At 49.0% G+C, this 71,381-nt stretch overlaps 3 protein-coding genes across 4 annotated transcripts; 1 reads left to right on the forward strand and 2 right to left on the reverse strand.

The window, feature by feature from the left end:
- Window positions 1–7,566: 7,566 nt before the first annotated feature.
- LOC122371309 (ATP synthase subunit C lysine N-methyltransferase-like) lies at window positions 7,567–36,407 on the reverse strand. Of its 2 annotated transcripts, XR_006254711.1 has the most exons (6): window positions 36,300–36,407; window positions 35,267–35,501; window positions 34,780–34,890; window positions 22,554–22,742; window positions 8,712–9,001; window positions 7,567–7,751 (listed from the first exon to the last, which is right to left on the reverse strand). XR_006254711.1 is itself a non-coding variant. In XM_043347525.1 (5 exons), the coding sequence occupies exons 2-5, from the start codon at window positions 35,417–35,419 to the stop codon at window positions 8,804–8,806; spliced, it is 651 nt and encodes a 216-aa protein (XP_043203460.1). In that variant the 5' UTR covers window positions 35,420–35,501; window positions 36,300–36,407; the 3' UTR covers window positions 7,567–8,803. The 2 variants fall into 2 exon arrangements, 1 of the variants encoding a protein (XP_043203460.1); XM_043347525.1 differs by having other exon boundaries at window positions 7,567–9,001.
- Window positions 36,408–41,802: 5,395 nt separating this feature from the next.
- On the reverse strand, window positions 41,803–46,451 carry LOC122371308 (cell migration-inducing and hyaluronan-binding protein-like). The gene is made up of 3 exons (XM_043347524.1): window positions 46,303–46,451; window positions 42,684–45,547; window positions 41,803–42,433 (listed from the first exon to the last, which is right to left on the reverse strand). The coding sequence occupies exons 1-3, from the start codon at window positions 46,420–46,422 to the stop codon at window positions 42,223–42,225; spliced, it is 3,195 nt and encodes a 1,064-aa protein (XP_043203459.1). The 5' UTR covers window positions 46,423–46,451; the 3' UTR covers window positions 41,803–42,222.
- A 16,542-nt stretch (window positions 46,452–62,993) lies between these two features.
- LOC122371301 lies at window positions 62,994–66,327 on the forward strand. The gene is made up of 3 exons (XM_043347514.1): window positions 62,994–65,283; window positions 65,599–65,708; window positions 66,084–66,327. Exons 1-3 carry the CDS (start codon window positions 64,983–64,985, stop codon window positions 66,195–66,197), a joined length of 525 nt encoding a protein of 174 aa, XP_043203449.1. The 5' UTR covers window positions 62,994–64,982; the 3' UTR covers window positions 66,198–66,327.
- Window positions 66,328–71,381: the final 5,054 nt, after the last annotated feature.

The following is a 71,381-nucleotide window of genomic DNA, read 5'->3' on the forward strand; positions in this document are numbered from 1 at the left end:
GTGGAGGGGGCACTCATCTGGCGATGCATGGTCATGTGTGACAGGTAGGGTGGATTGATTGCACGTGCGCACGTGAGGGGTCCACTTATACATCTCAAGAACGGCTGGGCCGATTTCGCTCAAATTTTGTACACCGTTAGGAACCATTTAGAAGGGTGGCTGGAATAAGTCATCTAGAGTCTCAGTTAGCGCGTGCGCACGTGCAGCGGGCCGCTTTTATATCTCAAGAACGGCTGGGCCGATTGCGCTCAAATTTGGTACGTTACTTTAATCGAGTATGAGAAGGGTAACTATGTGTAGGTTATGAGTAAGGTAGGGTATGGGTAGGTTAGGGTAGGATAGGGTGGGTTTGAGTTCGATAAAGGCAAACCATGAGAAAGGCTCTAACAACCCGCAACCGGCACCAGCATACCATGCCGTTCAAACAAATATCCAACTCCGACAAAATAAGACAAATAAAAATCAAAAGTTGCCACACCCAAACTAATGCCCCATTAAACGCATCTATCAAAACGCACAGTTATAGCGCAAAACATGCCATCTAGTACTATTTGAAAATCATATTGTCCGTCAGACTCGAACTTCAGATTCGAAGTCAATATATTTAAAACCAGTCAAAAGACTTGGTAACTTATACATAAGCCCCGCATACATCTCTTTGTGAACCTTTGCTCAACAATCAATCTGCTTTTATCTAGACCATCATTTTAAAAGTTAAGTTAAATGATTAAATCTCTTCATTTGTTGACGAGGTGACTTATAGGTCACCTATTCATGTCTGTCAACAAAGTATCTAATTTCTATTTGAAATAGTTAATTGATGACTCTTTGAATTATGTATCCTTTCGTCCGTTCGATGGCGATCATTTCAGTTATAGTTCGTCACTGATGTCTTCTCACAAACAATGCATTTCATGCGACGCATTGCTGGCGTGACAGGGCTGGGTTCAGTGTTGTGCGGTAGAACGTGCGGAATAAATTATGAAATAACTAAAAAGTCCCGCACGTCTCCAATGTCGTCAAAAACTGGCTGACACACGCAACCTACACCACATAAGCCCTCGGCGCACCTCGGCGCAAAGTCGAATATTTGTCAGGCGACTGCCGCTGAGTTTTGCCTCCGTCGATGTGTCTGGTCGGAAAACGATCCAAATCCTTCCGCCACCCGAGGCTCAGCTGCCGCGGCTGACGCTGATTTGGGACTTCCTGGATTTGATACGGGTCGGAATATCGGAAATGTGTTTGCCTTCGCATTTCGATGGTGATGACGCGAAGGCTCGGTTATTTTTCATTATTGGAAATTCTTTTCTTTAGATCTTACATGTTCCATTTGATGGACTGATCCCATTTAAGCCAGGTGCAATTTTGAAATTCCAAATACATTCACTTAGGTTTCGTCGTTTCCTCTCTCGCTCTCTCTTTCTCTCTCTTGCTCTCTATCTTTTTCTCTTTTTCTCCTCTGTCTCTGTCTCTGTCTCTCTGTCTGTCTGTCTGTCTCTCTCTCTCTCTCTCTCTCTCTCTCTCTCTCTCTCTCTCTCTCTCTCTCTCTCTCTCTCTCTCTCTCTCTCTCTCTCTCTCTCTCTCTCTCTCTCTCTCTCTCTCTCTCTCTCTCTCTCACGCACACTCCCCAACAGATTTTCTTATTATCTGCTGGGTCTCTTTCACCCTATCCCTCTTGTCACTATTTGCCCACCTCTGGAGTCCCTTTCCCTCTCTCCCCGATTATATGTGTATCTCCTGCGCCTCCCCTCTTAAATTCAGTCCCTGAACTAACCGTTCACTGTTCTCTCGTCAGGTACACTGTGAAGCGGCGTCCTGGACGAATATCGCACCTTCTGCCGCACACCATAGCGATGGAGACCATCAGCCATACGCAGACGGCCGAGGACATCCTGGCTGCAGACTCCTCAGAAACCAGTCTGAACAATATCACCGGCTCGCGAATCTCCGTCTAGCATGACGTATCGCGACACCGCTGCACAAAAAGACTGCGAACTAGTGAGATTTCTGAACTGGAAGCCTGTGATTGGGGTTTCACAAAGTGCTGGGTGTATGATCAAGCGGCTGGCGAGATCCATGAACTCGCTGAGCTGGCGAGATGGCAGAGTGTGTCTGTGGATCTGTGGACGTTGAGCACACCAGTGCGGATATTGGGGGCAGACGGCTGAGCGGACGACGCAGTGCGAGCTGGGAACGGCGCGATGAGTGTCAGCTGGACCGGTGCTCTCAGAGGGTATCAGAGAGCGGGGGCGGAGGATGGAGAGAGTGGACCGTCAGAGGACACCAAACCACCCACCGCGCCCACAGAATGAGAATGTGTGACCCGGACTGATGGACGGACTGGTAGCCAGGACTGACGGACTGGACAGCTCCAGCGACTCGCCCGCGATCCACGGAGGATCTACGGCGCCGCTGGCCAGTGATACGGCAACTACAGTGATATATTCCAAATGTCCGCTCAAATGGCGTCGGGTGTGCGGTGCAGTGGCCGGAGACTCGGCGGCGGTGAGCGCCGAGATCGGCAGTCGCACAAAGCCGACATGGTGCCTTGTGGATCCGCCTAGGTCCGAGCTGCATTTGAGACGAATATAGACCGGGAACGACCAAAAACTGGGTCAGCTCGCTCGAGTATCTGGGTCAGTTCTGGCTTCAATCTTGATTGTATTCGAGTTAGGGCAGCCACAGCTCGGACCTGGGGCGGATCCATGAGGGGCCGGCCGGGTCGCGGTCGCCGCGGCGCCGGTGGGCCGGCTGGCCGCCGTCGTGCCGGCAGCCCGGCTGGCTTTCATCACCGCTAGGGATCGATGCCGGTCGCGGGGAGGTGGGAAACAGTCTAGAGCACTTCACGGATAGGCTTTTTAGGATCCGGCCCGGCCCATATCCGGCAAGTCATATCCAGATCCGCCCATTATCCGCCTTTCTTTGAATATCAGAATCCGGCCCACCCATGGCCCGTATTGCAGCCAAACTTCCAAAAAATATCCGTAATAATCCGTTTCACCAATAACTGGTTTCACCCAAAACTGGACTAACAAATTCAATCTAAGGGACCAGACAGCCATACATCTCATAGACCATCATGGTTCCAAAAACCATGCATACATTGCATACATTATCCACTTGAAGACAAGTCTTGTGACAAGTGAGTGTCATAAAATGATGCCTATTACTTTAATCAAACCTCTGCTGCCGCTTAACACATTAGGTTAAATTTTAACTTCAATGTTGAATATTAAAATTTTGATCCGTTTTGATCCGGGTTCAACCTTCAATTCCCAAATCCGGCCCGCCCATATCCGTTCTTTTTTAACAAATTTAGAATCCAATCCTATCCGGTCCGCGGATTTATCCGTGGATAACGGATTTATCCGGCCCATGAAGTGCTCTAAAACAGTCGCTAGGAGTTGGGCGACACCGCGACCGACGGCCCACCGCGCGTGGCGAGACGACCGAATACGCCACAACGGCCGCACATGTGATCAACAGGGGTGCATTGGAGAATGTGCCCTGAGGAGAAATAGGGGAGGGTGATTTTTTGTTCTGCCAGTGTATATCGTCCTTATCGTGGTATCATTATACTAATGATACTGGGTGGAGAGCAATGCAAGCGCCAATGAATTGTGCATGCGGATTAATGAGGTGGGTTGTTGGATTTTCTGGTAGGATGCAAGTGACAATGGTTTTGACGGCGCTGTTATTCATCCGTCTTTGCAGCTTCTGACTGCTCCCCTCAGCGCCCCGTCCTTTACAAAGCATTGTTAATTGAAACGACGGGGTACCTGTATATAGTAGTCAGCCCGTCTTTTGATGCTCAACGTTCATGTTGTCCACCTTTTCAGAGCCATTGTGTGCGAGCTGTAGCGTTTTCCTTGAAACAGCACACTCGCTCACGAATCCTCCTGGTACGGCACAAATTGGATACACGTAGGTATTCACTATCTTCAGGTTGTGTGGACACATTCTATACCGTAGACAGGTGCGCTCTAGTCGCATGAGTTATAGCCATGACGTTTCTAGTCTCGCTACACTTACATGCTACCTGCGTTATGCTTTATACGCCCGCTCTTCGTGCACCAACACTTTTCAACCACTGTATTATAGCTGTGGGTTGACGTACTGCTTATTGGTTTACCGCTTTCTTGAGTAAGCGTCCACAAGTTGTTTGAAAAGACTTTTTGAAGTACATGTAAATGCTAATGCTTTGTTTTTGTGTTCAACCGGCGACATAATGCGACTGTCTCTTTAAGCAGCTACAAAACTGTTCCATTTCAAGTCGGCCATAACTCCAAAGCGAGTTTGTCGTCCCACTTTGCAAACGGAAACCACAAACAAGTGCACTTACCAAGGGACGGGAGAAGGCGGGAGAGAAGCGAGACAAAAATAGTTGGCTCCATCTCGAGCTAAATGAAATCAGGGCCGGGGGCTCATTGAAATGCAGTGGGGCTGCCGCTCCAGCGGGCCGCGCTACTGGCCACTCCGCTCCAGTTTTCGTCGTCGCCGGGTGGCGGCGGAGCGTCCCCGGGCGCCACAGGGAGACAATAGTGGCGCCGGCGGCGAAATGTCGACGCGCCGTCTCCGCTGCTGTCGTCCCGGCCAGACCCCGAGGGCATAGCGGCGCCAGATTGACCACTTGAGCTGCAGACGTCGGTCAAGAGACCGGCGCCGTCCGGGGCGGCGGACCGACGGCCCCAGGCCGATGGAGATTGTCACACGTATGTGCGCCACCTTGGTCGGAATGAGATGGGCACAGAGCAGGGGAGGAGAGACGACAGAGCATCGGGTAGAGAGCGGAGAGGGGCGACAGCTGGGAGACGCGCCGAGTGTTGCTGTTTATTGGCTCTGTCGCCGCTCTCAGTCCTTGTGTTGCTCGAGATCTCACGCCGTGCGCTTTCCGGTAATTTACCATTTCAATCAAGATCGGTTCGTAGCGTCATTAGTGCTCCGGTGTCTCAGCCAATAAGGTTAATGTCGCACACCTAATGAGAACGAGTTGCTGCCTGCCGACCGTAATAAGTCCACCGTACTCCGTCTGGGGGCTGCCAAGGAAAACGGCTTGAAGCGGGCACTACCGAACAACATTTCACAGGCTACTACGAACAGATGCATGCAAGATGCAGGTAAGCATGGATGTATTACTTTTCAACCAATTTAATATTCCAATATGAAGAAAATAATGACTCAAACGTGCGCTTAAAGGTGCGGTGTTGTGATCATTTCCACAACGAACCATGAGAAATAGCAATTACAAGAACTGCTTTCTTCTTCGGTCTTTTAATCCCTTTTTTCGTTATCTCATGTGCCGTTTTCATCACCTGCCACTAGTCCTCACAAAACAAGTTTCACTAAAAAGTTTCTCGTCAGAGCAAAACTGTTTTATTTATGCATACGCGAACTTGTGCTTGGGGGACGTATGTGGGTATGTCGGCAAGCGTTAAGCTGGATAGTGCTGAGTGGAGAAAAACTTTCGATTCTTGTTCCGATCATTTCAGTCAATGTTGATGCTGACAAAACCGTATGGACTTAAATACAACATACCAACCTCATCTACCCACTACAAGCGCTGCCATCGCAAGGGGAACACTTCAGGCGCACAAACAGAGCGCTACCTTTGACATGTTAATACAACGGGAAGTCAATACCTACATCTGACTGCCTCTGACGCTTTACATTTCAACAACGCGTTTGAATAGATTCCTGGAAATTAAGCACAAACGAGCATTCGGATGCTGCTGAAAGCGTTCATTATCCTTTGTAAGGGCTTTGTTGGCCATTATCAGCTACCCCAGCACCTTCCCGTCAACGACGAGCCACTGCAACGATCTTGAGTATGCGTCTAAGCAGAAGTGCGCATTCCCTCTCCAAAGTCATATCGGCCGGGTTCGCCGACAGCCTCGTAGGTGCCGTTTGCATTTTGTGCGGCGTTACAGCAGATGTGGGTCCGAATTTACCCCGGTCAGGGTAGGTACACCAATGGTGTCGCTGGGCCAAAGTGCCCAACTACCCTTACGTATGCCGGTTACTGGTCAATTTTACTTCCTTATAAATGTAGTCTTCCCTTATAGTTTGTATTTGAAGCCCGGCTGACCAGTTGGATAAATGTGTTGTCATACGAAAAAGGAAAAGTGCTTTAGCGAACGGTTGTGAATGGCAGCTTATTTGTAATAAGTAATTACCAGATTCAGACTCCTCATTAGTGAACAGGAAGCTTGGAATAGTGAAACATATATGATCCTGCATCATCCTTAGAATGACCCACTATCGCATTGCAATGATGATAGTGCTTAGAGAGTTGACTCAAGCCTCATTCCAAGTTACCCAGGCTTATTTGTGATACCTTTCAAGCAACTGTCGGGGTCAAAACAGCCCCGCGTAGCTGTTCAGAAAGAGCCTTCGACCCGGTTGTAAGTACCAAACCACGAGCAGCCTCAGAAACCACTGAGGCAGCGTCTGACCCTGTCTCACCCTCGCCAGCTGCGCTCCGTACCAATCTTGGTGGCGGCTGTCGCAACCGCATGATGGATGGTTGCACCGCATCTAGAAAACCGTCCGGCGCACAGCGGCCAATCCACCTGATGGCTTGCCAGGCAGCCCGGCTCAGGCGCGCGTGTGGTGTCGCACCACGAATCGACCGCACACGCCAGTCAAATGCCACGCACCGGGAGCTCGCGGGCAGAGTTGGCCGCGGCGGGAAGTCACCCGAAGCAGCCTCAGATATGTGGCTGTCAAGATCGGTTGAGAGGATCATAACAATTAAATTTTCTTTGTTTGAACAATTGTCTCCAAAAATGAAATTTAGCCAAACTATGCTCAAGTTCTTCGCATAAAATTCGTTAACCTAAAAATTCCTGTTTTACATAACACTTCTCCGCCAGTTCACACAATGCGGCAAACCTCCGCTCAAAGAGAGCGCTTTGGCTGAATAATATTCGCGTTGAACGTTGGCCGCCCTCACAATCTCCCGCGCTTGGGCCCGTTCATCAGCCGGCTCTAATGACAGGCTCCAGAAAGTTAGCCGACGCCAAGAAAATCCCACTTACAAGAGCGCGGCCACGCACCAAAAATGCGTCAAACAAAAATGAAAAGCTCATTCTAAAGGCGCGAGAGTCTGCGTCGAGATGCTTTCATCTCAAATAGATGGTGGCACCCACGCGGTAGGTAGTTCAGTTTTTCTTGCAAACAAGTCATGCTGCGCTGGCCCCATTTAGTAGTGTGATTAACTCCCCCCGGGAAATTACAAGCGCACCGACTGCATGGCTTAAATTGTTCTCCCTAGAATCAGGAAAGCGATGCCTACGATACTAACAACGTGCACGTAGCGTAAAGGTTTAAACAGAGTGGAAAGGGATGGCGTTGGATGTTGCTTAGAAGTCAAAACATTTGTCGGAATGACAAGCCTTCCCTTGTGTCTTTAAGATGCTTTCTTGCAAACTTACGCAAGATTCGCAAGATTCATCACCGATAAAAACAAAAACAAAAAGTGCTCTGGCTACCAGCCAGAAACAAGGCAATGCCAACGTCAATAGAAGTTGAATGGGTTGAGACTGGTATGAAGATGCACTGACAAAATAAGCCTTTAAATGTATTGTCACATCAGTTCGTCAACATCAGCACATTAACAGCAACTTCCGAAATCAGTACCACCAACTCTTCCCGCACCTGAATCACTCAAATCTCGACCCAAAAACATACCCATCAAAATCTCTATCATCCTCCGTAGAGCTGACCATTCACAAGTTCGCACTGACAGCATACGAGGTGTGGCTAAAAAGAAACCGGACTGCTCGTGCTGGCCATAAAGTAGGGGGCCCGAAAACTAGCGACACACTTGACATTAATATTTATCATATTGTCGTGATGTGTGCCAAACGGCATCTCGATATCACTATTATTCTCCTTTCCACGGCTCTTTGTTTTATCGAAGACGCTGACGCTGGTCACTCTGGTCTGGATGTCCTCGACCGATTCAAAATGGGTTCCCTTGACAACCTTTTTCATTTAAAGGAACAGCCAAAAGTCACAGGGAGGTAGGTCTGACAAATAAGAGGGTACTTGAGCACCGCGACCTGCTTTTTGGCAAAGAACGATTTGACGCTAATGGCAGAATGCACGGGAGCGTTGTCGTGATGGAGCACCCAGATCTTGGCTTCCCAGAAATTCCACTTGGTGCGCCTGACTCGTGAAATGAGGCGTCCCGGGTCTTCCTTGTAGAAATGCTGGTCGACTGTGGTACACCTCCAGCACGAACTGACGGTGAACGAATCCCCTATGATCGAAAAAGACGATCAATTTCGTCTCCACCCTCGACTTCGACATGCGCGCGAACGTTGATGGACCTCCAGACCTTGGGGTCATCACCGACATCCTCACGACCAGTGCTGAACCTCGTAACCCTTTCAAACACTTGCATGTGACATATGACCAAACATAACATTAAAGCCTTGAACAGATTCAGCGTCTCTGTTGAGTCTGGCAAGGAACGTCATGTTCCTTCTTTTTTTCGAAGCTCATTGTAGAAACCTGGCGGTGACAAGGCCGCCGAACATCGATAAAACAAAGATCTGTGGAAAGAAGAATAATAGCGATATCGAGATGCCATTTGGCACACATCACCACAATATGATAAAGATTAATGTCAAGTGTCTCGCTAGTCTTCGGCCCCCTACTTTATGCCCAGCACGAGCAGTCCGGTTTCTTTTTAGCCACACCTCGTATACCGACTCTCGACTAGACTTCAGTCGCACCACACTACCCTACATCCGCTCTAAGAACCGGCAGCGATACAAACACCCATCACCCCACCCGGCTACCTCTCCCTACCCGGCGGTGGGGGCGAAGGTGGAAGCTCCTCGTCCTCCATACCCGGTCGGAAGTAGACCCAGACGGCGTCTGCCCCCTCGCCGATCACGTACGAAGGTCTCCAGGTGGGTAGGGGGAAGCGACAGGCGATCACGCATCCCGTCACCGGCAGCTGCTGTGCCAGCTTTATCTCCAGCCGCGGCATCTGTGGGGAGACAGACGCAGGGAGGTCAGAAGAGGGCAAGTGCGTCAGAGGGATAAGGCGCCAGAGGGAAAGTGAAAAGGCGCCAGAGGGAAAGTGAAAAGGCGCCAGAGGGATAAGGCGCCAGAGGAAAAGTGCGTCAGAGGGATAAGGCGCCAGAGGGAAAGTGCGTCAGAGGGATAAGGCGCCAGAGGTAAAGTGCGTCAGAGGATAAGTGTTCGGAGAGGACCAAGTGGTGAGATGGCTGAGGACCAAGTAGTGAGATGCCAGATGCACACACGCGATCAGAGCCAGAGAAACGTGTTTCGTAACATAGGGCCACGCGGCTCAGACGCGGAGACAGCACAGCGGGACACAGAAATATGGAGTTTAGCGGGCCATCAAGGTCTGTTAACAAGGATGTCGACATTGAAGAGGATCAAGAACGAAGTCTGCACGGGTTTGGGCTTCATCAGACATTGCTGAAAAATACCAGATATACCTATCATCCGTGATCACCAGCTGGCAGCTCTCTACACAAGTATTATACGATTCTAGTCAATCAAGGGAAAACCGCATCAGAAACTAGCCCCGCCAGACTCACCTACCACTATCCAACGTAGCCAGACTCCTCTCATCGCTCTAGCCTCCCCCGACCCGGCCCGGTCTCTAATTCCACACAGACAGTCGAGTGTGCCCGCACTGATATAACCGGCGGGCGTCAACAAACCATCTCTCCGAATGGCCGGTCTGACTGCGGAGCAACGCGACTGACGCCCATAACGCCAACGCCCACGCGGCCACGAAAGTCGCCCACACGCCCACGGAGCCGCCCACGCGGCCACGAGAGTCGCCCACGCGGCCACGAAAGCCGCCCACGAGGCGCGGTGTAAATCTGTCTGCTCAGTGCTCACATCGGCTTACCGCAGCTGTCGACATGCAACGAACTACAATGGGCAGGACCAGTGGACCATAATGGGCCGGACCAGCAGACCGTCATGGACTGGGGTTCACTGGTCCGGTCCACGGGGACCAAAACGATTCATAGAACAGACCAAAGTCCCGGTCCCCAACATATCTTTCAGTAAAGCCCAGCCCAGGCATACTTAGCCTAGCCTGGTCCTGTAAAAATCATACCAGGTTGAGTCAGCGCGGCCTGGCTTCGCTGACCCAACAGTGCGGGCCGAGAGTCGCCAGCGCGACGATGACCCCGTGAGACCCATCACAAGTGACAGTGACCGCCGTCCGCCCCCACCTGTCCGGCACTGCCGTCGCTGACAGTCCGGCCGCCCACATGACAGCTGCCCGCCCGCGCCCCGGCACGGGCCATTTCGGGGTGCCCGTCACGCAAAGGGATGTCCAGTTCGGTCCCACTGTCAACCGGCAGCCAGCTCCAACGTGTTGCATGACGCGGCCGTCAGCCGAGAATTCGATCCAGCTATAAGGAATCCGACAGTTTGACCCAAGCGTCGTCAGCTGTTATAGTACTCCTATAACCGCTGCTGACAAGAATATTATGCCACATACCATTGCCACAAGTCAGGTAACAGTTTGGGCGGCATTACAGCGCCTGGTGAACGACATGCCGCTGGCAGGCCTGGTTATACGGAGCTGACATTTTGATCCAGCCGCTGATGGACCGGTGACCGACCGACCTGTGTCTCCTGCATTCAGAGTGGAATCAGCTAACCAGTGACCGGTTACAACCAGCTAACATGTCCCGCATGCCGAGAGGAAATCGGGCCCCCAAGCAGCATACGTAGACAGCTCTGGGAAATGGATATTACTGGGAAGTCTCGCGTCTCGCACGACGGTAGCAGACATGGCGGTCATTAGCGCCATGTGTATAGATATATGTAGACGGTGACGCCGAAACTTCCAAGGCATTCTTGATGACATTCTTGAGATAAGCTCGGTAGATTGGGACAAAAACCTTGGATAGTTTAGGAGTCCAGCACGCCACAGCGCGCGGGGCGGGTGGCCGCCACGACATTCCTGTCGCCACGTGTGCTTCCATCTGGGCCCCTGGCTCAGCGAGCTGAGCTCATTATGGAATTAGTCACGGGTCGGCGGCCAGTCTGCCGACAGAGCTGGAGAGCTGATGGGGGTCGTCTCCCCCTATCTCAGGGAGGAGAGATCCATCCCCAGGTGGTCTCTCCAGACCAAAATGCTCTGGACTCCTCAAGCTCATCACATCGGAATGGGTGAACAGATGGTCGATGAGGGAAATAAGAGCGGGTCGTGCACCTCCTGGTTGCTATTTCTGACAGGGATACTGAAATGCAATGCCCAGACGACGGTGTCAAGGTGACACCGGGCACAGCGACAGGAAAATAAAAAACTCACAGCACACCTACCTAAAGAAGCCAACAGACAACCTGAGTGTCAGTCACGAGGGGAGATAGTCGTCGCCAGCTCTTTCTGTTACTTCTAAAAGCCGACTGACGGACATGGGGCGACAACGACGGCTTATGTTATTTGACATATTCAAATTTGATTATTTCAACACGGGAGCCACTGATTCGTGGTACCTTTTGGTACACTATGAGTGACCAGGCGACCAGACGACCAGGCACCAGCCATTATCTGGGCCCAGGTGCAGTCAGGTGTACAGACTCTCCGCAGGACAGCTGGGTTGACGAGGCGATGGCAGCTGGGACGAAGAGAGGAAAATGGAAACTCGCGACAGACGGGAGCGAAGCGAAGATGTCCGAAGATGAAGATGACCCTGCTCAGATCAGCGACAAATGACCAATATACATGGCGCGACTGGCAAATGCACAGACGTGGAAAAGCGGACAGAAGCGCCCAAAGCCCTGAGTACTGAGAGCCAGAAGGCAGAACTGTGGAACGCGAGACAATAATGGCGCAGCTATGACGCACGTAATGCACTGACATACCCACCCCACTTGACGTCGACGAAACGCAAGCTTGTCCACGATGTTTATTGGGCATTTTCCCAGCGTATGACGTCAGAGCGCTTTTGTCGATTTTAGCTTCATTGCCTCAGGCTACATTGCCATGGAAACAAAGTGCCACTGGCGCTTGTCAACGCTAAAGCTGTTACACTGAACAATGCCTTGATGCAAGAGCATATAGTGGGAAAATAATTGAGTTAGTGTTGTCCCACGACACATTTCCACGGATGAAAGGGAGTAAAGAAGTGCATTTGTTTTTAATATTGGCGAATAAAGTCACTCTTGTTTTCGCAACGTAGATGATCAACGAATGCATGACTATGCTCGAATGCAAGCTGGCGGAATACACCTACCGCCAGGTATTTATATTTGCATAAAACATGCAGAATACAGATTGACATATAATTAAAACAAAATTCATTTTAACGCACCTTTATCATAATTTGTTACGGGATAAATCTCTTACGGGCCAACTAACACTAAGACTCGGCATTTCGTTGTGATGACCAATTCATGTCATTTTGCTGCAGTTTACGGCCGTTTTTCTTTTCCGTTTAGTGCCACCACCAGAGGCACCACACCATGTGCTCTGGAGGCAATGACGCGACCCGGGCGGCAGCTGGGAGGGCCTTCTGGTGTGAGAGTCGTTAGACGGTGATATCGGCCGCCACAGGACCACCCAGTCGTGTGGGTCGGTGGTGACAGCTTGGGAATCAGAACCCTGGACCGATAGATACCCAGACAGGGTCGGCTTTGGACTGCTTGGTAACTAGTTTAAAAAAGATTAAATTTCGGCCATAACATATTTTCTCATCCTTTGCTGCTTTAAATGCGATTTGAGATTTTCTAGAGGCAAAATGTTTGACATGCTGGTCAGGAAACAAAAACCAAGATAGGCAAAGGCGGCGAGAGCAGCACGGGAAACATGTCCCCGTATTGAGAGATGACGCAAGCCCAGCTCTGACACTTCGCAGTAACTCTTTCACCCTGCAGAATATCAATAAATGCATGCAATCTCAGTTCAAATATGAATAAGTTTGACTGTACTGTGTACATATAGTGTATAAATAAATGCGTAAAAATGTATTCCCAGGAAAGATCTTGACCCGACGATTGGCAATCCCTTGCATAAAAATGACCACAAGTGACCAGTGACAGTGCAATGCGTGCCCACAGGGTCGAGGTCACCGCCCGTATATTGGCCTTTGTGCTGACCGACCGACGCGCGGGTCAACAGGGACACCGGGCCTGTTTGAACACGACTTACTGTGATGATACGCGACCGCGCTATATATTATTAGAGCCTCTCTATCGCGTTTATGGCGTCGTCACCGAAATGATTGATGGTTGAGCTCAGGAACTATTTTCCGTCGTCTGGATTCGTGTATCGATAGAGGAGGGCGGCCAACGCTGTACCATGCCAGCTTTGTAATTGGTACAATTTGTCTAAAGTGAGTCCACTTATTGGATCTTACGAGAAACCACTATCACCACTATCATACTAACTAGCAGAAATGAGGTTTAAATGACTTCGTAAACGCTGTTGTAGCCTCATAACTTCCACAATTCGTTTATTTAGAAACGTTTAGACCCAGTAACAAGGCACACTTGATAGCATAATTAAAAAGCGCCGATAAACTACCACTACTCAAACAGACAGGCACATCAACGCGAGGGGGTCGGAGGGTCGTTCCCCAACCTGAGCTAGTGAGGAACTTTTCGACTGGAATTTCAGTGTTGCCAGGCGACGCAGACGGCTAAAAATGGCGTGGTGCCGTGGGTCATGCCTGACACACACGTCTTTCACACAGTGTTGTATTGGGGGAAAGAGCTTCCACGAACGAGTTTATCTCTGCGGATAAGACTCCTGCACAGAGCCGTCAGCGGTCGGCCCGGGCTAAGGCCGAGTGAGTCAGCTCCTCCTTCACTCCCCGATCGACCAAACTCTTACTTTTCGGTATCGTCAGAATACACTGCACGCGGCACAGCCAAGAGTTACACCGATACGATACCTTACCGATTCTCTTCTCGAGTAATTGGAGCCTCACAAAACACATGCCTATTTTCAATGCACACCTCATATCAGAACTGGTCACCAACAGCGAGTCAAAACTACCCGACACACGTTTCAGAGATAATTTCATCGCTTCCCAAATACCTTCAGGAGCATATTGGGAGCGTCTCCGGAGTCCGGATATAGCCTGCGGCAGAGTACCCCGTGCAGACGGGTCGTCGCCCTCCCATCCCCCCGGTCGGTTGCGGGCCCACAGCGACGGCCGGTCGTCGCTAACGTCGCTTCAATTGGAGCCGGCGCGTCGGCCGTGACGGAAACGATCCGGGATTAACGGGCGTCGGCGGGCACCCGGCTCGCGAGAGATGGGCCCAGAGCGGGCGACAAGTATCGGCCCCAGAGACAGCACAGTGGCCACTTAACGGCGACTAAATGCGGCACAAAGAGCGGCCATCGGCCTCTGAATGAGGGCTCACTCAGGCGCCACATGCACTGAAGGAACTCATGGCGAGATTACATAACGGGAGAAGTGATGAGCTGTATGGTGGTTTAAGAGGCCGACGCCTTGCCGTAAGTAGGATAACCTTTCCTTCAAAGAAGGGTAATGTCCGAGCGACAGCAGATAAATGCCCCTCAGTCGCCTCACTCCTGTGAACTCGAGCGACTTCCGAGGGCGCACCGTCTTTGATGAGCGGTGATCGCCAAGCACCGGCTGCTCAGACGAATCTCCAGACACTGCTGCTAAAACCGCCCGGGGCCGAGCCGCCTGTCAACGCCCACACGGGCCACAAACACCACTTGACGGCCATTGTCCCGCAGCAGTGGCGGCGCTCACCGTGCGACAAAGGAGCGCGGCCCGGCCGCTCAGGGCACCCGTGGCCGACCGACCGGCCGGCACCGGACCCCAGGCTCCGGGTCCGTACCCCAGGGGCTTCCCGGCTCAGAGAGCCGACCAGTTGAGAGCAGTACCAATATCGCTCGGCCATGTCGGCGCCGCGCCACTGCAGCGATCTACTCTGATTGAGTTTCCGTTTAAAGTATCGGTCACTTTTCTCTGGCGGCGACTCGATGGCCGGTATGACCCTGAACGCCACTTCGGTGTGTGCCGGTGACCCGGCCCAGTCTCACTTAGGCCTTCCTTTGGACGGTATCGGAGAGGTGCACGTGCCACGGACGGATCGGTCAGGGTCCGACCGGCTGCAGTGGCTAACGTTGCCATGACCCACATTATGAGTCATTCCTTCAGTGAAGCCATATGGTCCAAATACGATCGTGAACAAAGAACCGCCGGCACTACCTGTTGTCCTGATCGATACGTAGGTATACGAGGTGCTGTAAAGCCAGTGTCACGCAATCGGTAGCGCGAGGGTGGCGCTTCCTGACATACTACTTGACCCCGGCGACCTCGTTTGGAAACATGGGAAGCTGTGTGACGCAAGCCACCTGCAGAATGAATAAATGAATGTAACGTCGCATGTAAAAGGTAAATAAATCTTTAGCAGTCCCCTGTGTGACACGGCCTGTGGTATTTCAGTTAAGCGCCACACCACACTACGGTCGCGTCTCACGAACAGTACAGCGCTGCTTCTATTCTAGCATCGCGGAAGTCACTGTGCATTATGCAATCTTCATCTAAAATTCGTCTCGCTGTCCTATGATGCTCATTACATGACAGATACCTACATATACAATCTCACGAGATGCATCAGTCGGACGAACACTCCGGCGAGACGCGATATCATAAATAGAAAATCACAGCAGAACTGCATTCATCTTGGAACTATCGGCCACGAGAGACATTGCGTTATTTTATTATTGCTATAAGTTTGACGCTAATCACGGCAAATATCAAATTACGAGCAATCATACCCAGACAGGCGCATATCGTCTGGTGTCTGGCGCCTTTATCAAACATGCAGGAGGCCATCATACCATCAACGCTTCCCGCACAGAGCGATGCGACTATCACTGCATTTTGTAGGATCAGACTGCACAGTACCCCAGGCCACTCTTTGAGAGACTGCTGCGAGATTCGACGCGGGGGTGTCGGCTCCAATGCCCCGGATTTCCGCCCGATGCGGATCTGCCGCAGCCCCATTTCCAGATCTCCAGACTTTGCAGGGCCAACTTTGAAAACGACTCTGATTAAGTTTACATCCTGTGCGACTGGCGTCAACACTTATGTCGCTGGAGTATTATCATGTAAAATTACGTCCGGAACCAGCTCGTTTTTAATTATAAAAGTCAAACATCTAACCGCAAGTAAAGAAGGCCAGACAGTCCCCAAACAGCAGCACATCAACTTTAAGCAGACATAAAAAGATCCAGGTGATGGGCAAATTGACTATTATAAGAAACACGGACGTAAATTTGCAATTGTACTTACATATATTGTTAATGCACAACGCAAGCAAGCTTAAAATACAAAAATTCAATTTGAGGCAATCAAAACTTTGGTTATAACGACACATTCGTACTGCTAAGCAGCTCAGAGCCGCATAATTCGGATTCAGCTCACATATGTAGGTACACTTCTGGGCGTAACAGCGTCTTGGGTGGGTGGAGCAGCCACAAGTAAAATATGTACCCACACAAGCAAATACGTTGTTATACCTTCGCCACCAGAGATATGTGGAAACAGATCCCAGTCTTCAGATATTCGGTTTATAGTGCACTCTTAACACCTTTGTTTGAAGCCATAATCACATAAAATACGCAAAAAGCACTTTCCGGGGAGCGGAGTTCTTGCCACAGCCGTAGAAATTCCGCACCGTTACCGTATTCGACAAAAAAAAAAAAAAAACTGGTGCTATTCAGTTTGACAAAAAACCGGTACTGATCAGTTGCATATGTCGGTAACAGATCGCTCGACAGCCGGCGAGCAAATATCGGAGGGACCTCCCCGCTGATAAAAGACACTGAAAGCGATAGCCGCCTGACGGCACATCATTAGTATCAAACAAAACTTCTCAGGTGCTTTTGTAGACGATTGGTCTGCTCTCTGTTCTCTAAACGACGGCAGTGTCGAGCGCCGTGCTGCGAGTGGGCTCAGAATTTCGCCAACACCTTCAGAACGCCATCGCCAAGAACCTAACGAGTCTATTCGCGCCGGTCGTTCCACCTCACCGCCATTGTGCGCCCTATCGGCACCATCGTTCAGGGTTGAAGGGCTCAGAACCGCCGTCGGCCGTCGCATGCACACGAACTCCCTCAATATCCGTCCTTCGATACGGCCGGCGACAAAACTAATGATTCCGCCCCGCCGTCAACGGCATTTAACAGCCGCAAAGAACGAGCGAATTATACAAATGTCAAACAATCACGGAAAAGTTGGTAACGACAATGTGCAATACATTGCAAATTCAGCAGAGAAACGAGGGAAGCACCGCAATCAAGAACGGAGAGAAAAGAGATACTAGGAATAAGCGTGACAAACGTTTTGCAACAGCTTCAGAAAAATGGCGCTTACGCCCAGCTGCAGTTTGAAAAAGCAAGAACGAGAACAAAATTTCGATACATTGCGAAACCGCACATTTATATACCACGAGGAAGTAGCAAGAAAGAAAAGGAAAAAAGTCGCAGGAAAGAAAGAAGAAAAAGTTAGAATAGAAAAAAAGAATGAAGCCCGGAAGAAAAAAGAAAAAAAAAGAGGAACTGGAGAGGAAAACATGCAATAAAAAGTAACACAGAAAAAAATGAACAAAGTAAAAATTGTCATCTAGAAAAAAGGAGGAAAATGAGCGACAGGGGAGAAAGCACGAATGGGAGAGAAAAAAGAAGCAGACAGGGAAAAGAGAGAAAGAGGGGAGAGAGGGAAAAGAGGGGAAAGGGGAGAGAGAGAGAGAGAGAGAGAGAGAGGGGGAGGGAGAGAGAACAGCAGGAAAGCGAGGCGTCATCGTCGACCAGCCCGGCGGACGGAGAGGTGCCAGCCAGCACCCGGGTACGGCCGCCAGGCCGGCCGATACATTTATAATGGGGTTAAGTGGAAGACGCGATGGGTCAGAGCCAAGTTTCCGTCTCAGTCTCCTCAAAGGCGAGCGGCGGCCGCGCTCAGAGTGAGGCTCTCATAAATATCAATGACGATGATTTGGTCGGCAGCTAGCGCCTCGAAGAGAGCCATCAGTCAGGTCACGGACTCACAGCAGCATACTGGTGCCAAGAAGCGGCCAAGTTTTACAATTTCAGTCATCATGCATCCACTGGCAAACTTGTCTGTTTGACGTGGAGGGAGCTGCTAAGGTTTCCAAGAGCGTGACAAAGAGTCGTTCAGCAGTGTTATGGGAATACATTCTTTTTCTGATCGTGTTCGAGATTATATAAATGCATAGAACTACCAAGATTGCGTCATTGACTGCTATAATGCATCGCAGGCGAATCATGTAGGACTTCCCATACCTGTGGGTTGGATTATCAGTTAATAGACCTCAGATATTCGATTCGGTGCTTTATATGGCATATCATTTTGACTGGTAAGAATGATGTATTGGGCTATAAATCATGTGATATTAATTTTGAAGGAAGAAATTTCATGATTCAGCTGTATGGTGTTGCATCATATTCAGGGAGTTCTATGATTTTTTTAAATGAAAATAATAAGAGAGAGAGAAAGAGAGAGAGAGAGAGAGAGAGAGAGAGAGAGAGAGAGAGAGGGAGAGAGAAACAGAGACAGAGACAAAGAGAGAGAGAGAGAGAGACAGAGACAGAGACAGAGGGGGGATAGGCTGGCTGTCGATCGGGCCGCTGCAGAGGGTGGCGGTGTGCTCTGGTTAGTACCGCCGCAGTCCCCTGGGCCGTCTATTTCCGGCGCTGAGGCCCGCCGGGCGACATTCCCACCTGGTCAGCAGGCCTGCAGCCGACCAGATGACCGTCCACCGTGACCCCGCCCAAAGGCCCGCCGACCAAATCGAATCACACGCTCGACGCTTAACAGTCTCGACCGGTTAGGTTAGATCCATCGCGCTGATTTAGCAGTTTCTCGCAGTTCTGCCGGGAGCGGCGCCGTTCGTGGTTGGATTTCGGACAGTGTTAGTTCGTGCCTTATAATTCGACGACACAGTGCCCAGGAACAGTTGCTTCATTAGTGTGACAGATCGGTCCAGAAACTTTCACTTGGACCTCAGAAGTTTTACAGTGCAACCAGTCGACCGCAGTGGCACGTGAACAGCTGACGATCCTTTTTAACCGCCCTCATAATCTTTGCACTTTTGAGGCTAGCATTTTGACTAAATGCGATGTAAACATAACTATTGAACGTTGTTAATTCAGCTACTGCATTACCTACCACGTTTATACGAAGAATGGTGACATTTTTCATTCGCTATCCTTAGATGTCACTGAAATATCACTTGAACGTCTGGAATTTCTTTGGCAGGAGCTTAAAGATAAAATCGAAGTAACGAGCAATGTTTTTTACAACTGGGTTTGACGCGGTAATTCATTGTTTGGCGCTGGTTCCTGCGCCTGCAGCCACAAATAACATCTGAAGACATGGGAACCTTATTTCAAGGTATGACAGCCGAACGTTCAGCCTCCGCTTCGATTTAAATCGTGTAAAACGTCGGCTTCTATAAAGTGAACTTGGAATAAAGTGAACTTGGAAGTAAACATAAGTGTGAAGGGAGCGGCATGGCGACCAAATAGCAACACTCTCGGTTCTTGTACATAATATGCAGCACTCAAAACAGTCGAGTTATCCGTCCAATTACACATCAAGCTCGCCCACATCGCTTAAATTCCCAGCCGGCATCGTTTCGAGAGACTCACCAAACCAAACAGCGTCTGCCGTCTCCGTAAATTGCCCGAGCGCGTCCGGCGAGCTTTCTTTCCACACAGCTGCCGACACGGCACGACGATTCTGCGTGCCGCAGAAACCAAATGTTTGCTCAGCTGAATCCAATATTAAGCACCGATGATTGTTTTTCTCTGCGTTGTTCCTCTCCGCCAGCGCGGAGCGAGCGCTGTCCGCCCGCGGAGACTGGGATCCGCGGAGGCGCGGAGAGGATGTTAGCTGGGCGAGCCGGCTGCCTGAGTAGGTAGGCTGTACCGCATGACCGGTGTGTCGAGCGGCGCAGCCTACCTACCAGTCAGCGGCGGTACGGCTACTGCAGGACCCTTGAGAATCCCGAATGGCGAATCTGCCCCCTTCAGATGCTCAATGCGCATATACACTTATTATACACGTAAACTTTTCATAATGTAGCACTGAAGCATCTATTTTCGGTTCTTTTATCACGAGCAAAACAACAACCCTTTTCAGTTTGTATTTCATTGCAGGGAACGGAATCACAACATGATGCATGCAAAAGCAAGCTATCTAGCCCACATTGCTTTACGCTATTTTCACTAACTTGAAGACGCCACCCACGCGGTTAATATCAGCAGATTCTCGGGACGTACCCGGGGGAGAAAAACCAATCAGCGTGGTGGACCCAGTGAGCAGACAGGTCGGGAATAAGTGCAGCGGAATCGCGCTCAGCCCCGGGGGCTGCACGGTGCCAGTTTTATCACGGGGTTACCAGTTTTAGCACTGGGCTGGGAACGGCCAGCTTTAGCCTCGGCACTGGATGCTCTCAGAGTTGGCATCTCCCCATCGACTGAGCGCCACACGGCCGTCCAGAAATAGAACGCCCCTAGCGTTCGAACGCTTTACGCGATTTTCCACACTGATCTGGGAATAAAATGGCAGCGGTAGCGGCGTACAAATATTACAAGGCTGAAAACTCGGCCCCGTTACTGTATTGCTCTCAGCCGGATCTACTTGAATGCCTGCTGGCACTTATCGGCCAGACATAAATATGAAACTGGAGAGCAGATACACACATTTCTAGTGCGGTGACCGCAGAACATGCTTACGAATGATAACGTTAATCACGCGAATCATGCAAATTATATTCCGACGTTATGATGAATCAGATTCTACGGCGAGCAGCGATGATTGAACTCATATGTAGTCTTTACTGTCTAAATAAGCAATAAAACATGGTATTGGGTTAAATTCAAGGAGTGAACAGTTTGGGTGACACCCAGGACCACTACCCTGCCAGAGCGAGCCCCCGACTCTTTCGTTCCCACCACATCTTCTCAGACCTCTCAACCCGGCTCGCCGCCAGCTCGGGTTGCAGACAGGCTTCCACACAGTTTCGTCTGAGCAGGATGTGTTGGCCGTTTTTCTACGGACCTTCACCAGCGCAGTGGCGGGGATATCACATTAGCCGGGTGTGTGTAGTCCGCACCGTGCGCCTCGCATTTCCACATCAGAAATGGGACCCGCAGCTGACAGAGCGAGTTTACGAGGGGCGAGGTCGGAGGCAGGGCTGGAGAAACGCCGGACGGATGGCCCAGTGAAGGGTGTTTGTTACCCCGGCTGATTAAAGAGAGTGAGCTTTGTAATCCAGCAGACAATAGCTCTTCTTCAACGGCGTGTATGCGTGCGTGCTAAAGTGGAGCTGTGGACCCGGGGTAAGAAAAATACCCTGGTTTCATAATTCGACCTAATTAACCTAATTAAAAAAAGAAGAAAATCAAAAGACAAATATGAACCACGATGAAACAAATATAATATCAACTCCGACAATATTTTAACAGTAAGTTAAAATAGGTTTAACTGTAATAATCACAACTGCAACAATAAAGTAAAGAAAGTAAATATATTCATTTCCAATAAAAATACGACGCATGTCACGGATAAAGGCGGAACGCTAATGTGAAACAAAATTACGGAAAACTGATGATGCAATAACAGAAACACTGCATTGTGAAATGATTGCCGTGAAATGAAATGTGAAATGTTTAGAGATCAGCGCGACGGGTATCTATGTACAGGAAGCCTTATCGAACAAACATGCGAATTTCATCAAATTACACGCACAATTTAACCAGGAATCGTTCACAAATATTCGCTCTTCGTTGTCTTGCATCGCAAAATACTAGAGGCGCAGACAGAAGCCCCTCCAGCGAACACAGGCGGTGTGGATATCTGATCCAGCCATTCATCATCGTTCACCTTTTGCTGCCATTGAGTGCTGTCACGACCAGATAGGAACGCTTGAAGCAGAAAGCGTTTCAAGAGGATAAGAGCCATAATTGAGTGTCAATATGAAGAAAGGAAATGCAGACTGGGAATCTAACTTGAAGACAATGCAGCCCAGTGCACTCGTTGCGGAATGGAATCAAACAAAATACCACTCCAGCCGGAAATGCATTCATCCCTCGATAGTTCAAAACTTTTTATTCGATACTTTTATTTCCGAATCAAGAATACGAAGTCGAAGTACATTATCCATGCATTGTGATATGATTAGCCGAACAAACTTTTCAAACATCATCCTCCAGATTCAAGAGTTTAGCCGGCCCACACAGCCAGAGACAGGCGGGCTTATATTGTAGCTATCCTATCGTCCGTCGGCCGATTTCATCAGACGCGAAATGTGACCTCTCCAGTGACATTAGATTCTAAGCAAAAGCTTTAACACCCACCACCAAGGCCAGTAAAACTGAATTTTGTGGAACCAAGTCCCGATCATGTCGTAATCAAGTCTCACAAAACCAATGCCAATCTATAAAATAACAACAATTAAACAGCTCGATGTTAGCCAAGAGCAAACCCTCCCTCATCAGCCAGTTTCTCCCCAATCGGCCCGCCACTTACCATTTGTTTGACGCCGAATATGACCACATTCTGGTACTGGGTCAAGTCCTGAGAGAACAGGTCAGCCCGCCGGAAAGACGCCATCGGAGAGAGACCCTCCCGGCGAGCCCAGAGCCGTGAGAACAGCACCAGCCACGGGTTCAGCTCGACTCCCACGCTGCGGAAACCGACCGCAGCCGCCGCGATCACCTGGGGTCACAGGAGGGTGCCGGGCGGGTCAACAAAGGTCAGCGAGGGTCACCACCGGTGAGGGTTGTCACAGGCATCATAGACGAGCTGGAAATGACCACGAACGGTCGGTTCGGGCCACGGCCTGGTCAGCAAAGGTCATCCCTGTCGATTCGGCAAGAAGTATGAGTCTCAGGACAATAGCTGGAAACAAACGGAGATCATTGATGGGATAAAAGAGATGACACGAATGTATCTTTCATAACGAAATTTTAAAGGATAAACGGATAATCTATATAAAAAATAATACGAAACCAGCAACTCATTTTAAGACTTCGTTAAAACGGCGTATGTTTGAGAGATGTGGTCGATAGCCACTTCAAAGCGCACCTCAGGGTTCTGCTAACAAGAGACCTATGCAAATGAATCGGCTAGAAGTGATTTATAATGCCACAGAATCCGGTCGAGACCCAGACACCAGTGCATTCTTCGTGCATGAGCGTCATTCTTCATCTCGTAGAAAAATAAAATATACCCTGAAGTGGCGACCGGAGAAAAAATAAGACTAATGATTCTTGGTAAGACTATGTGAGATCATGAAATCATCCCAAAAATATTTATCAGGAGATAAGGCATCACTGATTACGATCCACCTAGCACCAGCCCTGCTTTACATGAGATACACAGTGGTATGGTATCCAAACTAAAAACAGATGCATGTGCTTGAAAACATAGGATTTTTCAGGAAAGTTACTGTTGCTATCGTTGCGATTAATCGCTTTCGTTTTAAATGGCGGGTAACCCGTGCTGTTATCGACACCCGATAGATCAAACGCCGCACCGGACCGCGCAGTTCCCGAAAATTCGACACGCCTCGGGCCCCAGACACCAATTCACACTTCAGTCGATTCATATCCAATCACGGCGGGGCGCTATGAAAAGGGTCAAGCCCTGTTCCAACTATCTTCAGACCGGGGACAGGTCAGGTACATAGCGCTGACTCTGGTTGGACGTTTAGCTGGCTGGCTAGGCGGCGTGGGCGGGCGAAATACTCGTACATGGACTGGTGGCGCGAGGTGTCACCTCCTCGGTAGCCCAAACTCGCATTTTCATCGTCAGCGGATCTGTGGAACGATACACTGTATCGCCAACTCCGGCAGGCTGACCTAAATTCGGGGGATGATTCGGCGCACTGCCAGCGGCCGACTTCGGCCTGCAATCCAGTTCCGATCAGAGTCCCGGACCCGGAGTCGAGCGGCGGAGGAGGCGGAGGCGGCGCGGTGGCCACATTCCGAACAGGGGGGCGGGGCCCACGCGGAAAACTTGGGTCACGTCGGCGGGCCGGCCGGACGTGAGATGCCGCCGCGAGCGGGCGGCGAGGCCTGCCGGCGCGGGGCGGGGCGGGGATGCCCGCCGAGTCGGCGGGGCGGCAGGGGTGCGGTGCAGTCGCTGTGATGACGGCGAGGGAAGTGGAGGGGAAGGGGATCGTAGCCGACAGGGGTTTAACAGGCCGAAAATCGATGAACGAGGCGATGAGCCCTCAGGAGGGATTGGCTGTTGACACCAGCCGTCAAACTCGAAGTCACAACACTCACTCAACCGTGACAAAGAGATAACGAAGACACCCATCGGACTGGTAAATTTCAGTCGGACAGTGAAGAGCAGAAAATTTGCTTCCAACAAAAAATGGAGCTAAACTGAATCGTTTTTATCTTAATTGCCTACAATTTAGAAGGCATTTGTGAGAGTGGAGCATTTGTCACCGATCTCTCGCCGTTAACTGGAGAGCCCGACGGCGCTCGCCACACAAACAAGGGCGTAAATAGGCCGGGCGCGGACCAAGCCGGCGACGCCGCGCACATTAACGCCAGTGTTAGGCAGGGCCAGACGGCCTTCTTGGAGGGCGTTTCTCACACCGGCGCGGCGAAATGAACACTAAAACAAACGACCCGGCGCGCACAGACAAGGTGACAAATTGATTCACTCGGTAAACAACACCAATCCAAGGACAGCCAACAAAGTAACAAATTCAGGAGCAGAAAGTGACTTCACTTAGTTACATGAGCCCATTATCACAAAGTTTTACTACACAAAAACTGCCTCTCACCCCAGTATCCACCCTTTCCCCATAAGCAGTAGCGGACATTCCCCTGGTCGTATGCGTGCAGACAGCGAGCTGGGCAGAGGGAGTCTGGTCATCGCCGCTGCAGTACAGCGCTCCCCCGAGTACCGGGAGCAGCGCAGCCGTCTCCACCTCGCTCCCGACGGTCGTCCGCGCGCAGCAGGAGCTCGCCGAAAACACGGCCATTCCGGGGGGACGAGTCGGCCCCAGGGCCGGTAATACTGGCCGGTCGGGGACTGAGGGAGCGGATGGACTGGGTGGGACTAAAGGGATCGGACGGACTGACCGGCCGGCCGGGAACTGAGGAGATCGGACGGACTCTGTCTCTGTCCCCAGGGTCCGTCCGATCCCTCTGCCGGGGACTGAGGGATCGGACGGACTGGCCAGTCGGCGACCAGGGGGGAGCGGACGGACTGGACGGCCGGGGGCGGAGGAGATCGGACGGACTGACCAGTCAGGACCGTGGAATCCGACGGATTGGCTGTCAGGGGACTGAGGGGATCGGACGGACTGGCCGGTCGAGAGCGGGGAAGATGGTGAAAGTGCGTGGTGAAGTGGGAGGTAAGAGTGATAGGATGAGAGCACAGGAGACCAGTATGGTGATGTAGGACACGAGTAGGGTGGTGTGGGGGAGAGGGATGGCAGAAGTACGTGGCGAGGCGCGGTTAAGCGTTCAGTAGAAGTGACAGAACTTTGGCGGCTGTACAACACACCGAGCGGTCTGTCCCGCAGGCCGCGGGCTGACGCTCCAGAAAATCTGAGTTCAGAGACGCCATCGCATCACCAGAGCAGGGGGAGCGCCGACGACGACCATTGTCTGAATTCTGGCCGCCAGCCACTGAAACCGATGCTCACTGATGCCCCCTGTTTCACTCGAGCAGTTCCTCCGACGTTTCCTGTTTTACAGCCAGAGTTTCTATGATGCTTTCCTGTTTTATACACGCTGTATCGTCGCGCGTTCACTGCGACCAAGAAACAAAATCTTTGTGATTGACGACAGCCAGGGCCCTATCGATAAACAACAAAATCCGCGGTGATAGGAAATGCGTCGTTCAGGGAGACGTTCGCCGTCTTTATTGGCCGATTTTAGGGCGCGTGAGACGACCAAGCGCGGTTGTCTTTGTGTCCTGCAGACAGGTCCGCGCTGTGAGATCGAAAAAATAGATTGAATGAACGGCAAATGCTGATTAAGATATGTAAATGACTGAGAGTAAGCGGTAATATTTTTGTCTAGGCGCATGATAAAACAACGTCAGAATACATCACAATCTTATCAGCTCGTTAACCAAAATATTACAATACAGCCTACAAATAAAAAATTAAATGCAGAGACACAAAAATTGCTCCTTCTCAATAGTCAGCCAGCACTTCAATAACAATTGTTTTGTCTTGGAGCAGATTTAGCATATATCGCAATAAAACCAGAAATCAAGAGGAAGCACAATATTTGTTTAAACCTAGCTCTCGAGGCTTTTCCTCACAATTTGAATTCCCGTAAGAGACATGTATTTTGTATATTTCATACGGTCCCATCAGCCATCACGTGCGTGGTCTTTGTTACGCCGCTGTCGGTGCCGCTGCTTGGGGGGGGGGGGGGGGCCGGGGGATACACTGCTATTCCGGGGGAGGGCTGTCTCTGTCCCCAAGGCATCCCGGATATAGTCGGCGCCATAAACTGCCATCTAATCGTGATAAGTCAACGCGCACGGCACAACGCACACATGTTCACCATATGAATTAATAAATACAAGTAAAAAGTATAAAAAAAATCGTCAGGCCACCGAACAAAGGTCAAAGCGGCCTGTGTGGCGCGTGCGCGCGCGCGTGTGTGTCTGCGTGTGTACCGATCCCACAAAAACGGAACGGGATGCGTCGCACCCCAGTCGTCGGAGCACAATGGAACCCGACAACAAGGAGATTACAAAACAAATATAAATGGAGCGGGGAAGTTCGCTGGGCTGATATGAAAGGCTCGAACACATCTTTTTCCCATTCAGGAGGCAGGCTTCGTCTAAATGGAAATAGTTGAGAAAAAATAACCTCCAAAGCTCTTCGGTAAAAGTTCAACGTTTTAAAAACGTTTACATGTTTTCTCCAACCTATACCGACAGAACTGCCCTGTCATATACAAGTTTTAGCCAAATCAGCAGAAACTGTTAGTCAGTTAACCCCATCGACTGCCATCCTGCGCAACTGATCGGAGCGACAGTTCTGTCACGCTGACTTCCAGCGATCGCACACTGTAGGTCGAAGGCGTGCCCTGGGTACCCCTCGGCAGCACCCGTGGTCCACGACACTCACCGCACACTGGAGGAATTCAAACCCCTCTGCCACGCCCGCAGCAATCATCGGTACATGTGTTATGTGCACTGTGCAACTGCAGTGTGCAATGTGGATGGCATCGACTGCCCCAAAATAATGGTCTGGCAAAGGGCATTTGTGATCCAGTCACTAGGTACGTTGGCTATTTAAAGGTCTGCAGCAGCGACCTCTCTGTCCTGAGTTCTGTCGGCTATCACTTGCTTGTCGTGAAGAACGGTACTATTTCTATCGGAGCTCTGACTGATCAGAGGCTGACAAACCGCGGCACGATGGCCCACCAGCGACAACAAAGTAGCCCCGCCGCGTATAAAGCACCCCTTATCGGCCCCAATTCTCCAAAGTGTTTTGTTTTCCCTGCATCGAAAGTCATAAATGGGGCATACCCAAAAGTAGTTCCAATGATAGACGACCACCTTGGTGGTAGTTAGGGCATTTTTACATTACTGACGATCATTCTGCCGTATGTCATAAAACGAACAAAAGAAGTGCTTCAAAGTCTTCAAAGTCTTCAAATCGGGCCACTCATTCTGTTTGAATAAGGTTATGTCGACAAATCTTGTATATTGTTGCTCAACAATACTATTGTCATGTGTGAATGAATAAAAAGGAAAACTTTTAGCAAAACGAGGGTATCTCGAAGGTCTTGCATCATAGAAAACAAGAGATTGAGGCCCACTGCTAACCAGCACTTTATCCTAGGCGTGGCCGTAGACAGAAAAACGTAGATGATGAGGCGAGGACAGTGAATGTGTATGATGGCCACATTTTTTTATATAAATTTAGTCCAAGCCTTTTGATTGGAAGGATTCACAAGGACAGAGCCCCCGCTAAGCGAAGCTTGTTGCGTTGAGGCTTTCTGCACCCTCCGATCGCGCAATTCCGGTTCTATGGCAGAATTTGGAGTCCAAAGTTTAACCCGGCAGTTGCTGGGGTATTTCGCCACCCACCGTTTGCTGGGGGGGGGGGGGCGTTAAACGCCCCCAGCCGATAACTCGAGAACCAATAGGCGCAGCGAAACGCACGAGGCGGCAAACGAAAGAACGCGACGAGACGCTTCAGATGAGTACTTTAAAGTTGAATTTTGAGGTCACAGGTCGGGTCAAGGTCAGGTCAAACACCTGAAATCGGGCTTTCAGTAGCATGGACTTCAGGACTTCGCAATGAGCGCCTCTCGTCAGAAAGTCTGTCAAAACGGTGCACAATCCATCATATAAGGCCTACAAGAGTGTCAGTTTCATGTAGGGGTCAGTCAAGCATAGGTCAGGGTCAAGGTCAGGTCAACCGGGTAGGCACATATCCCCGAAAATCAAAACTGTTATTCGCAGCCTATGACACATGTTTTATGGGTAATTTGGGCCGTAGAACACGATGGTGACATTCATTTTATCATATGTGTACGTGTTTGGCTCAAAAAGTTCAATTTAAGAAATTCATGTATCATGGTCGTGAAGTAGTCACGAGAAATTGTCAAGATTCAGTTCAAGATTTTGGAAAATGCGGAACGATAATCAATAATCGAAGATAGCCATTTCATTGTTCATGGTATTGGCATTCTAATGGCGTTTACGTCATGACTGTATGTCTGTTCTGTGATTTTATATGATTTTTTGAACATATGCCGTTTTTGGTCGAAAACTCAGAAATCATGACGTCACTAAAACCTCGATATCTCAAAAATTTTCCGACCGATTTTTTTGAAACTTTGTCACAATAAACTTCAATCAATTCCCTAAAGGTACCCAAAATTTGGCGCGCCCATTTTTATGCTATGGCCCGGCGAAAAAAGTGGGGGCGTTTAACGCCCTCCAGCAACTCGCGGGTTAACGTGCGCACATAGCCGCGCACGGCCGGTCCCCTCACTGACTTCGCCTGGCTACAGCCTGCCACCAACCGCAACCATACCTGTCATGAGGCCCATAAACGTCAAGCACCCGTCGCGCTTCGTAACCGGGAACGGGAACGCGTGCTCTCACCACGCGGTCCAACGCTCCAACGCTCTACCGACTGAGCTACGGAACCGGCAAAAAAAAAAACAGACAAAACAGACAATGAATTATATTCTTATTGAATCGGATTTGATAGCAATATGGAGAAGAAGCAATGAGCAGCATAACGTGATGGAAGAAGCGTAGGTTATTTCAAAAAAAAAAGGTAGAAAGTTGCAAAAGAAGAGTTTTTGGAGGCTATCTGCACACCATACAGACAAAAGAGCGAAATCGGATATGTAAATAACACTCGAGAGCCTACCCGCGGGAAATAATTTATCTCCTCCATCTCACCTAATAACACCAGTCCCGTTCCCCACTCAGCCCCAGCCCGCTCGGTAGGCGCCGGAGGCCTCAATATTGACTGTGTGATGTCGGCTGGACTCGGCCCTGATAGCGGCCGGAGGCGTCGGACCCGGAACACGCGCGGAACAACGCCTGCCAGATTCTCACTCCCTCTGTCCTTCCCTCCTTCCATCAGTTCTCCCCGACTCTCTCTCTCTCTCTCTCTCTCTCTTTCTCTCTCTCTCTCTCTCTCTCTCTCTCTCTCTCTCTCTCTCTCTCTCTCTCTCTCTCTCTCTCTCTCTCTCTCTCTCTCTCTCTCTCTCTCTCTCTCTCTCTCTCTCTCTCTCTCTCTCTCTCTCTCTCTCTCTCTCTCTCTCTCTTCATTCTTTTCCTTCCTTTCTTTCTTTTTTCTTTCTTTCTTTCGTTTTATCTCTCTCTGGACAGAGGCCTGTCCGTCGTTGCACAGAGATCTAACAGTCGTTGAACAGAGGTCTGTTGGTCGTTGTACAGGGCTTTGTCGGTCGTTGGGCACTGGGCAGAGGTTTGTCGTTGGACAAAGGTCTCTTGGTCGTTCGACAGAGCTCCATCGGTAGTTGGACAGAGGTCTGTTAGTCGTTGGAGAGAGGTCCGTCGGTCTTTGGACCTATCCGACAACACCGGTCCGAACATAAAAGATACGAACATCGGACTTTTTAACGATACAAATCACACCCTATACAACAGCCTAGTACCCCGCCACTCCCCTCACAGTCAGAGGTAGACAGAACGGTGACGCTATGGAGACAAATGCGCCGCGCTGTCACGTCTCTTCGTGGCTGATGGTCACGCGCCGCCCCGTCGCTGCCAGGGCGCCTCCCCAAGGCTTTGCGGCTATATTAGCCCGCCAAGGTCAGAACATAAATCGCGGATACGTCCACTGGCGGTCGCCGTCGGATAAAATTGTTGCTAGCAACGCGACAGGGTGCAGTGCATTAAAATTTATCGGTCTGAAATGAGGTCGAGCGCAAGCGGATTAAGTCAGTTTTGATGATAATTGAAGGGTCGCTGTTCAGCGCAAAACAAGCAGTGATTTTGATCTCGGTCCCCGTTCCAGACTGTGTTATAGCAGCACATACAAACACCGCTAACACGCAAAGTCCCACAAGCCACCACCGCCTGCCACGCCACAGTACAAAATCACCTGCCCCACCAACCCCATACCGCCACAACACACCCTCAGACACCGCTAGCCCTGCAGCCATTCCCGCTACCACCGCCATCCCCACCACCGCCACACCGTCACAACACATTGCCATCCCATAACCACCACCGCCGAACCCACCATGACACACCACTACCCCACCGCCGCCCCACCGACACCCCCCGCCTGGTGTATTTGCCCAGCACTCATCAGGCCAGCTCATCACTGGGATCCGCGCGCAGGCCCTCGCAACAGTCGCCGGCCACGGACCCTGGACTGGACTGGACTGGACGAACCCCTCCCAATAGGCAATAGGTTAGGGATGGGAAACATGAGGCCATGGGACAGAGTGGAGAGGGGATCGAGATCAAGGTATGATTGCTAGTCAGTCGGCTACTTATTGAACCCGCGGTCCATAGTAACACGGAGCTGGCATACTTAAAGCTAAAAGAGTATTCCTTGTAAAAATTGCTGCTAATTGTTCACGTGTAATGATGAAGTAATTCAGAGACTCCCGTAGCCCGTATCATTTCAGATCATCTAATATCATTTCAGAGAATCCCAGAAGTGACCGCGAAACACAGTACCAAAGGGTATAACGAAGACACCACAGTTCTTTCCCCAGCGAGTCTCTTTACGATCAAGCAGACAACAGCACTGCCACACCCAACAAACCCTTCAGTTCGGGTCAGAGTCCAATGTTCATCGCCGCACAGCCGACGGCCTGGCAACAGTGTAATTACGGCAACCTACCTGAGGTTTGCTATTCCCAAGTTTCCGTATATCGAGTCGAAAGGATTTCAAGTCTTCAGATACTGAGCGGATAGCATTATTCGTCCCGTGTTGGAGTGAGTTTAAAGTAATCAAGTTTCTGTGCAATATTGGCTCACCGAAAGGGAGCTCGCCTCAAATATGCTGCACATGCTATGCGGTCGGTGCAATCTAATGTAGTTAAGCACGGTGGCTCTGTGACAACCAGCGGTGAGCGACACAGCAAATTGTTAGGTGTGGAGAGCTGTCACTTTATCCGTCCCTTGTGGCATGTACCCTGATAGTCTTTCTTCTGATATAACTCGTGAGGACGGCCACGGGGAAAAGCAGCTACAGGTGACCATTATGACTAGTCCCAGCACCAGAGCACCAACGCATAATTACGAGAATCCCGAATCTGCCTGTTTGCCTGTCTGTTGGTTTGATTGCCTGTGTTATGTTTAAGCTCATAGTGACATATATGGCAAAAGTCAATTATTCAAAATAATTTATATTAGAACCAAAACGCGTTTCGATAATATCGTCATCAGTTGGTCCTAAATAAATACCATGTTCAATCCAAAACACTTGAAAACCTACGGTAACATTTCACGTGGACATCTCAATGCATTACATTCACTGGGGAGAAGTTCAACACTCAGTCGTGACCTATCTCGTCAATATCATGTACAATGTATATACCTACACATAGAATATTACAGTTGATGAACAGATAGAATCAATTTTGCGGCTGTCTCGGCTAATGTTATTCTACCACTTTTGGGGTTCATGCACTCATTTATTTCAAGAATGGCCGCCTCGAGCGCTATCCTTGTCATTTTGTCAATGTTTTCTTTGACACTCTTAGCCGCTCTCCAGTCTGGCAATGCTCCACATTCATGAGTGTGTTTCACAATGGTTTTGTCTCTCTGATATTGTATATCTTTCCGATGTTCCCTCAGCCGTATATCCAAACCGCGACCGGTTTCGCCATAGTATGGCTTGGAACACCCAAGACAAGGGATCTTATAAACAATGCTGTTCTCATGTCGTGCGTTCCGTTTGCTTCTCACTATTTGTTCTATGCTTTTCCCGTCTTGCTTATGACGACCACATCCGTTCCTTTCAAAAAGTTGGTGATGGTGTCAACATGTTTGGAATGTGGCACAACAATGACTTTGTGTTTCTTCTTCTCTTTCTGAGTTTTTGGAATCCTATCACGAATTTTCTTTGCCTTTAATTTACATCTGATAATCATCGCTTTTGGGTACTTCAAGTCCTTGAATACATTTTCTATGTACGCCAGCTCATCGCCCAAGTACTCATCACTGCATATTCGGTATGCTCTGAGATAAAAACCGATTATTACACCTGTTTTTACTCTGTCGCCATGAGCTGAGTAGTAGTGGATGTAATCCTCCTTGTTTGTTTCCTTTCTGTGGACCTTGAATTTCAATTCATCGTCATGTCGCATGATCAACACGTCTAAGAACGGGAGACATCCACCGCTCTCTTCTTCAATGGTAAACTGTATACTTGGCTCTACATCATTCAATTGAGCTAGCTTTTCACCAAGGTTCATATCGTCTGGTGCAATCACAATCACATCATCTACGTATCTCATCCAAATCGATTCATCACCTAAAATATTCCTGAAATGATCAGCTTTTTATTGATCTATATTTTTATTGATCTAGAGGTACAGGTTTACGCGATAACTGTATGTTTTGATTTATGTTATGTTACGAGTGCATTAGTTTGGGTGATTGACTTGTATTTTTAGCTGTATTATTTGGGTAGATTTGGGTAGCTGTTTTTAATTGAACTGTAAGGGATGGTGATAGTTGCGGGGTGTTCAAGTGTTTTGTATGTTGGGCCCTTTTTGAACTCAACCCTACCCCTACCCTACCGATGCTGGAAGCTGATCATTTCAGGAATATTTTAGGTGATGAATCGATTTGGATGAGATACGTAGATGATGTGATTGTGATTGCACCAGACGATATGAACCTTGGTGAAAAGCTAGCTCAATTGAATGATGTAGAGCCAAGTATACAGTTTACCATTGAAGAAGAGAGCGGTGGATGTCTCCCGTTCTTAGACGTGTTGATCATGCGACATGACGATGAATTGAAATTCAAGGTCCACAGAAAGGAAACAAACAAGGAGGATTACATCCACTACTACTCAGCTCATGGCGACAGAGTAAAAACAGGTGTAATAATCGGTTTTTATCTCAGAGCATACCGAATATGCAGTGATGAGTACTTGGGCGATGAGCTGGCGTACATAGAAAATGTATTCAAGGACTTGAAGTACCCAAAAGCGATGATTATCAGATGTAAATTAAAGGCAAAGAAAATTCGTGATAGGATTCCAAAAACTCAGAAAGAGAAGAAGAAACACAAAGTCATTGTTGTGCCACATTCCAAACATGTTGACACCATCACCAACTTTTTGAAAGGAACGGATGTGGTCGTCATAAGCAAGACGGGAAAAAGCATAGAACAAATAGTGAGAAGCAAACGGAACGCACGACATGAGAACAGCATTGTTTATAAGATCCCCTGTCTTGGGTGTTCCAAGCCATACTATGGCGAAACCGGTCGCGGTTTGGATATACGGCTGAGGGAACATCGGAAAGATATACAATATCAGAGAGACAAAACCATTGTGAAACACACTCATGAATGTGGAGCATTGCCAGACTGGAGAGCGGCTAAGAGTGTCAAAGAAAACATTGACAAAATGACAAGGATAGCGCTCGAGGCGGCCATTCTTGAAATAAATGAGTGCATGAACCCCAAAAGTGGTAGAATAACATTAGCCGAGACAGCCGCAAAATTGATTCTATCTGTTCATCAACTGTAATATTCTATGTGTAGGTATATACATTGTACATGATATTGACGAGATAGGTCACGACTGAGTGTTGAACTTCTCCCCAGTGAATGTAATGCATTGAGATGTCCACGTGAAATGTTACCGTAGGTTTTCAAGTGTTTTGGATTGAACATGGTATTTATTTAGGACCAACTGATGACGATATTATCGAAACGCGTTTTGGTCCTAATATAAATTATTTTGAATAATTGACTTTTGCCATATATGCCTGTGTTATATTCTTATCCCATATTTCCTATTTATCTGTCTATTCGGTGTTGCTTTATCACTCTATATTTTTCTGTTAGCCTAAGTGCTTACCCAATATCCACATGCCTGGTCTGCCCGCCAGCCCTTCTTGTATGTCACAATGACCGTACTAGCAATACCACATCCCCGTCCCATAGTTTGACTGCAGATCTATCTTTGCCCGTCGGCCTTAGCCCGTCCCCGTTGTCTTTCAGCCCGACTGTCGGTGCTACCTGTGCCTATAAACACGAACCCGCTCTATCCCTCGATACGTGTACTTACGATGCGTCCGTCACCGCTGCCGAGATCCACCAGAGGGCCGGAACGACCCTTTAGCGCGCGCAGCACGTTAGTGACCTGCTCCGTGGTGGCTGGCACGTACGGCAGGCACACCTAGAGGAGAGGACAGCGGTCAACAGGGTCAGAGGCGGCGGCATCGTGGGCAAACTATGTAGAAGTGGAGTAATGCTGGTATTCACAGCTTCAAATCAAAATACAGGGAAGAGAAGGACACAAATGTTTACAGCAAATCTGGGCTGATCAAATGAAGTATTTTTTTTTAATACTTGACTAATTTTGTATGCATGTGATCCAGTGAAGCAATTATACATACCTATAACAACAGTGCCGAAATGCGTATTTCCGTCTGCATTTCATTCAACATATGCGCTTAGCAAACGCCTCAACCGATGCTCAATCAGGTCACCATGAGTTTACCTACATATGGTCAGGGACAGGGGCCGTGTCTCTCAGCTGTCTGGCTGCTGACCTTTCTGAAGGCGGGCGCCACGAACGGCCAGCTGACCGCGGTGAGCCCCACGGCGGCCACGCCGGTTACCGAGGCCAGCACCAGAGCTACCCGGCTGCGCGGCCGCTCCTCCGTCGGCGCAGAGGGCGCCGTGGCCGCCTGCAGCTCGTCCATCGGCGACAGTAGCGCCGCCGACGGCAGTCGCTGGTATTAACAGTTGGGTGATATCGCTCCAGGTGGCAGAGCACAGCTGAGTCTGAAAGGGAATAGGGATGAAATAAATTATTCACTGATTAAAAATGTAATTGCTAGAAGCCCTGTAAAAGATAGGTAATGGTATAAAAAAGTTGTAATGGGTGTGCCATGTGGATGATTATTTTTATGAAACAAGGAGTAAGCAGCTCAGCACAGATTCAAGCTCAATACATACCCTTTTGGCTTTTCATTCATATTGACTCTATTTTCTGAGAAAGGTCAAGTGAATGTTTTTCATTCATGGTTATGACCATGTAGTCTGTGCTTAACAGGCACCAAATAGTTTAAGCTGATTGCTCAGATGTTGGCAGTCTGAGCTAAGTTAGGGTACTCAAGCTACTAATCTCTATGCTTCTCTTGGAAACGGAGAGTCCACAACTAACTCAAGACTTTATTGGAAAATGGCACTGCATTTGAATCACATTAACTCCCTCTATTCTGCATTCAAAACATTTCAAAATTAACCAATTAAACAAGAGGGTTTGCCTAGAAGAGAAAACAAGAAGCTTGACCTACAAACGGAGAAAACTCAAAACCACTCGGCCATAAGCGTTACATACTCAAACCCTTGGCCCTTGGGCAATGAAAAAATGTAATTCTTAACACTTGATGAAAATAAATTGTCATAATAAAGTCCGTCATCCATAAAATTGAAATACATTAAATTTCATGTCGATAAGAATTGCAATTGACACTTTATATTCAAAAGGGTAAAATAAATAGGCAACAAACCAGTTAATTGTATCTTTATCACTGATACAGGATCTTATAACACATCATGAAACAACCACGTAATTACCTTTTAAAGATTTATATCGGCAAATCCCGGCCCGCTCCCAGTCTCATAAGTCATAACAATGCAAACAATTTTCAAACTCAACACAAACTTGCACACGATGACCGACTGCGCCAGACTTGTTGCAAGAGCGCAAGAGCTGGATCATTTTGGGCTACCATATGAAGCTTTATTGTGTCCATATCCTTAACCTGAGAAATCACATGAGAAATCCTACACCTGCAAAATGGATAATAACAGGGCACTAAAGAGTCGATAATAATTCATAAACACTATTGTACCCAGAGAGGCGGATCCAGCTCAGAGTTTTTTTTTTTTTTTTGGGGGGGGGGGGGGTAAACCATAACAATTTATCGATTCTTTCCATGCATCGTCCATAGGTGTAATGTTAAAATTTTGTCGTTGGGGGGGGGGGGGCAAATGCCCATTTTGCCACCCCCTGGGCCCTGGATCCGCCACTGATTGTACCTAAATGCCTTGCCTAAATGTACATTGTACCTGACATTGTACAGTCATGAGCGATCCATACACTAAAATCGCTTTGCATCACAAGCTCCTTTTATATTATAGATCATTTGACGCAAGCTTTATGAAATGGACGCAAGGATTCAATTCGTGTTTTGAGTTCCTTCGTTTCGTGCCACTCCAGTATAGTGTAGAATCAGAATCAGAATGTTTATTAACGAATGATCCACTTCACGCTGTGGCTTTTCACATCCGCACGTCAAACACAAGCTAAAATAAATGACAGATGGGCTACCATTTCTACACAGTTCACACACTCACACGCGCTCACGTACGAGGCTCAAACACTCGTGTGGACGGCTGTCGGTCAAGTTTGGGCGTTACCGCTTACAAATTTCTTCACATTCGCTTTCGTTACGATGCCATTCGAATGTTGCAGTGCGCTATCGTAATCTATTACTCCACTGTAGTTCAGTCGACTGCGACCAGCCTCGGTTCGAATCTGAGGCAGCAGCCGCCGCTCAGCGCCCCGCGTGTGGTGCTGGTGCCGCTGATTGGCGGTAGGACCAATAGTGCGGGCCAGGGATACGGGCAGTTGGTACGCGATCAGACGGTGCACAGCCATCACTCTATGATACTGAATGAGATGATCTGCTCTCAGCCACCCAGCACGACATATCACGTCAGCAATATGCTCGTGTCTACGACGGCCGCTCAGCACACGTGCGGCAAAATTGATCAGCTTTTGAATGCGGTGTTTTTGAGTTTGTCCACAAATGCCATAAACCGACAAACAGTATCGTATCGTTGAGAAAACAAGAGCAGTGATGAGATATTTGAGAGTGGCGAGGGGAATGACATGCTTTGCGTGATTGAGGGCAATGAGCATACCGGTACATTTTGGCACAAGCTTGTTGACATGGCACTGAAAGGTCAGATTTTTGTTTAGCGTCACTCCTAAATTACGCACTTGATCAGCACAGCTGATCGTAGCATCGGCAAACTTGACTTGCACGCTGGGAATGTCACGGAGCATTTGCTTCGTGCCAAACAGCATAAGCTCGGTTTTCGCAGCGTTCACTACCATTCCGTGGTCACAGAACCAATTTAATAGGCACTGGATTGCGGTCTCGATTGTGATGATTAAGTTAGGTAGTTCACACTTTTTGCCGGTCGTCCAGATCTGCGTGTCGTCAGCGAATTGGACAATGCGGACATTGTCTGGCACGTACATACAAACATAGGTCATTGGCGAAAATAGACCACAAAATGCAACTCAAAGATCCTCCCTGATACACTCCTACAGAGTTTTCTCTTACATCCGATCTGGTTTCGCATCCGGAAGTACTCGCGAGTTGCACATGTTGGGTGTGACCGCTTAAGTAATCCGAAAACCAAAATGGTTCTATGCCGTAGAGACTGAGCTTGTCGATAAGTTTTTCGTGAGGCACCATATCAAAACATTTCGACAGATCGACCATAGCCCAAAGTGTCACCTCACCAGCGTCCATAGCACGAAGTATATCGTCGGTAACGACGTGAAGCGCTGTTTCACACGAATGGTGTTTCCGATACCCGTGCTGTGACTCGCTGAACAGATGATGCGACCCCATGAACTCAGTTAACTGGAGCTGGACCGCGCGCTCTGTTATTTTAGTGATGGCTGGTAGCATCGATATCGGTCGTGTACTGGACGGATCACAAACAACCGTTTTCACTTTTGGAATTGGCGTGATAACGGCATGCTTCCATGATGAAGGAACACGGCCTGTCTCTAGGCTGGCGTTGATTAACCCTCGCCCGCACATGGGGGGGGGGGGGGGGGTGGTTGCCACCCCCCCCCCAGGTAGTCTTTCTGCTCTGCACTCAACATTTTTAGAGCTAGAAGGCTGATTTTTCGTATAGCTGCTCCTCTATCCTTTCTTGATGTCCACTGAAAATTTCAGGTTTCTGTGACTTTTGGTTTCGGAGATATGACCTTGTTTTTCAGGTCATGTCATGACCCAAATGGCCAATTCTCGACATCTTGCGTTGGCTATGGGCCTTGTGAGCTTTTGACACCTTGATTTCGGCCTTTTTACCAGTCTTACCTCCCACCTATCATGGAACATGTTGTTCGACGATGTACAGATGTCAAGGTCAAGGTCAAGGTCAACCTAGGTCATCTAAGATAATTACGTTTTAGGCAAGCGGAATTTACTTTTTGTGAAGTTTTTTGACTGCATTTTTGGTAAAAGCTTCTCAGATCATGATTTCATGTAATATGGACACAAACAATCGGTGCACACATCAGTATACACACAGACACACACAGACATACAAACACATATAATTGACCTTGACCTAACTTGACCTGAAATGACCTCAGCAGCAAAAACCTGGTCGGGTAGTGTGAGAAAGAGGTTCTAGCTGGCTTGGCACCAGAAAACGGCATCGTCATCGGTATATGATAAGCAGCGCACTTGATATCAAACGGTGACCCAAAACAGCAACATTTTTTAGTTTGACCTGACCTGGAAGGTCAATGACTGACCTGAGAAGGTAAAACTGGGTATCATTGGATTCGTCTCTTCCCAAAGAATCTTTTTGGTCTTTACCGCTAAGCTCTATCTCCATCAGGAACGAAATGGCGCGGGGGGGGTGGCAACCACCCCCCCCCCCCCATGTGCGTTCTAGGATGGGAAAATGGCATGTGCGGGCGAGGGTTAAATCCAGTAGTATGTGTCCAAAACCTGTGAAAAAAGTCTGCACCATCCTGACGCTTAATCCGTCTGGTCCTTCAAATGATGACGTTTTCATGCCTTGCACAATGGTCCACAGCGTCTCCATGGTGATCGGCTGTACCTTGAGGCCGCCAGTGTTCACCCTCAGTAGGCGCGTGTAGACGGGCTCGGTCGGCGCTGGAACCGTGGCTGCCAGGCTGGGGGCTACAGAGACATAGTAGTTGTTTAGTGCTTCGGCGGTGAGGCTGATAAGTGACTGGGTCTTCTTCGAGCCGATCACGGGCCGCAAGACTCTCCACATGCTGCTTGGACCCGCTCTGGCCAGCTGCTCTTGAAGATGACGACGGCAATCGGCACGGATGGACGCTCGCGCCAGCCGGTTCAAGTCTTTGTAATCCTGGCGGCGACCGGTCAAAAGTGCAGTTCGTCGGAGTCCCTGAAGGTGGCGGGCGTGGTGTGAGGCAGGTGGGTTTCCTGGCGGCCTCTGGATGATTTTCCTGGATGGGGCTACAGAGTCCAGGAGTGGCTTGAAGGCTTGACGGAAAGCTGCCCACTTCTGTTCCGGCCCCTCCGCTAAGTAGAAGGACGTCCAGTCAGTGTTGAGTAGGTTGATGTTGAACTGGCCGGTGTCGACACGAGCCAGCGATCGGCGCACGATCGCGGGCCCTGATCGACGTTTTGAATTCGTTAGTCGTAGGGCAGCACGGGAGAAGTCGTGAGGTGTACCGTAGTGACACCACGTCACCCCTGCTCGCGTGACGAGGTCGCTCCGGTTGGTGGCAAGAACATCCAACAGGCTCCCGGCTGGCCTGTACGTCGGCTGACGGTTGTTACGGATCTGCAGATTGTGTTGCGCGAGGAGGGCTCTGAGCCGGTCTCCTGGTGTGTTGTTGCCCGGTTTCAGAAGGCAGCAGTTGAAGTCACCTCCGACCAAAATTGTGAGGTCAGGGTGGGTGACAATCATGTGCTGTAGCTGAGCCTCGAAGTCGTCCAAGTCGGCGGTAACTTGTTGAATGGTATTCTTTGGTACCCGATACGCGGACCCCAGCAACAGGCGACGATGTTGACCAACACGAATTGTAATCCACAGGATTTCTAGGTTAGAATCGCGTACGCCAGTCACTGGTGTGGGTTGAACTTCAGCCTCATATGAATCGCGGCCAGCAACCAAGGCCCTAAATTGTACATACAGCAGTCAGCAACTACCGGGTCCATCGAGAATCGAAATAAAATAAAGTCAGTAAAAGACCACAATCGCTATTGTGTAATGCGTAGTGACCTCAGGTAGCCTCGGAGACTGAAGAGGTGAACTGGTTTACTGGACGTTTTAGCTACGACAGACATTATAGCGAGCCCGGGGCGAGATTAACCCTATTAGTGGCAGGGGGTTGTTTTCATCCACCCTTCAGTTTTTTTGAGAATATCTTCGAAAGAGCTCGAGCTAGGATGCTGAAATTTTCTGACTTTTTAGTTTTACGGAGTTAGACGGGGGGGGGGACGAAAAAAGTCCCCCCCCTGGGCTGCGGTGGTTGGGATTACCCCGGGCCCGGCCGGGTTAATAACTTTTGATTCAAACAAGCCCCGACATTACTTTTGCCAGCATCGTGTTCCTCTCGTCGAGACGCGCCGAATGAACTATTCACTGACCTTGAAAGATCATTTTTAAAATTTGACCTCAGGTCAAGGTCATGACCTGACCGGAATGGGTCATGCTGCTTATCAGCCGATCCGTATCGTCGGGCTGAATACATCTGACGTGTTTTCATCGCTCTAGCACGTCTCTATCAAAAGTCATAGCCAAAAAACTGCTGGTGACCGTTCATGACCTGAGAGGACCGCAGGGGCACACAGAAGGGTCACAGGTGCATTTTTTTCCAATTCAGTACGTCATGTTTACCTATGAACTGATGTTTAAGAGGGGTTTGAACACCATTCGTCCAAAGGAGGCGCATTTCAATTTACTCCCATTGACTTTTATGTAATAGAGAGGTCGCAAAATTGACATGACCTTAGGTCACCAATACCAAAATTCCGAGATATACATTTTGTACATACTGTTACTGTTATCAATCGCTGAAAGTTTCAAGGCAATCGTTTAGTCGATGTAGCTATGACGATTATTGAAACTTTTTCTGAGATGAGGTCACTTGACGTGACCTGGTGACCTGACCTTGAGAGCCCTGGGTCTGAAATGTTTACATGTGCGGAAACGATGCATGAACAGGTGTGCCAAAAACGTTTGAGATATCCGCGAAAGGCCGCAAAGGGTGTTCAAACACCCCCTGGCCCGGCGCGGGTTAAAATAGGAAAAGAAAGGAACCTTGAAAAATATTTATTGGACATATGCATTATGCAAGCAGTATAGTACAACCGTTTTCCGACAAAATCAAAATCAAAACATGTTTTGGACTTAAAATACAATTAAAACAGACAAAAATGCATGCATACCTATTTCTGACGTCAAAAATTTGTTATTGAACTACACGACCATAATTAAATGTCTAAAACCGGTTCAAACGCCCCTTAATGATTTTGCAAAATGCTCGTAAGCCCAAATGATGTAGACCTAGCCTCAAATATTACATAAATCACCATTTTAGCCAAAAAAAAAATCCAAACAATATCAGCCAATCTCCGAAAGTTCATGTGACCATGTATTCTACCGGTGAGTGGAATCAGACAAATCCAATGTATTGGAACATCGTCACAGGGCCGACATGTGTGGCACCTGGTAGGCTTTACTGGAACACGGGCACGGTGAGGGCCCCTTCAGCCGTCACGGGAGGTGTCTGGTAAGCCGGGTAGGCTCTCTGGCGACAGTCGCCGTCGTCGTTGGAAGCAGTCAGGACGATTCTGACCCGCGGCCCGCACACGCCGTTCAGATCTTCGTCCAGCACTCCAGGACAGTGGGCCAGTGTGCTCTCTCCACGAGGGTACGGGTGCGTGAACCTGGGCAACAAGAACACAGACGTGTAAGCCAAAAGCCTGACACCCGCAATGCATGTACTAAAAAATGTAAACCTGAAGCATTTTCCAGGCGTAAAAATCAATGCATCGTATTTTGCTGCTTACACTGAATGATTCAAATAATATCGTGCTGCTTCTTTACTGTGTTACTTGTATGTTGTCACACAGTAATCATTTATCAGCCCTACAGCATGTAAAACTATGTGCCTGACCGAGGCTGTCGCCTTCTTACCTGAATGTGACGATTCCTGCATCAACGTCGTAGAAGTACTTGGTGTTGTTGTCGTCGGCCAGGACCTCCTCCTTGCTGAGGGCCGCCGTGTAGGTGTTTGGTCTCACGACAAACGCCTGGTCAACGCCGACGCCGACGCCGACCACCTGCTGCAGACCCTGCTCCAGACCCAGCGGCGCGATCCTGAACTGCTGCGGCACCGTGGTGTTGAAGTGCAGGATGTACGACTCGCGTGTGTTGAGCGAGTAGCTGGTCTGTTGCTCAGCGAGCGGAGTCTCCACCTCCGACGACATCAGGTCGTTGCGGGTCATGAAGGACGGAATGAGATTGGCCGAGAGCTGAAGCCGTGAGAACCGATCGGGGCAAAGTGCCGCACCCGGGCCCCAAGTGGGCATCAGCACGCAGCGGGCGTTCATCAGCATGGGGATCGGTCGCACGATGCTGGTACCGGCCATCGTCGTCAGGGAGCCGTCGACGTCGAGCACGATGTTGTGGCGGTTGCCGTCTCGCTCTTCGAAGCCGAAGACGGTTCCATCGCCGTCAAAGAAGCGAGAGCCTTCCGCGGGGTCAGCGAAGTCGAATGTCACATTGCGGACGCTGGCGATGGGCGATGAGATGTACGGATTTGAAGGTTTCTTGCTGATCGCTCCTGCGTTACGCAGCGGATTGCTGGTGAATCCAGAGAACGAGGTATTGATTACGTGAACAGGACCACGGTAGAACGCCACACCGAGCTGGGCATCGCGTTTATCTATTATTGGTAGTGAGCGATCGAACTCCACAACCTCTCCGGAACTCAATGTGAAGTTGCCCTCTGGCTCACCTTTGTTGTCCGTGTTGCCCACCACACGAGAGTTGGCAAGCATCTCATAGTGAAGACCGGGGTTAGCTGGTTGAGAGGAAGCAAATATGAGGCCGATGGTGTTCTCGGCTAGACGGAAGTTAGTGCACAGCGTCCAGAAAGACTTAATCCAGACTGCCTCAGAGTTCTTGTAGCCGACAAAATCGTCCAGATGAAGGAAAGCCGGCTCGCTTCTTGGGTCACTGGGGTCCACCAGTGGCTTGTAGCTCGCCGGTTGGACGGTGCCATCATCTAGCAAAATATCGTCTAGACGGAAGCCAAACTTGCGGTTGGAGTGAGCCCGGTTACCTTGGAAAGCCGGAACCAGAGTACGGAGCGTCTGGCTTTCCAGCAGGCCCATATCTACGTTGGCTGAAGGTCCTGTCGGGAAGAACGGCATCAGAATCCAGATGCCCATGCCCTCAGAGCCGGCAGCACGGTTGTTTATCAGCGTGTTGTCGGGATTTGTGATCCAGAAAGTGCTCACGGCATTGACCCTGTCGGTGGGGAGCAGAGTGCCAGCTCTGGTGCCGAGACCCAGATTACCGACGAACTCGTTGTGCTGCTCTCCACCATCCTCCAGGAAGAAGCAGTGGCCCATGTGATGATAAGCAACGTTGTCATGCACGGTTACATTATGTGTACCATGAATGGTCAGACAACGGGAGAAAGTATGGTGAATGGAGTTCCCGCGAATATAGACGTCCTTCTCAGACGTATCCAGACACATGTGGAAGTGAATCGGGTAGGATCCCAAGACAGATTGCTGGCCCATGTGGTAAAACTCGGCGTTCTCAATCCTGGCGGCATTGAAATTGCTTAGCATTTTGATCTGTCCCCCGAACGTGTCGTAGTCAAAGATATCACATTGGTTGCCTCCGTAGCAAGAGTCCTCCATCTGGCCATGGAAGCGGACGTTGCGTGTGAGCATTCCTACCTCAGCCTGCATTTCAACACCATCGGTTACCTCACCCCAGTGGGTATACCAAACCGGGCCGAGAACCTTCACCTGATTCTCGGTGCAAGTGTCGCACTGCAGGATCTCGAACTCTTCAGACTGGCTGTGATCGTAGTCGGTCGAGGCTAGTACGATGCGATCGCCCGCGCTCCAGCTAGTGACAGGATCAGCCAGCGTAAGTGTCCTCTCCAGGGACGGAACGCTGCCAGATGGATAAGAAATCATCTCGACATGATGAGCCGTTTGCAGTCCGACCAGAGAGACCACAGACATGGCGGCAAACTCGACGTCGCCGATCCGCTGCACCAGCAGTCCCGTCTGGGAGCGGTCGTTGCTGACGGTGCCCACCGCTTCCACACTGTTCTCCGGGAAGCCGATGTGGCAGATGGCCGCGAACGCCGTCAGCTCGTTGTTCGCCATGCTACTCAAGGCGCTGGTTCGCTGTCCGTCATAGCAGAGATCTTCGAATGCTGCCGCTATTTCCGACGGTGGGAAGTTTGTCCCGAAATTGGCTCTCTCCTTCACGACAACTGTGATGATGCTTCCAACGTTTCCTTTTCGACCAGCGAACTTTGAGGGATTCGTCACTCGCCGCCAGTTGCGAACGCTGTTGCCAGAGCTGTCAAATTCGAGCATGAAAATTCCGTTTCCTCTCAGATTATCGCTGTCAAGGGCGCTGTGAATCGCGTTGCCGGCAATGTCTTGGCGCGACGTCTTGGGAACCGTTGCTGTAAGACTGGTCCAAGACAGCTTGGGCTGGCCGTGTACTTCCAAGACACCCTCACGAACGAGGACGGCCTTCTGCACGCCGGCGGCGCCCTCGCTCTCGTCGCGTGTGCCGGTGAGAAGAACCTCGGCGTCTCCGGTGTACGGACAGTCCTCCGAGCCGATCCAGAACTCTCCGCCGGTGAGCTCCACCATGTTGGCGCTCAGCGTCAGCGTCGTGGGGGAGGTGGCGTCGAAGACGAGGCGTCCGCCGGCGGTGATGGTGATCGTCCCCATCGGAGCAGAGCTGACGTCCAACAAAATAGGTCTGTCGATCGTGATGTCACCGCCGGAAGGCACCTGAAAGAAAAACTCCATATCACATTTGGCAGAAACAGCCTTGCAAATAGTTTGAACCTACGTAACACCTATTCATTAAATTGATAATTATTTCTTAAGCTTAATAGTTAATTACTTAAGGCCGCCCCACACTGGACCTCGCATGCGGGTTGCGAGTTTGCGGGTTTTGAGTTCGCGGGCATAATACTAATTCATAGAGTGATTAGACCGTTCCCTTATGGTAATTTCATGAATGCAGTGAAGTCGGTACACCTTCAGAAAATTACATATAGTCGCAATACCAGCGCAACGAACCAAAATTCGACTCCAACGAAAAACCCGCAAACCTCGCAGAACTCGCAGACCTCGCAGCGAGGAAAATCGAAAGTTGACTCAAAATCAACTTTTGGAATGCGATGCAAGGTGGCTCGCAAGCTAAAAACATGCAGACTCGCTTGTTGGATGGTAGTGTGGGTCACTCACCTTAGATTGTATTATTTAATTTTGAAGAAACCCGAAAATCCAAAAACTCGCAACCCGCATGCGAGGTCCAGTGTGGGTCGGCCTTTACTCCGATATCAATCACGAATTTTTAGATGACTAAAATGCATCCTAGCTTCTTTTAACCGCAGGAACACGTAGATCAGCTGTTAGAGCAGCAGCATCGAGGCGTTCAAGCTGAAATACTAGTTAAGCATTCAAACATTTGCAACTTAAAGTTGCGGCATTGTAAAACACTATACAGAAGGGCAAGGAGGGACCACAAAATAACTCACCGCCTGGTCGTCCCAGGAGGCTGCCGCACTCCATGGCAGGAGGTCGGTGGCCTCGTGGGGGCACAGGGCCTGCGTGGTGGCCGCTGCCACCGAAACCAGCAGGAGAGCCGCCAGAGCCATGGTGTATCCTGGTGGGTCTGGTACCACGCCCCTGCACCGGGTCGTTTATATACCCGGCCGGGTCTGCACGCGGACCGGCAGCGAACATGACCTGCCGTTTTCAGTTCGCTGAAGGGACGAACACAGGTGTCCTGCCAGGCGAATGACTTATGGGCGGACTGCTGTGAAGATTCATCGTTCCTTTGTTGCTACAAAGGCGATATTCGGAAAGACAACAGGAACCACGGCGCCGAACAGTGCTGTCTAATAAAGTAATAAAAGGTAGGTAAGTAGTTCAGCCAAGTTCACGGAGTAAGTAAGTACCAAAATGTTCCATTACAAATAGAGTATAAGTAGATCACACTCACAGGTCACTTAGCAAAACGAAACCGGTGGAGACAAAATATAACGCAATCGGAACGATTCTTGCATACGCTATGAACCACTCACCTTTGCGAATGCGGACCGAAGTCCGAAGAATCGAAGATGATAAAATTATGTATCCGCTAAATGGTATGGAGATTAGCCTGTCTTCTCTCTTTCATCTAGATATGGAGATTCTTCTGTCTGCTTTCATTCACATGGGTTGGAGCTGCAGTACCCTAACCCACGAGCCGCTAGGGGGCTCGTGCCCCTTTGCGTTTTGTGTGATATCTCCAAAACCCGATAGGCGATAAGCTACGAATTTAAGCCTCGTCGGATCTATTGGTTTTCTGCATACGCGCCGGCCGAGGGGAGGGGCGCGAGAGATATACGAGAAAATCCGAGAGATACAAGTTTTGAGACTCGTAATGGATATTAGATACTGCAAGTTTCATTTCCCTGTGAAAGCTCCTCTGCCAGTGAGGGCGTTGCGAAGTTGCGACATCTGAAGACCGTGCAGAGGTTCACTTATGACGTCATAGGTCAGTGACCTGACCTGACCTGAAAATTCGGTTGATGTCAAAAGATCCAGCTTGAATCAAAGGTCAGGTATGCCAAGTTTCAGCTCTCTATCCCCAGCGTGTTCGGAGCTATCGCGAAAAAAAAAACTATGGGGGGGGGGGCATAGGCAGCGGAACGGGGAGGGCACCGGGGCACCGTGCCCCCTTTGATTTTGGCATTTTAACATTAGCCCTATGGGCGTTGCATGGAAAGAATGGGACCAAAAGTTGGCAGTGCCCCGGCCCCCCTTAATTGAAGGTGTTCCGCCGCCACTGGGGGCGGCACCCCCCCCCCCCCTCGGCCGGCGAGGGTTAAATCTTAGTGTAGCTTTAAATGAATACCTATGCCATATTTGACGAAAGTTTGGTAGGGGTCGCTCTAAAGATGTCGTCACAGTCCCGTCTTATGTCGTTTTCTGATATGGAGCGTTCCTGCTCTCACTGAGCATGAAACGCAACTGTAAATGAATTGAACAGCACCTGCTGTCATGCCGACACATTTAAATAAACTTACAATTAGTTCCTGACCAATGATCGGTCCTTTATATTCGGTCCCTATATCAGATACACCGTAAGGAAACAAAGAGACGCAAATCTATAATTGGACTTCTGACATCACTGTGACGTCATTTCAAGTGGGATTAACGCCAAATTTGAACACAACATTGGCTAGTTGTTCAGAAATATGTGTGCAAATTTTCGCTTCTCTATCTCTTCGCATTACGACGATATCGTTGGAGAAGTAAAGGGGGCAGCTAGTTCCCCCTCCCCTAACGGCCGGTGGGTGGTGCGGAAGCCCAGTGGCCACCGGGTTAATGGCATTACCTCAAACCGTCTACCTCTAATGGGAACCGCATGATTTGTTAGCCAACAACATTGAATACCCATCGTTTCAGAAGGCAGATAGGTTAGCCTGCGCATGACTGGAGGGCTCTTCATCCCCTCCCGTTTTCCCGTAATATCTTCCAAAACCGCTGAATGCATCGACACGGAACTTTCAGTATACCTTCGGCTGCATCCATCTGAAACGTTGTCTCTAAATACAAACTTCGTAGCTACCATACTGAAACGGCAGCCAGAACAGACCTCAGAGTGAAGTCATGTTTGGCCAATTTTAGTACAGAACACTTTACCACCCGCTTATCATCTAACTTTTTCTCGCAGACCTATCATTGTCACCACACTCTAGTTAGTCTCTATGCGTGTCTCTTAGTCGCCAACCAATGACCTGTCCTGTGTCGCCACAGATGCTGAACAGGAGTCTGAGCTGCCGCTGTGCCAATTTACCAGCCGTCACAATGACTGACACGCATCGAGCGCACACATCAGCAACTGCCTCAGGCGCACCTGCGTACAGCGCTGAGCTTTGTTCAGAAAATGGCGCCCAGATGTTCGAAACGGATGTAGAGCGTAACAGCCACGTCAGCGGATGACAACTGAAAGCAGATGAGTGCGCGAGCGCCGATTCTTCTTCGAACAGGTTGACATATCAAGAGGCAGATGACAGTGTAATTAATAGCTTGCAGCTGTAGCTTGCCGATGTGGGAAGGGGAGGGGACAAAAGGTTGCCTTTTTCCCCTCCATGACATTTTGGCCTTTTGGCCAAAATGTCAGTTTCAGGGCTCAGCTTTATCCTTATAACAAAAAAAAAACACGAATAGAATAATAATCTCCAAGAGATAGGACCCATAGGAAACTGCAGTCTTTTTGCTTGTTTTTTCTTTTGTTTTGTTTTAATGTGTCGTGTTTCTTGCTAAATGATAGCTATTCAAAATTTGTTTTCCACCACTTTGACTGATATTCCTACCACCTATGGTCGATGCTCCACATAGTTAACCCGCGCCCCACTGGGGTCTGCGTATAACACGCCCTACTGGGGGGGGGGGGGGGCTATTCATAGCCCCCCTCCTAACTCCGAAACTACTGGGCCGATCGTCAAAATTCAAACGGCGCCTGATAGCCCCGGAAAAACTGTCGAGCGAAACCTAATTTCATTGACCTCGAGGTCACCGATGACGTCACAGGTCAGGTCAAAGTAAAAATTATTAGCATTTTGGCTTGTTCACGTTTTGGGCTCTGGCCGCCGTCTCACAAGTCAGATCAGGCTCATTTTTGGTTCACACACTCGTGAACAGATGCTCTAGATACCCTGAGGGTACCCAACTTGTACTTTGATTTTCAGGTCAAGGTCAGGTCATCACAGGTCACGAAAATATTATGTCATGTGTCGGTCACGTGACACATGTTTTATGGTCCATTTAGGCCATAGATTTCGAATTTGATGTCGTCTGTGTCATTCGAGGTCATTTTGAGTCGAATTTAGCTTAGGTCAGGTCACTTTCAGGTCAAAAAAGGTCAAATTTTGAAGTTATAATTTTTCAACAGAAAAGGTGTCTATTGGATGCAGTTTGAGCTCAGGAACACGATGGTGCTATTTATATTGGCGTACGATGTCAAATGCGTGGTGAAAAATTGATTTGAAAAATTAATAATTGTGAATTTTTTGCAATGATGCGTATAACTTGGCTATCTTTGAAGATATTTAGCTAAAACTTGCTAGAGTTATTCATAATAACGCGTTCTATCACATATATTCCGGTTTTTTCGAAAAGTCAAAAACTTTTTGAAAAAATATAAAAATGTAAATTTTGAGTTTTATTTTATAGAATTTTCAAAATTTTCAAAATTTCGAAAATCCGAGATAGCAGTTTGATAGCGCAGTCGATTCTGAGTCCTCTCATGCAAAGAAATGGATCTAGCTTAAAGGTAGTGTGCCACCTTTGAAAGATTTCCCATTTTATATTTCCTAGGATAAGAAGCTTCTGTTTTTACCTAATATCGCAAAAAAAATCAAAAATGGGCCTGGAATAGTGCCTTTTTCGCCTAAAAGTTTATCGGTTTTTAGATATGTATAACAACTGTAGTGGGCTCACCTGCAAACAGGCGTCGGGCAACAATCGCGAATGCGGCGCACTTGTGACAATAAGCAAAGGTCATTATAGTGTTACGACCATACGACGTACGGGAATGAGTTATCAGAGCTGTCTAATCGTAGACAACATAGGGCCTTGAGACAACACAATGTCGAGCCTTAAACTGTACATAAGCCCGTATTGGTATTGTTTCTTTTATTTGGCTGTCGAACATTATTTATGGTTTGAAATATGATTTTATGTAAAATAATTGATATGAAAAAGCCGTCTTATAAGTTATGACCCCATTTCACCACACGCAACTTGACGCAAGTGGCAGAAATGACAATGACCAGCTGACGCATTTTTCTTGGCCGAAGTCAGAGCGCGCAGCCCGACGCACCACCACCGCACCGCAGAAGCCGCGCCCAAAGCCAGGGCCCCGGTAACGTGAGGCATCCCCGCGGGCAGCCCCGGGCTATCACATGACACCGGGAGGACGCGCGGCTCCGGCTTGGGTCAGCGCACGCTGCCCTGACTCGGCTATCTCACGTTACCTGGGCCCTGGCTTTGGGCGTGGTCTACCGCACCACCTAACAGGCGTGTTCGAAACCGCAGGAGCTGATGATGAACGGGTTTATCGAAACTTGATTGGATGAGCATATCGGTAATAGCGATTTCAGTGTGTGCATTTATTGTTACGGAGCGAGCGAAGCGAGCGTAGTCTTTCCTTAGATTAACGGAAATTTCTGAGTATGAGCGGCCGGCCGGCCGTGCGGACGCTTTTGCGAGGCTTATATCTCAGCAACCACTTGACCGATTTACACGCGGTAATTTTTGTAGGGTAGCTTCATTCCTTCTACCAAGTATTGGACTATTCCCGATGCATGTGGGTGACCCCTTTTGCACGTGCCACGTGCAAAACGAAGAGGTGTCAGTTTTGTAATTGTTGCAATATCTCGGTAACTACTTGGCCGATTGCGCTGAAAGTTGGCATGTAGGTAGGCACCCACTAGGCACTGCATATCCATGTGCCAGAGTTGGGGTGCTGCTGCACGTGCGCACGTGCAGGGGTCGTTTCCAGATCTCGAGAACGGCTGGACCGATGGCGCTCAAATTTGGTACACGGTTAGGGACCAGTTAGTAGGGTGCCGTGCACAAGTCAGTTGGGACCCATTTTGCACATGCGCACGTGCAGGGTGCCGCTCCCAGATCTCGAGAACGGCTGGGCCGATTGTGCTCAAATTTGGCACATCGCTAGAAACCGGTCAGTAGGGTGCCGTGCACAAGTCAGTTGGAGGTACCCCCTCGAAATTTCGCACGTGCAAGACTCATCCCCTCGCTCGCTCCGTTAGTCGCCCCAAAAGGCGCTATACTGGTTCATAGTGGTGTGAAATGTGGTTGGGGTACGACCGACAGCCCGTCGGGGCGAATTTCGCACTGGGGTACTCAAAATTTGAAGAATTTAAGACGTTTCCATGAGTTTTGAAGGTATGGATAAGTTCTAAAAATCCGGTTCTCCTTATCTGGGCCATTAACTCCATACGCAGTGGCGGCGGAAGCAGGGGGCAAGGGGGGCAGCTGCACCCTAAAGCTATGGAAAGGGGCGCCTCGAAAATCTGTAGAGGAGGCAGGAAGTTAAGAGGTGCGGCACCCATAAAGCTGAGCAGTGCGACACCGCAACTGATAAAGGCACTTGTGACACGAAGAGGGTGGCAATGACGTGGGAAAAGTATCTTTTGATATGCTGAAGAGTGGAGGGCATCCTTATCTGAAACAAAGGCAGATGCTGCCGACCCTGTCGAATATAATCTTGCCAGGCGGTAAAGGCTAGGAGGGCGCAGCTACTCGAGAAGCGCGCCATGCGGAAGAGGGGCGCCTGCATGCGTAAGAGGGGCGCCCCTCCTCCGCATGGCGCGCTTCTCGAGTAGCTGCGCCCTCCTGGCCTTTATCGCCTGGCAAGATTATATTCGACAGGGTCGGCAGCATCTGCCTTTGTTTCAGATAAGGATGCCCTCCACTCTTCAGCATAACAAAAGATACTTTTCCCACGTCATTGCCACCCTCTTCGTGTCACAAGTGCCTTTATGGGCGCCTGTGTGTGGGACGAAAAAGAAACATTTATGGAGACGTCTTTGAAGGCGATAGCCTCCGAACGCCAACACGAACATATGAGGGCTTATAGCGTTGCAGGCTCCATGCGACAAAAAGGGGCGCCTGATGGCCGATATGCGAGAGGAAATTAGTTTGTGTAACATTTATCGGGGGCGGTTTGCCGTTTACAACATATGAATGTTAAGGGAGGTCCGAGATTGGGGCCTGTAAAATTGCACTGTCCGTATGGGCGGTTACACCCCTGGTGCTAGGGCGTATTTTGCGTTTTTTTTTTTTTTTTTTTACTGGGGAGATGATTATGACCAGGAATAGCACTCTGCAAAGTGCAAACTTCTATGGGCGCCTGTATAGGGGCGAAACTGATTTTCCAGTGCAGGGACGGCCATCGGCATGGTAAGGGGCGCCCAGCGGGAAGGGGTGCTTCAATATCGTTTGCACCCCTATCCTAGAATACCTTCCGCCGCCACTGTCCATACGGTCCAAGAAAGCTGGCACACTACCTTTAAAAACTGAGCCCTTGGGAGCGATTGCCGTGGTTCAATGTTTTGCGTCGAAATCGGCCGAACATGACGTCACTCTGACGTCATTTCCGGCCGACCTATGGTAGCTACGAAGTTCAAATTTTGACACAAGGTGTCAAATTGATGCAGCCGAAGGTACTGAAAGTTTGGTGTCGATACGTCAAGCGGTTTGGAAGTTATTGCAGAAAAACGGGAGGGGGGGCTATAAATAGCCCCCCCCCCCAGTGGGGCGCGGGTTAATGAAGCGTTTAGAATCATTTGGTCACTCTTCACGGCTGTCGCTTTTCTACAACAGATGTAAGAGGTCGTACGGATGCATCCGTAGATTAGAGCGGTGCACGCACGAACCTTCTTAGGTACTTGTCAATAAGGCGGGTGACAGAAGGGCCGAAAGAGCTGGTGTGCTTGAGCAAATTTTTCGCTCGTTCAAATATGAAATAAGCAGCACATGATTTCATTAATCACAAGTAGGTACTGTAAAGGGTACAATAAAGCACTAGCCCAAAAATAGCAATTTTAAACCTTTTGAGCTTCAATTGAAAAGCTTCATAGAACCTTTTGTCTTTAATATTAGCAAGTATGATTTGCTTTTTTATAGATAAAAGCATTCAATAAATCTTTTGTTTGTTTTGTTGGGTTAGGCCCTTTCGGTCGACAAGACCATTGCAGAGCCGGAAGGATGATAGGAATTAGGGGGAGACATTGGTCTGGGCAGGCACCCTAGTGAGTCGCCGGGGCTGAGCCCGTCCAGAGGACAGGCCACCCAGCCCCAAGGCACTCACTGCACCCGGCTACGGGGTGCGCTCCCTCAGGAGCAGCGGTGCCGCTCCAAGGGAGCAGCCCGCATGAGATAAAGTTGCCTGTCCAGCCCGGAGGGGGTTGCGGCTTGGAGGAGAAGGATTTCAGTATCCTGAGGATAGAAGCACGGATAGGTGATTCAATAAATCAATGAGGTCGACATTTTAAAATGCGCGGCGGGGCCCGGCAGAGTGCCGGCTAACACACCCCAGGGCCGGGAGCTGGCTCGCTGCCAAGTCGAGTGCGGGGCTGGCGGCCGGAGGGTGACCTTGGCTGTGACCCCGCCTGGCCTCTAGCGGTGACTTTTGGAACTGTTTCGCCTCGCCAGCTCCACGTGGAGGCCAGGCGAGGTGGGCGGTCCCGCCCGACATTTCCGTCCATTCCAGAGCTGGCTGCCGCGGTGGTCGGACGGCAATGCGGATTTGCTCAGATTTACTTAGGTTTGTCGACTGGCGATCAGCCGGCCATTTGTTCTAAGACATTCAGTCGCGACTCGCAATTGCTCTTTGCGACCAGCCGCTTATTCTCTCCAACTGTTCCAGGCTGGTGTTGCGATTGTAAAGGTTATTTTGTCATATCATTTTTCCCTTATAACTCTGTTATCGGCTTCCATTTCGTCTTTCTCTTCCTTCATTGGTCTTCGCAGGTGGCCTGGATGGTTAAGTTAGAAGCATTTCGCTGGTCAGGTGCTGAAACGGATGCTGGCTGGCTGGTGGAGGCGGACCGCAGCGTTGTTGACGTTGCTGACGCAAAATCGGCACTTGTCGCCGAAGCCACGGGATCGCAGCTCCCGATACGATAATTGTTATCTGCTGGGCTGCCTGTTTCGCTGTCTCAGTGGCTAGCATTCCAGGGCACTGGCTGATAATAGGTGGACGTGAATACAGCCCAGACACTTCAATACGAGGCAGTTGGACTTACAGCTCCTCTCTTCCATACTGCCTTACAGCCACATATATGTACTCCGTGTTGATAGTTTCTCTCTCACTTCTGCATCGGCGACTCTGTTGAGTTTTTTTTCTTTTTTTAGTTTCGCTTCTGCATCGGTCCGCCCAAGAATGCCACATCGGGTTGTGGGGTAACCATGGTAGGAGGATTAGAAAGAGTGCAATACTCTTTGCTCAGTATTTCCAGAAGATTCTTGTTTTATGGTTTTGCAGAGGCAGTAGTCTCTCCTAACCCCCTGTCCATACATTCTTTCTCCCTTCGTTATTGTTTGAAGAAAGTCAATATCATCTAATGAACAAAAATTATATATCAACTAACCTGCAATGCATCGGCTTCGCTTTTTACCGAAACGCAAGTAACATATTTTCCATATGTAAGCATTTCTTAGTCCCTCTCATTCACTTCACGACAATCACTATAGGTATGGCACAATTTTCCAAACTTTTCACGCATGCTCACAGGCTCGGGCCCAACCACCACCTACGGCCTGTTCATGTTGGTCGGGCAGTACTTTTTGGTGTGGACGATGAGCCCACATGCCCAGCACTTCGGGCAGGTGTAGGCCTGCAGCATGGAGCATCTGGTACGGCCCTGCCCGTCCTGTCACACAAACAACGTAGTGACTGCTGTTGAAAGTTAGAGTCGTGATTAATTAATTTCTTTCGCCCACCGGCGCCCGGCGGGGCGGCGGCCGCGGCCCGGTTGGGCGGCCGCCCACGCCACGCAGCGGGCGGCGCGGCCACCGGCCGCGGGCGGCGGCCGGGCTAAGCTGAATACCGAGCCGGTCCAGGTCAGTAGCGCGTGCGTCGCTGACTGCCGCCACCCAGCCACGGTGAGCAACAATTAGGAACAGGCGCACCCGCCCCCAGTACCAATCCTCATGGTCCGGGGGAGGGCCAGCGCCCTCTCCAATAATGAGAAGACTCCTCACCTCCTCCTTCTCCCTCACGCCGTATCGTCAGGACTCCAGCATCCGTCTCAGCTCCGCCATCCATAGGTGTCGCTGCTCTGAAGACGAGTCGACCGCCTCCGCCTTGACCTCGGCTACCGCCGGCTCGGATTCCGTGTGCAGCTGGGCCAGCACTTAATAGTTATCCGCAACACCGGTCATCAACAACGGAACAACTCTACAGACTCGAGTAAAGATTACGGATGTGCGTAAGGCCACAACTGTTCATGTAAGCAATAAGCATGCACGAAAGGCAGCTTTTTCATTTACGCGCTTCAGACAGGCACTGTATGTACAGTAGGTCTATTAAAAAAGTCCCTAGCACCAGTGGGCGCTGCCTTCGCTGAGCCGAACCCCCGTCTGCCTGTCCCATATCGCGCCGGGCTCAGGTCAGGTAGGGTCAGCGGGACCGCTCGGTCCGGCCCGCGGGCGGTGGACGGGCGGCCGGTAACGCTTTCCGCCAGCCAGCTGTAGAATCCAACAAACGGGACTGCCACCGCTCAGCGCAGCGAAACCGGTGTTAAAGAATGGCAGTAGATGTTCATGGCCACAATGATTATGAGATAGTCATTGTTAGCCCGTGCCCCACAGGAATGCCTAGACTCTCACGCCCTGTTGGAGGGGAAATGGGGATAGAGCATCATTCTTATAACTCAGCTTTGGGCATTTAAGTGGTATTCGAAGTAGCGTCAAAAGTAGCAAAACGAAGAAAAAATACTTCAGCCAATTTTGGATCGGGTCATAGCCAGAGGTCATGTCACTAGAGGTCATCGATGGTAAAATTTTGCTTAGACAGGAAGCGTTGCGCGCACCGGTGCATTAGGTTTCCAATTTCCATGGAAACATCAACAGACTCGGAAGCTCGCAACGCTAGCGTGGAGCCGAATTCCTATCAACCGCCGCAACAATGCAGCAGCGCAGCGCAGCGTGCTGCAGCGCGGGGCCGTGAAACACCGCCCAGGGCTATCCATGTGTCAGGGCAATCCAACCCACGTGATGAGCTCGGCCCCAGCGGAGCATGAGGTCCAGGACTCCCGCCCAGGCCCCCTGTCTCCCCCTAATTCCTATCATCCTTCCCACTCTGAAATCGACCGAAAGAGCCTAACCTAACACAACAATCAGCTCGTTTACCGCTATGTCTGAATAAAATTGTTAGATTTAATTAAGGTCAACGGCTTAGCATGTAAATAACAACAACTGCCACTATCGGTATTATGAGAAAGCCAATGGCTTTTCCACAAACACTTAAAAGTTTTTAGCTTAAAACTTGCATGAAATTAATTTTACCAGCCTCGTGTTCCTCTTATCAAAACGCTTCGAATGAATCAAAAGTTGATCTGCCGGACCTATTGGTTTTCTGCATACGCGCCAGCCGAGGGGGGGGGGGGTACGACCCCCTCGTCGTTTCGCCTCTGGTGAAGCTAGCGCGTCGCAGAAAAAACAAGCGTGTGCGCCGTTACAAGACGCAGAGATTGGTGCCCGATTTTAAGGTCCTAGGTCAACCGGTGACCTCTTAGGTCAGGTCAAGTGCCCCAAGATACGGTTCAGTTTTTGGTGAATAACTTCGCAAAAAACGGCCGCAGAGCCGCGATTTTGGCAGCATCGTGTTCGCCTCGCTCAGGCACGTCAAATGATATACTTTTTATTCGGGTTAGTTCAACTTAGGGTGTTGACCCCAGGTCAAGGTCAGGTCAGCACCCCCAGGTCACAAAGTTGGTCGAAAGAGGTCATGTCTCATATCATTCGATTCGGCAGGTCTTCTGAGTCCATTGGTGGCTTTCCCGACTCGCTAGCTCGATTTAATCAAGAGTTATTGACGAAAAACTAATATGACCTTGATGACGTCATAAATGACGTCACGCAGGGTCAACATTGCAAAAGTGACGCATCTAACCTTGCAAGGACTTCATCAAATCACGATTCTGTGTGCTTGAGATAGTTGGAGATCGTTCCCGGCTCCAGAATAGCAGTTTTCATTTTTCCCCATTGACTTATAATGGTGAGGTCACGAAAATGACCTGACCTCATATAACCTTTAGGAAAAATTCGAGATATACAAATTGTGAGAGTCATAATGGATACTAGATCCTGCAAGTTTCATTTCCCTGTGACATCTCCTCTGGCAGTGAGCGCGTTGCGAAGTTGCGACATCTGAAGACCGTGCAGAGGTTCACTTATGACGTCATAGGTCAGTGACCTGACCTGACCCAAAAATGCAGTTGGTGTCAAAAGATCCGCCTTGAATCAAAGGTCAGGTATGCCAAGTTTCAGCTCTCTATCGCCAGCGTGTTCGGAGCTATCGCGAAAAAAACCCTATGAGGGGCGGCACCCGCTCCCCCCCCTCGGCCGGCGAGGGTTTAAAAGGTCATTTGAAAAAATTTGGCATATGTTCAAAGACATGACCTGACCAGAAATGGTCATAATGCATAGCAGGATATTAGATCCGTATCGTGGAACTTTACAAACACTTCAGATGATTTCAATAACTTAAGCATGTCTATCAAAAATAATTATTGCATGGCCCATATGTAAGCTGGGTGTGTGAACCATGCTTACGAGTATGTTGAGCGTAACTGATGATGTTCTGCTGGCCACAATTTCTTTATTTAATTTATCCTCCCGGGTTTCATTCCTATTTCTGTTAATGACACCTTGCCGATGTCGAGAAAAAACGTTTAGGAGATTTAACAGCCTGAGATACATTTAGTTTAAGGAAGGTTCAAGGGTGCTAGATTCCTTCCGTCCTCGCTATCCTTCCGAAAAACCAATCTGCATCGCCCTTAGTCTTCATGCTTCCCCCTCTGGACTGGAGGTCACCCCACCAGCCAACCTGTAGTTGATGTCGGATCCATTCCAGGACACATAATCCTCTTCGGATGACCGCTTGGGAGACGTCTGGACCTTCCCGACAGGGCAATCGTCCCACGGGAACAGTCTCGCTTCCGCAGATCACTGTCGCTGGCTCGCACAACCCAATTACTACACCAGAACATAGTTATGTCATAGCTCTGCAGGGGCCTTTTCAGACCGAAAAAGATGGCCCCAACAAAACAAACAATTTTCTCAATCAGTATTGTATCTCATCAAGCACCACATGTTTTCAGAGTGTTGTTTCAGAGCGTTCCGTCCAAAAAAGCGCAGCTCAATTTTCTCCCATTGACTTGAGCGATCTCAAAATTGACCCGGCCTTTCTGTCAATAATGTCAAACTTGCAAGGTAAACGTTTCAAATACATATACTGTTGCCCATTAAAATCGCTGAAAGTTCTGAAACGATCGGTTAGTCGGTGTATTTAGATATGATAAGCACAGGAACTTTCCTTGAGGTAAGGTCACTGTGACCTTGAATTGAAAGACTTTGGCGGGAAAAATGGGTCATTTGAAATATTAAAATGCTAGATTTTAACAATAATTGCAAACACTATCCCGGCCAAATAGTGAGTGAGAAGGGAGCGATTCCCCGACCCCATGTTTAGCTCCTATAATTGAGCTAGCTGCTAGAGCCTAGCGGAAAAAACGAGCGCTTGCGTCGTTACGTGACGCAGCGACTGGTATCCCATTTTAAAATATCAGTGACCTCTTAGGGCAGGTCAAGGGCCCCAAGGCATTTATCGTTTTTTTTTGTAAATAACTAAACGCATTATCGTCATTTCGATACAATCGTGTTTTCTGCTCTCAGACGCGTCGATTTATATGCTTTTTTGTTTAGGTGAAGTAACTTAAGATGTTTACCTCAGGTCAATGTCATGTTAGGGCAACGCAGGTCACGAAGCTGTTGAAAGAGGGACATGTTGCATAACATTTGATTCGGCAAGTCTTGCAAAGTCCATTGATGGCCGTCCCGACTGGCTAGCTTATTTTGATCGGGAGTTATTGACGAAACACTCCTATGACCCTAGTGACGTCATAAATGACGTCACGCAAGGTGAACAATGCAAAAGTGAAGCATTAGACCTTGCCAAGAATGTATGAAGTCACGATTTCATGTGCTTGAGGTATAGTCTCAGATCAAGTTTCCGACGCCAAATCAACAGTTTCCATAATTCCCCATTATGCTTATATGTCACTAAGTGCATTGCGGATTGCATCATTTTATAACCGACAACCGTGCAGAGGTTTACTTAAGACGTCATAGTTAAGTGACCTGACCTGAAAACGTGGTTGATGTCAAGTGATCCGGCTTGAATGAAATGTAAGGCATGTAAAATGTCAGCCTTCTATCAACAGTGTGCTTTAAGCTACCGCAAAAAAATACATGGTGGCAGCATCCACCCCTTCTTCTCGGCCGGCGAGGGTTAAACCTCGCTTCGAATTATTGCAGATACTGATGCGACCAAAAACAAAGAATTTATCTGTGTCTAGAACGGCCGCTGACTTGTTGGACAAGATCCCCAGTCTTAATTCGCTAGATGGGAATAAAATACTCGGTACCTATGTGATACATACTACATATATAGTTATACCCCTCGTTTTGCCCTCGCGCTAAGTCTATTCTAATCACCACTGTCTCTTTTTTGTCCGAGATGATGTCGCCGCTAAACGGGTTGTTTTGTTTGCTTGCTTGCGTTGAATGGCCATTACGGATTATTGAAGGATTATGATAAAATAGGAATGAGGCAAGGGAGGATATGCACTGCAGGTGTTTAATTTAGATCACAAAGGCATCATTTCCGGCATCGTGCAGAGTCATTATCTTCCCCTCCTCTGCACTGCGGCATCTCTGCGCCCCACACACGGCGTCCTCACTCCACGACCGGCCGCCGCCAACTGACCCACTCGCCGGGCGCCGCGACCTGACCCGTGTCGCTGCCGCGGCCTGCGCAATAGAGTCGGGGCTGGAATCCGGGGGTTCGGCCGGCCGGCCGCCTCTGGAGCGGGTGACTTTTTTAGTAGACCTACTGTACATACAAGCCCCTCCTCCGTCTCGATACTTTCAGTTACAGTAGTAACAGTTGACGTAGAAGGCAGCATGCAGGTCGGGAGTTTCACACTTCGGGCGATGCCCATTACTCAACATCGCTGCCAATGGCGTCCGACCGATTCCCTTGTGGGCCTTGAGAAAGATCAGATGCGATAAATAGGTACCATTGCTGAACGGGTTGGAAGCATGCAGGTTAGTCCGCGAATTATATTCATATACTTAGCTGCGACTGAGAATAGCGCGGACTCGGGATCAATTTCAGTTGGGGCCCTCAGCAAAGCTCACTCACTATATGATGTTATTGACAATTCCTGGCCGTTGTCATCGGACAACTTGTCAGATTGAATAATGGTTGGTGCACCGATCTCACAGATGTCCAGCGGCTCAAATCAACATGAGCTGCTTGCTTTGATGCTTTTTTTGCTGACTTCTTGCTTTGTGCATCAGCTGCTTTCAGAGGCACAGACTTGGTTAGGTGGTCCGGATAAACCGCGGGATACACTTAGGTAAGCTGACCGTCAGACTTACTTTCAAATTTATTGAAAGCCACCACTCACCAGCGCATTCCAGTTGGAAGTGGCGGAAATGACCGGTGGCGACCCCATCATGCATTTGTTGTTGGCACTGGTCGGTTTTTCTTCGCGCTGCTGACGAGTGGGCAGCTGCATCTTGAAGTCGTAGGTCACGTTCCAGAAGTCCTTCCAGCCGGGACAAAGCTTATCACGACCACCGTGCTCACTGTCCACTGACAATGTGACCTTATCGTGACACTTCAGTCTTGAGGCAGAAAACATTTCTAGTCCCCCGTTCTTTCTATCTCGAATGCATCAGCTCCGTACAGGACCAGAGCTAGGTTATTCACCCAGCGCCTGCTCTTTGCTGCTGCTAGGCCTTTGCTCTCATTTAGATAATGCCAATAGCTATTAAACCATCGCGGCATGAGGTTCATCGCGCACTTACCTGTCACTCGAACTCTACTGTAGACACGGCCACTGCGCCAGTTTTCTTCAATAAGCTCAACACGACATGAGTTCATTTCGCTGCAACGCTTGCCTCGCGCACGGATGGCTATCCGTCCTCATAGCTGGCCAGGTAGGTCAGCACTGCGCCAACAGGCGCCCAAGCCCGGCGGAATAACGGTATCTGTCCAGGGAAACGTAAAGACTAGCGACGCAACATTGAACTTCAACTATACCTTCCAAGCGAGAATCCAACATCAAATAGCTCGCAGTTAAATAGAGGTGGTGCTACAAATCCCTCTTCGCTTTCCTTAGTATTTTCTAAATTAATAATCGAATCTACCCCAAGCTTCCAGTGCAGTCTACTGCATCACTTTAGCGCCTTGTGTCTGAATGTGACTGCTCCGATTCTTCGAAAACTGGCTTAGCTGACACTTTGGTGGCTTTGGTGGCTTAGCTCTACTTTGGAATCATTAGCTGAGCTCCAACTTCCCATTGCTGTCATATCGAGTGGACGGAGAATGAATTATGACTTATTTACAGAGGATGCTGTTGTAAGACAATAATATGTCTAACCCTCGGGCACCTGGCATGCCATTTTTATAATAAGACGTGTGTCTTGAGACCCACTACGCATTATAAGACGTATGTACATGTATTTGTTGCATGGAATTAGTTTACGAGCATTTGTGCTAATGAGTTGTCTAATTCTTTATTACCTACAATTGTTTATTTTATTTGTTGTTGCATTAGAGTGTAGACACATTTGCAGGCGTTTGATACTGCAGGGTCTTACCGGACCGGCATGTGCCGCGCCGTGTGTCGCGCACCTGGGTCCCGCGGCGCAGTCCTGCCGGCGATCCTTGCGCGGACCGACCGACCATTAGCAGGCGCCGGCGCTAAGGATCGGTGATTAGACGATTGTAATCCACCAGCATTTTCATCAGTTCCGGCCAACTCAAATTACTTCCGGAATCGTACACGCGCGTCCGGAAGCGCGCGGCTGAAATGGTGGACTGACCGGCCCCTTTGAACTTTGACTTCCCAAGGAGTGTGACCGCGGCATTTCATGATCACTGACGCTGGACAAAGATCAAATCGCATCCAGTATGCAAATTTGCGCTCCTACATTCATGATTTCACTGATTCCAGTTTTGATGTCATTTTTCGCCATTAATTAAGCTTTGTTTTCATTTAGGCAAGGGTGGAGCTTCCTATTCACTTGGTGGGGCGCCTGCCCCACCAACTTGCCATTTTGCCCCACCAATAAGCGTTTTGCCCCACCAACTTAAGCCGATTTGCAGGACTTTACTGCTTAGCAAACCTATGTTTTTCGCATTGAGAAGCTTTGAAATGTCTGTGTAATGCAAAATATTATCTCTGTAATGAAAAGAATTGATTCATTGTTGAATTTTATCTAACTTAACAATCGGACATTGTAGGTTTGACAACTTTTTGCCCCACCAACTTTCCTGGAAAAGCTCCACCCATGCATTTAGGCCATGACACGTGCACACTGTCTGCTGCTGTGTGAAGTGTGGCGATGCGGCTCGAACCTACAGACTAGACCACATAATTAGAACACAAGATCCTAGCGTGGCTTATTAACCCGCGCGGGGCTGGGGTCTCCAGCCGAACGCGCGGGGCTGGGGGGGGGGGGTAAATTTTACCCCCCCTGTTATCTCCCGAACTAATGGTCCGATTTGGAAAATTCAAACGCCAATCGAAAGCTCTCATCACGAACTACTAAAAACATGTACTTAATTTAAAGTTTGAGGTCAAGGTCAAGGTCAGGTCAAGGGTACAAATTGCAAGTTTCTACAGTATCGGCCTTGCACCGTAGTTGCCGAAGAATGGAGTCATGGACTGAGACTGATCGCCCAAAACGTGTTCTTAGGCTACCAAGACAATATTCGTTGCATACAATATCATTCAGAGGTCAAGGTCAAGGTCAGGTCAGGTCAGGTCAGGTCACCAAAAAACAAAATATAGAAAAGGGCATGTGCGACACATGTTTTATGGGTCATTTTACTCATAGAATTCAATAGGCACACTCAATAAGTGATATGGACCACCTCTGGATGAATTTCAGGTCGAGGTCAGGTCAAGGTCAGGTCAAGTGAGGTCAAATTTTGAAGTTGGTTGTTAAGGCCTAAAAAGGTGTCTATCTGATGCAGTTTTGCACGGCGAATCGAATGGTGCTATTTTTGTTTCCGTACGAGGTCTAGAACTTCCAAAAAAGTCATTTTTCAAAAATTTTGTGTGTCGTGACGTCATAAAATTTTGAATAACTCCCACATTTTTGAACCGATTCTTCTAAAATTTGGTATGTAGGTGCACATAGACCACTTCTCTGACATATATTCCGGTTTTTTCGATAGACTCAAAATTTTGGATTTTATAATGATTTTCCCAAAAAAGTCAGTTTGTTGAAAAAACTTAGGCCAAAATCCAAAATTTTCAAAAAACCCAGATAGCCATTTGATAGACAAAGTAAAATTACGTATAACCTTTTTTGTTACGTCTTGATTCCTTTAAAAATGAAGATGTTAGCGGCGTTTGAACTTTTGCCGTTTTTGAGGCGAAAATGGCGAACATGACGTCACTAAAACGTCAATTTCTCAAAAAATTTCCGACGGATTTCGCTCAAATTTTCAGGGAACGTGTCAAATTGATGTAAGAAAAGGTACTGAAAGTTTGGCGGCGCTGCGCGCCGCCGTTTTTGAGTATCGCAAAAATTCGCGAGGAGGGGGGGGGGTAAAATTTACCCCCCCAGCCCCGCGCGGGTTAAAGCCTAATGCTCACTGCAGCTCGCGCTCTCGATCCCTAGAATTTACACTCTTGTCGCAAGTCGCAGTTTCATCTCTCTCAGCTCACATAACTTTTCATGTCGATCTCACGTTCATTATGAGCGAGCGAGCGCAGCGAGCGAAGCGAGTCTTTTCAATACTCGTATAACGGAAAAATCTCAGTATGAGCGGCCCGGCCAGGCCCGGCTCGGCCGGGCCGGGCCTGTAACGCTTTTGAGAGGCTTATATCTCAGCAACCGCTAGACTGATTGGCCTGCGGATTTTCAGACGCCAATGCGCAGTGTAAAGCTTGAAACAGACTCTTTCCGCAGTCAGGAAATCGCATGCGAGAGCCTATTCAAATACATGGAAGCACGCTCGCATCAATCGCACGCACCTCCCGCAAGCGATTGATGCGAGAAGAATTACAATGTATTTGAATAGGCTCTCGCATGCGATTTCCTGAAAGCGGAAAGTCTGTTTCAGCCTTAATGCTGGCTTATGCCATGTGTCTTTCTATGCCCCGATGCTAAGCGCTGGCCTAAACTTACATGAAGTTAGTTATGAATAACATATTGAAGTTAGCTGTATGACAAAAAAAAAAGAATAAGGCGTGTGCACAATACAATTACAAGCTTAATAACAACTGCCAGCGTGACGGCCGGCATCTTATCATCTTCCAGTCACTGATTAGGACCATGAACCGGAAGCGTTTAAAACAATCTGGTCCTTTGACAGCGGTGTAGAATGTCGGAGCAGCTTCCGCCGGATGGAGAAGGCGCCGTGGGACGGGGGTGCCAATCACCAATCACCGACCAGCGTCGTCGGTGTAAAATGGCGGATGGCACCAATCCAGCGGACGGCTGGAGATGCTTCAGCGCCAGAGGCCTTTGGGCGGTGGAAGGAGCATCCTGTATAAAAAGTCGGATGCTTGCCAAAGTTCCTCAGAAGAGCCTAGTGACGACGCCTGGAGACCCGCACACGCCCAACGCCATTCAACGAGTCCTGCTGCTGCATCCGAAAATGGACCGCAATTCCTTCCAAGGATGTAAATGAAACTTATCTGGAAGTAGACGGATCCCTTTGATTGTTCGTTAAGTCAATCTCCGAGTTGACGTATGATGTTTCTTTGTAATAGTGGACAAGTAATGAACATCTTTGTTTGCAAAAATGTAACATACGGCGCAAGCAATTGAGCACATAGTATTTAAGCCCAAAACAAAATTTTGCCGGTAGATATTGTGTTTTGCTGGCTTTAGAAGTAATCATTCTCACGATACCTAGCCTACAAACATTCGCCTTAGTAGGTAATACTGCAGCTGATGTCCCTAAGCGCTGACTGATCCACCCTATGCCCCCGCAGACTACGACGTCATCGGACGGGAGCTGAGGTCCCGCGGCTTCGGCGACAAGTGCCGATTCTGCGCGAATAACGGCGAACTGTGGTTCGTCTCCACGAGCCACAAGCTAAAGGTAAGAATACAAAGAGTGCTACTGTATAGGCACATTAGTGGCTGAGAAAGAAATGCAGCCAACCCTTTCGGAAAAAGTAAAATCGTGTTTATATCCTTCGTGAAAGGTACATCTCGTTTGTGTTCATTGTGCGCACTTTGTCAATTTCGCCGTCTAGTGTTATCAATCATGTTTGCAAAAAGTGCTGACTTTGTGCATCAACGTAATTTGGGACCGGAGTCTATGTGTGTTTTTTTTTTTACCTAACGGATTGCACCAGCACATCATCCCTTTGTTACTGAAGCTATCCAAGTAGCAGATAACACAGACTGTGTTCCATCAGATCCATTTACAGACAGAACCTTCACCTTAACTGTATTCTTTTCTGTGTTACAGGACGAACAAGGCCGCACCAGATGCCCCATGCTGCAGGCCTATACTTGCCCGAAGTGCCGGGCATGCGGACTCAACGCCCACACGAAAAAGTACTGTCCAACGAACAGGCGATAGGCGTAGGGTGCGAACATATATGTGTGAACCTACGAACATGTGAGACAGTTTGGAAGGTATTGTATGTATGCCGAGAGGGCACTGTCGTTCAGTGAATGTTTATATGGAGTGCGAATAAATGAGTTATTGCTCATATATGCGTTATTAACGTGCGATTGACAGTTGACTGGAACTTCTTTTGCGCCTACGCGACTGACTGAGAAGTGGGTCCCATTTTAATCCTCGCTGGACCTATCGGCTTTCTACACGCGCCGGGGCTGGGGTTGGTGGTGGTGGGGGGGGGGGGGGGGGGAGGGTCTGGTGGAACCCGGTGGAACCACTCCCCTAGCCGCTTCGCCATTTATTGAGCTCGAGTTTCGCGGAAAAAGGTGCACCGACACTAGTTAAACTGCTGGTAGCGGATAAGCAATGTATCAGGTCAACCGGTGAATGGTGATATCTGAAGTCAGGTCAAATGCTCTAAAGTGGGAATTCGTTTTCGGTTAATAACTCCCAAAAATGACCACAGCGACCGCGTTTGTAGCATTATCTGACCTCGACCTGAGGTCAACCTTCTGAGATGACCTGAGCGACGCGCCTAAACATGCCAAACACCATGCTGGTAACTTCACAGTCCGCTGCTATTTTTGGCGAAGCTGCTCACCAAAAACAGGCCCCTACATTTAAAGGAAAATTTGACCTGACCGCTAAGGTCTTCAGCTGACGTGAAACGTCGAAATTGGGTGCCAGCTGCGGCTTCCATAACGAAGCAAACGCTTATTTTTCGTAGAGTTCTAGCTCAATCAAGCGCGAAACAGTGAAAAGAGGTCTACTAGCCCCTCCCCCTCCGTCTCGTCTTGGTCGGGGAGCAGGAGAAAACCGATAGGTTTGGTGAGTGCCCTTCCCGTCCGAGGGGGGGGGGGGGAGGGAGGCTGGTGTCGCCTCTGACGGTTTTCTAGCGATTGCTTGGAGTGCATGAGCGTCGAGTTCTTCTGAAGCGTCAGCTGAGCTCAGTCCGATCACTTGATAAACGTAAGCGGCGTCGTAGGCGTTTACGGCGCAACTAGAAAAAAACGGGACCTTTCTAGGGGCCAACGAAGATGGGCCTAATAACGGCCGTAGAAGTAACTGGCCGATCTCTGTCATAAGCTCGGACTAAAAGCTGCGATTGTAGCTAACAAGTCAATAAGTGCTAACAATAAAAGGGAAGTCTATTTCACGTCTTTCGCTCACAGCTATAAAAAACGATCTGCAATACCGTTTACACTAGAGCCCCATCGGCAGCAAAACCTGAAGACTACATTATAAGGTAGATACCTACCCGTCTTCCGTCCCCCGTACCCGGCTGGATCGATCAGAAGCGGTCCGGGCGGCCTGGCGCGACGCGACATTACCAAGCGCCACCCCTGCTGGTCAGGGATTAGACGACTGTAATCAGCCAGCATTTTTACCACTTCCGCCGGACTCTAATGACGTCCGAAATTGCACACCACTAGCACACAGCTGAAATGACAGATAGTCGGCCCTATCGAAATTTGATTAAAACAAGAGTAAGTGAAACATTTTTTGGGGCCTTCTTAATCGATTACTGACTCTACCCGCACCCCGTAGGATACCTCTACCCGTCTTCATTTCCCGCTATTTCCTAGTATAAGGCCGATTTGATCGCTCATTTGCATACTTGTCACATAAACTTTGCATACCTATTATCATTGAAAAATATTGCAGAAACTGATAGGATGCAAAACTAAAGATCTTCGAACTGCTATAGCTTTGTGTTAGGCCACACAAACAGGTCTATAATATATCAAGGTTTAATGTGAGGAAGAACTGCCAAGCTTAGTTTTGAAGACAAAAAAGATGTTGATATTGTTCCTAGCATAGGTATTATATTTTCTTTGAATTTTCTACAAGGACAAAAATTCAAAGGCAGCCCGTTAATTCCCGGAGATCTCAAAATGTTGCAGTACTCTGATCATCTGTCACATTTTGGGCGCTCCGTATGGACGGAAGACTATACCTATACCTAGGTATATGCAAGTGCATACATACTACCCTAGGGACTGTGCATTGTGTTAAACAGTTTTACCATGGGCAATATAGTTAGGTAATGTAGCCCAATTTCGGCATTCCATCGTCCGGCAGTAATAACATGGTTCACAGCGTAAGTGCTCTGACATTGCTGCGGTGTGGTTTCTGCCTTTGTGTGTTGAATACCGCCGACCAAGAGGCGTCTGACTAAGCTACACCAGCAAAGCGGCCCCGGTCCAAGCCCTCAATCAGCGTCAAATAGCACACAACACAGCGGGATACTCAGCAGTCGTCTTTATGTGCGTCATCAAGCAGCAAAACGGCTAGCAAAGCCGCCATGGTTCCGCGCAAATATTCGGAAGCCCATGCCCTCCAATGCAGCGCCAAATTCACGAATATCTTTTGATACCTATAGATCCTTGCCGGTAGCAAATACTTTGGAATGGATTTTCACCGGATGGTTTTTTGTCTTTTTATCAATGACAGACTCATGGTATGGATGAGTAAGTGGTATATAGTATACTTGACATACCTATGCTAGGTAAAGGTATGTAAAAACACCATAGGTGGAGAATTGTAGGAGTTGTGTGTGTGTGTGCGGGCAATGCCAATCCACCGCCCGAGTGCCCCGGCTTGGCTTTGGGGCCGCAGCAGACGGCAGAGGTCAAGGTCACCCGCGCTGGGCCGGCGGATTTGCGGTGCCCGAACACCCACAGTTCCTTACAATTATCCACGCATGTGTAACACATATGTTGATAATGAGAACAGAAAAAAGCTAAAAATAGCGTAAGCACATAACCCCAAGACACGTCTTAGTGCGATAAACGGACGAGCACGAGATTAAGTGGTGTTCGTGAACAAATGAAAACTAGACTCCAACTGACTTGTGCGGGGCAAGTCCTACTAACCAGTTTCTAGCGGCATGGTGTACCAAAATTGGAGCGCAATCAGCCTAGCCAGTCTCCATATGAGGAAGCAGCCTTCTGTTCGTGCGCAAGTGCATATTGGATCCCACCCTAGTGAAAAAGTCCTTAAGGATTTCGCCAGAATCCCCACAATCCTTAAGGATCCATAAGGACCCATATGGATCAGATATGAAATCCTTAAGGACTCTACGGACCCTCTTGAATCCTTAAGGACGCATTCGCCGATCCGTAAGGATTTTAGGGAGATGTTTGGTATCCTTAAGGATCGCTCAGTATTCCGTAAGGAAATTGCTACTTGCTAGTGTCGCTTAATCCTTCAGGATAGCCGATGCAGCCAGTGCGTCAATCATTATGGAGTGATTGAATCATCCCTAGTATTATTCCGTGCTCCGTATCCGTTAATTTCTTAGCCATATGACATATACGGCATGTAAAAACTTTGTGACGGACCGAAGCAGCGTTCGTTATCATCATAGGCGCGGGAACCGGGAGGCGAGGGGGCAGTGGGAGCAGCTTGCCCCCTCTCATGTGCTGCAACTTTGAAATTAAATATTTTCGATTTATGGCATTTCTCGATATTGCGAGTGCTAAAACCGGTGATTGTGAGCCAGGGATAACAATTTGGCTATCTTAACTCAGAATTAATATTCAGCTGGGATGGTCACCTAAATGTCCACGCTGGGTTCACCCAGACTCCAAATCGGATAGACGAATAGTTCTGATAAAAAGTACCTATTGGTATCTCAGCCAAGTGCCACAGTATGCATGTATCGTATGGCCTTAGTGTCACCGGTGCCACAGTGTGCGCTGTGCTCTTTCAGAGACCGTACCGACTGGAATTTAGCGACCGCTGACCGTTTTAAACACTGTACGGGCGGCAGCGGGCGGTCTGATCCTCGCCTCCGGCAAGAGGGGAGACCGCGCGTCCCCCTGTCGCATTGTGCCGCTGCCGCTCGCGGGACGCGGACGAGTCTGTGGAGTGTGTTGTGCCGTCTGCCGTCTCCTCTTCGGGCCATGTAAGTTTCTGCCATGCTGTGTATCAATGAGATAATTGATCCTAGTTATTGCATTGATAGATACAAAAACCGGCGCTGAAACGTTCACTTCAATTAATGGCGATCGTCGTCGTCATTCATTTGGCTGCGGCAAATGAAAGTACTACCGGTAGCGTCTTTTAGCGTCATGCCTTGGAACGAGGCCCAGATAAATATAATAGAATGGATTCAGGGTAGTAGGACGTAGGTGCATATGTGATGCATTGCTAAATGAACATACACAGGCATCTAAGCTGGAAATGACTGAACTGAATTTACTCAAAGGCTCACCAATATTCTTTGGCTGGGACTGCAGTGTAAGCCTAAGAGTAGAATACGTGAGCCTTTGAGTAGGTATTGTTGATCAGTATATTACTGTTATTACATAGGAATATCCGTCTTGTTACAGGAACGCAGGATGCAAGACTCGACAGGCGACGGGCGACTCAACCGCTCAAGATGTGTAGAATGTGGATGGCGGAGGAGCGGCGGCCGAGGACGTGTGACGTGATAATATCTGAAGCGTGGCTGACTCGAAAAAGTGTAGACTTATCTTCCTGTAAATATGTTTTTCGGAAGTCCTCGGCTTATATTTCTCGGAGTCTCAGCTGCAACCTGCGAATGCCTAGAGCTCCATATATGTATACCCGGTCGCCTGTGGTTGGCGGCTGCTCCATTCCTGGCAATGAAAAATGGCTAAATGTGCTTGTTTCAAGTAAAAAATATAGCACCAGAGACCGTACAAATGTGTTTGCTAGGGTTTGATCCTTAAGGATTCATATATCATTCAATAAGGAATAGCCTCAAAATCCTTGAGGATTGTCGCCAAGATCCTTAAAGATTTTGCTACCAATCTTTAAGGAAAAACCACAAAGTCCTTAAAGATTATTACCAATGTCCTTAAAGACATTGCTAGAGATCCTTAAGGATTTAGCTAAAAATCCTTACGGATTTTCCGCAGAATCCTTAAGGAATTTCTAACAAAATCCTTAAGGATTGTGTATCAATTTCGTACAAGGATTTTGTTAAGGATCGTCCTGAAGAAATACATAGGACTGTCCTTAAGGATTTTTTCACTAGGGCAACGGATTTGTGCGGGCCCCATTAGGCGGTCCCTAACGCTGTAACATTTTTTTGACGTTTCTGTAAATTATCATTTTGTCATTTTGAAAACTGGTTTGAACCTTACCTCAAAGGTGCCCAAATATGAAGTA

Source organism: Amphibalanus amphitrite, unplaced genomic scaffold (genome assembly GCF_019059575.1).
Source record: "Amphibalanus amphitrite isolate SeventyFive unplaced genomic scaffold, NRLGWU_Aamphi_draft 001230F_arrow, whole genome shotgun sequence".
NCBI lineage: Eukaryota > Metazoa > Arthropoda > Thecostraca > Balanomorpha > Balanidae > Amphibalanus > Amphibalanus amphitrite.

Coding starts and splice junctions, on each gene's coding strand:
- LOC122371309 (XM_043347525.1), bottom strand. CDS start 35,419: ATGGACGAGCTGCAGGCGGCCACGGCGCCCTCTGCGCCGACGGAGGAG. Junction 22,743..34,779: donor GCAGCGGTGACGGACGCATC/GTAAGTACACGT, acceptor CTGTGACCCCAG/GTGATCGCGGCGGCTGCGGT. Junction 9,002..22,553: donor TATTCGGCGTCAAACAAATG/GTAAGTGGCGGG, acceptor GTCTCCCCACAG/ATGCCGCGGCTGGAGATAAA.
- LOC122371308 (XM_043347524.1), bottom strand. CDS start 46,422: ATGGCTCTGGCGGCTCTCCTGCTGGTTTCGGTGGCAGCGGCCACCACG. Junction 45,548..46,302: donor CCTCCTGGGACGACCAGGCG/GTGAGTTATTTT, acceptor TTTTTCTTTCAG/GTGCCTTCCGGCGGTGACAT. Junction 42,434..42,683: donor GCAGGAATCGTCACATTCAG/GTAAGAAGGCGA, acceptor CTTGTTGCCCAG/GTTCACGCACCCGTACCCTC.
- LOC122371301 (XM_043347514.1), top strand. CDS start 64,983: ATGTCGGAGCAGCTTCCGCCGGATGGAGAAGGCGCCGTGGGACGGGGG. Junction 65,284..65,598: donor CCGCAATTCCTTCCAAGGAT/GTAAATGAAACT, acceptor ATGCCCCCGCAG/ACTACGACGTCATCGGACGG. Junction 65,709..66,083: donor CCACGAGCCACAAGCTAAAG/GTAAGAATACAA, acceptor TCTGTGTTACAG/GACGAACAAGGCCGCACCAG.